Raw genomic sequence first — 70,670 nt, 5'->3', positions numbered from 1 at the left:
AGAGGGGATCAATGAATTTTAAAAATAATGCTAAAATGCACATCCTAGCCAAGTTTCATGCAACTAGTCTTTAAAATGACTGATATGTTGAGAATCAAAAATCCAAGGGGACCCAAAAGGGTCCCTTTTTTGACTATGACCATCTGAGGGTTTTAAATGTTCTTATATTGAATATGAATGTTAATATTATTTCATATGCTGTAAAACACAATTACAGTCTAAACAAATTATACTGTACACAATTACAGTGTTATACCATAAACCACATTTGCAGTACAGTGATACTATAAAACTTAATCACGGTAAGTCTTTCTAACTGTAAACCACATCTACAGTAAAGCTGTTATACTGTAATATATGTTTACAGTAAAGTGGTTGAACTGTAAAACATCACAACAGTAAAGATACTGTAGATCAGTAATTCCAGTAATTTACTGGCAATAGTGTCATTCACCAGGCCCCCCCGTGTGGTTCTGGGATCTTTGCTCACCGTTCTCATGATCATTTTGACCCCACGGTCAAAAGACCATCAGTGGTCTTGTATGTCTTCCATTTTCTGATGATTGCTCCCACAGTTGATTTTTTTCACACCAAGCTGCTTGCCTATTGTAGATTCACTCTTCCCAGTCTGGTGTAGGTCTACAATACTTTTCCTGGTGTCCTTCGAAAGCTCTTTGGTCTTGGTCATGGCGGAGTTTGGAGTCGTTCCCGACCTGCAGTTCCAACGTTCCCGACCTGCAGTTCCAACCTTCCCGACCTGCAGTTCCAACCTTCCCGACCTGCAGTTCCAACGTTCCCGACCTGCAGTATGTTAGTTTCTATGTGCAATATTAGTTCTTGTCAATCCTTGTCACTACTGTATGTGTTGACATTGTAATCACCATTTGTCAAATAAAACAAAAGAAATACACAAAGGGGTTACCGCGTATCAGCTTGACTGTGTCATCGGCTATGTGTGAGTACGTGTGCTGTGTAATACCAAAACGTTCACAGACTCGGTTTATAGTACGTACAAGACAAACTTTATTTGGTTTCATGTACAGTCTGGGGTAGTAACAACAGATGTGATCTTTCTGTGACCAACAGTGTACAATTATGTTCGGGAGATCACATTGACAAAATGGAGACATTCACTCAAACACAACCACCGTTCTGACTCCAGGGCTCTCCTGATCGGTGCTAGTACCAACGTGCACCCACACAGGTCCGTTAAGGTGAACCATGCCTGTTGCCGTTATGAAGACAGATGCATCTCCTCTGCATATCGTCAGCCCCCCACGGACCTGATCGGGGCTTCCCGCCCTGCGCGTCTTCACATTAGCTGGAGGTTGAAACCATTGTTCGCTCACAGGGTTAAGAGAAAACCAAAACTTGTCATATTGTAAATCCGGGGCGATGGGGCGTATGTAAAAGTCCACTATCATGGAGCTATCTACCTCATTGTTCACCCCAGTCTGTGGTTCGAGTTTCGTGTACCCAGGCCTTTCCATCACCTCTAGTTCTTCGGCCACCAATCTACCATTCGGTTCTATGAAGTTAGAGGCGATAATGCATACGCCGTGGTCGCGCCGATCGGGGTCCGCGCCGGCAGTGTAGACGACACAGGAGCGTTCGTCCTTGTTAAGGTGCACTCGCAGTTCATCACGTTTAGCTGGGCCTTTTGCAAGCGAGTCCAGGTTGTCGTTCACCACAACGTCGCCTTTTGCCGTAATGTGGTACGTGTCTCCCAAACGCACACTCCCACTGCATGTGGACACTACAATGTCGGTCGGCAATGAGGTGAGGTCACACCCGAGTGAACATGGGTAGGCTTCCGATTTACAGAGGTCGAGGTGGATTCCAAGCTCCACGCGTCCCTTGACGTTAATGTCATCTATAGGAGTATTGCAACCCGTACCTCTCGGGCATACTTTAACGAGGAACACATCACCATCGTATGTCTTGACAGGTACCGCGACCTTCGTGTCCATGGTTTCAGAACAATAGCAGCACTCACACAAGTCAGCAGCTGGCTTTATATTCTTCATTGGCAACACGGCTGTGGGTCGGCGAGAACCGTGTTGTGGGTCGGCGAGGACCGTGCTGTGGGTCGGCGAGGACCAGATTTGCTGTGTGTGTGTGTGTGTGTGTGTGTGTGTGTGTGTGTGTGTGTGTGTGTGTAACATTGGCATTTGTTTACTCAGATCCAAGGCAGGCCAAATGTCTGTGATACAACCTACACGCAAAGGACACACATTCACAATATACGGGTACACACGTCTGTTTTATTTCCAAGTGTTTCAGACTTTGCAGCGTTTGCAGACCCAGTATCCATCATCCCTGCATTTGGCACAGGTGAATTTCTGACATGTTCTCTTGCACCTGCATGACACAATGGAAGATCTGTGCTGAGAGTCGAGGAAGGTGTGAATGTGTGTCTTTTATATGTACAGGTCAGTCGATGTGTGGCATATAGATACGGCAGGCATTTCTGAAAGTTTTAACACAGAGGTTTGGCCTGCCTTGGATCTGAGCAACTCCGAGTGAGCAAATGTAAATGTGCCAGGCCTCAAGGATAATGGGTGGTTTGCACAACAAAAAACCGGAGGAGAAACAAGCTGACGACCTGTGAAAATCTCAGCATGGGTGATTAACACTTCGGGACTTGCACCAGAAAATAAAAAAGCCAGTAATTCTAGGGGGTGTTGGGTTTAGGGAAGTTACGCAAATTTGCGCAGGTTAGTAAACCTAGTGTTGAAGCAGACCGTGTAATTGATTGTGATTTTTTTTCTCGAATACACACACAGGAGACCGCTTCGTCCAGTTCACACCAGTTCACACCAGTTCAAGCCCAGGATTCCGTCGAGCTTCACTTCGTTCAACACACAGGTAAGAGTGTTACCTTTCCCACGTTGTCAATCCGTAATGCAGCCAACACGTCTCTCCAGTTGTAATAGAATGTAGGTTTGAAGCAGCACGCCGTGCCTTTAAAGCACACTGTGTAATTGTGATATTCTCCAATGTCGACTTGTGGTATTCCAAGGTCAGGTGACAACTTTATGTTGAAATAGTACACGGGTCCAGCTGGCGGTGGCTCTAGGTACAGTGATTCTGAGCTCAGCATGCGTGACACAGAGCTCGACTGGTTGAACAGCAAACACAATATGCAAGCCGTAGGGCTTGCTCCATATGTGTTCGCGGTGTCGTTGTCACACCTCGCGACGTCGGCGTACGCTTGAGGTGATATCAACGCTCTCAGCGGCCGGCGTTTGCCGTCGGCTGCGCTGACCAGCATGCCTTTGCAGTTATGTGCGTTTGAACAAAATGGCAAACGTTGATCGTTTAACATTTGCAGTAACAGGTCTCTATTGTACGTGTGTCGAACGAGGGCTCTACCCGGTATAGCTCTCTCTGCGAGAGACGCCATCAGGGGCTTGGGGTTCTTAGCCAGCAGTTCCATTATGGTCAGCACCGGAGTGCAGCTTGTGCACAGAGCCGATCCCTGAGTGGAATCACACGCACACGGCTCGGACGCGGCGTGCGTGTCATGAAACAATACTTTGATGTCAGATGGAGAAATGTGTCTGCTTTGCGACACTTTGCGCAGTACACGATGTCTGATCTCCTGTCTATAACGGTCCACTTTGCTCACGTCGCAAACGCGCCGTGTGTCATCATCCGCCGGGCAGTCCGCCGCAGATCTCGTCTTTGGCCACAACGTGCACATTTCACGACGCTTGCCGCGTGTAGTCTCTCGTGAACATTTGACACAAGGCTCGCCCGCGCTACGCCCGGCCGAGCATCCGGCACAGAGCCAAAGACAGCACACTTTTTCCACAGCATCCTGAAAGGTCGAGCATATCCCGCACACAAAGCGCGACATGACCTCACACGACGTGAAGTGCGGCTGACTTAAGTACCATGTAGGATTGCCTCTTAAACACATGCTGCAAACTCTCACGTTGCAGGGACACCGAAGCTTGACGCCTGCTCTGTGTCTGTCTTTGCTGCTTTTCACCAAGGTCACCCGACACACTAGGCACTTCGAGTCATTGCTGTTGTGTTTTTTGTGTCCGGGTTTACCCAGTCGGCCGCTCCGCGTGTCTTTGTAGCTCGTCGTAGATACGCGCCTGTACAGGTTCGTAGCTTTGCACACAGACCTGACCAGAGCGTCTTTGCGTTTCGTCTCGCAATCTCTCAGCAGCTCTTCTGGAACCCGAGTCGCGGATAACGAAGCGTTTTCGATGGCGAACCGAGGGCTTTGCTGTGCTCTATTCAAAGCACTGTCGCTGGAGCCCATGCCTGTGATAGATGACATGGTCTACGTCCCCGGGGCGGAAGGCTTCCGTCTGACTGAAATGATGTCGGTGGCCCCGTGTTCAGATCACAGGTTCAACTTTGCTCACAGCGTACACGTACTGCTGCAGCGGACCTCCGGTTCGGCAAAGGTACGCTGTCCTTGTGATCAGCGTACAGACGGCAAAGCCGGTGATATAGTGCGACGAGTCGATCACGTGAGACACGACCGGGTCTCCGCGAGAGCAGCAGCATATCGAGCGCGATCCGGAGGCAGGCCGCTATGGGCCTTCGAGATGAGCCAAGTCGTCACAGCGTACAGATGGATATTGAACCATCGCAGCACGGACTACACCAAGTGTTGCGACGCTGTGGTTGTGTATCAGATACAGAGATCCAAGTGGCTGCCTCCGGGGCTTTACGTGTACAGAAGAAGGCCTACGCACTTTGGCTGCACAGTGGACAGACCCGTAGCTGTGATTGAACAATTCAACCTTAACCGAACAGCCGTCGACCCCGAGCTGCCGAACGCCATAACGATTGACATATTCCCGGGCTGCGATAACTACAGCGCCATGTACATTGTGACGCGCAAACAGAGTAGGCTCACGCCCGAGTACGGCAATAGGATATTCGGAGAGGCCGCAGCGTTGGGTATCGTGGAGTCGGTGCATCCACCCGGATACATGTCAGCCTCCGAGCGTTACGAAGTGGCCATCAGGACAGAGAGGATGTATGTGTTAGACCTACGGTGGAAGGCGTTCGACACCAGAACGAGATGCGTCCACGCCATACCCAGGATCAAAGGCATGAAAGCCATCTTATGGTCTAACCACAACGGCGATGTACAGAACACAGAATGCAAAGTGTTGAGTTGGCTCTTTGGCCACTCCAACGAATTGCCCTCGGACGTGCAGATGGTAGACTACACTGCCGAAACTCTCGGAGTCCGGTATATACTAGTGGACATGGACACATTCACCGGCGTTTTACCGCAGCCTCCTCGCGCCGGCATGTCGTTTTTCACACACACACATTTCACCGGCGATTTAGCCACAGCTACGGCCGCAATCGGCCACGTTACGGGCCCTAGAAGCAGGATGGGCTCGCCTTGTCAAGGTAAACCGCTCGACGTCTGGTACACGTTACCCTCAATGGGTTCGTGCCATCCAACGCCTTACACTTGTGGCGATAGATACGCAGACGTGAACATAACAGATGAGATGAAGGCAGACTTGATCGAATGGACACTCAAAACAGACGCCGCTGACTGTCAAGGCCTTGCCGTTCAGCACACACTGTATTACCACTGGGAGACCGCTCAGTACAAGATGATGTTGTGTCACACTGTACCAGACGCAGACACTTCGCTTAACATGTTCAGACTTTGATCGTCGTATTGTGCGATACTCTAAGCTGTCTCCTTCGTTTGGAAATTTGTGTGTGTGTGTGTGTGTGTGTGTGTGAATAAATTGCCACTGCTGGGGCTACCATCAGACAAAGACTGAGGTAGTACACCATCAGGCAAAGACTGGGGTAGCACTATACACTATTTATAAAGCACACTATCATCTAGTCCATACTGTTTCATGCTTTGTATTTCAGGACAGTGTCATGGCTCAACAGGATTATGGTGTTACAGAGTGGAAGCGCATTGCCAAAGCGCTGCATTCTGGAGCCTTGCACAACAACGTGACTTTCGAAACGACCCAAGACGCTCTCAACCATCTGTACTATTACCAGGAGTCATACATCGCCGCGGTCAGCGGCCATGACCATGGACAGTATCGTGATTTCTGCTACATTCATAAAGACAAACCGTGTCGCACTCATCAATGTCAACTTAAATTGAGTGTGTTTTTTCCCGGGGTAGCCACTGACAATCGATGCGCATTGTGCAATGGCGTGACAATGGCCCCGACCGCCGACGGAACCATCGCCTACGGGATCGAGAACAGAAGACCGTGGTGTGAGATGTCGGATTTGGAACAGTTGTCTCTGAAACACTTGGAACACTTAGCTGTGTACCACACGCCATATTTTGTGATGTTGTTTCTGGGGTCAGTGAAGAACAAACGACACGTGTTACACAGCGATCAGGCGAGCAGGCAGGAACTGGTGCTTGTCATCTACAGCAAGTACGGGCACGGAGAGACGCCATTGACCTTTCACGATAGACAGAATAAGGATATCACTTTCCTAAAGCTGTGGTGGAGATACACGAACCGACAAAGCTCTAAGGTACTGAATCTCAAGATCCCTTATTATCTTGAAATGCCCAACACCACAACCCACGGCACGTGGAACCCTGTACACGACAAATTTGCAGATAGAACACCGGAGCCCCTCTACTCGTTTGTCAAGAGTGCGTGCATATGCCGCGACGTGTGGTGCGAGGACGACACGTACAACGCTCCGCTATGTTCGTCTCCGACATTACAAAGCGTCGCACGTGCAAACGACAACTCTGTCGTGTATTCGCTACAGACACCCGTGCCTAAGCTTCACATCAATACAGTCTTGGACGCCACTGTGACAACGTACAACACCAGAGATTGGGAGTCCTTAGGTATGTCGCTGCCGTGTTGCAAACCGCTCGCCCCCAGGCTGGACTCGCTGGTGTTGGAGGAGTCTGTGGACTGCACCGTGCTGTCGCTGCGTGCAATTGTATCACTACACGAGATCTGGATTCCTCTCGAGTCGTGGCTGTCGCCGGAACACTGTAACGACAATCCCATTCTACCCGTGACCAGGCACAGGGTTGCCGCGGGCGTGTTGGGCTGCTTCAGAGATATCTACGAGAAAAACACAGTGCCTCCCAGGCAACTGTATGCTACCCACCGAGACTTGATCAAGACGTTGCTAGTGAACACGCGCACGTGGGACGTCGTGTCTCTATTACCCTATGTCTGTATGAATAAGATGTACAGGGCAGTAAACAGTGCGGCGGACGAGACGAGCCTGAGGAAGGCCTGTTGTGGGATAATGGTGCAGATATTGCTACCCCTCACCGGTGATGTCGAGAGTGCAGTGGACAGTTGGTGGAGTAGTGACGCGTCGGACAGTGCCGATACTATCGAGTCGCAGTTCTTACTCTTGTGCAAAGAAGGCTTCCGTGATCTGAGCACTTGGGACGCGTTACAACCCGAATCGTTTGGCGTCCGATGCATGTCGATAGTGGACAGCGGCTATGTCTGGCTGGGCGACAGCGTGACGGATGACAGCGTTATGAGAGATCGGCTGTCGGAGATCGGCCTGACCGAACCTGTCCGCGTCACCGTCATCGAGATACCACCGAAGCGAACCGTGCCATCTGAAGGATCTCTCACCGCGCCGATCCACAGGCCTGGCACAAGAGTGCTAGAATGTTTCAGAGGACTGGCAAGTGCACTCACAGTGAATGCTATGTGTGTGTCTATGCCCAACGACATGATAATACGCCGACATGAATTCCGTCGTAGCCAAGCTAGTAATAATGCCTACCACGGACCCGGTAAGAGGCCCTTGGCTCCTGACAGCGGCAGCGATCCGCAGGACAACGGCAGCGCTCGACCTAAAATGTCTTATGTTGAAACGCACACCGATGAGCCCATCATCATAGAGCTAATGAACTTTCCCCATAACAACGACACCCACAACATCACATTTCCAAGTATAGGGGACAACGTTGTCCCGAGCGAGCCATGCCATTCCATCAGCTTTTCATTCGACAGCCGCTTGTTCGACACTGGGACCTCGCTGGCGGACGTCGATGATTTAAACGCTGGATATCCGCTGATGGCACACATCGAGGATCTCGATACTATAGACGCTTCCGCGCTGATGCTGCACAACGCCACAAATCATTCCTACGACATCGTTGCTCCAATGCTGAACATGGAGGTAGACGGCGAGGAGGTAGACGGCGAGGAGGTAGACAGCGAGGAGGTAGACGGCGAGGAGGTAGACCCCTACGATGTAACCTCTTTTGATGTCAACACCATGATCTCGAGCTTGTTTCCCAATGTAGCGGCCGACAAAATGCATGTTAGAAATGGCGAAGACTGTGACATATTGGCTTTGAGTAACACAGACAAACGCAAGAAGCAAACGGTGGCGCCACAGTGTGAGCAGATGGGTGGTTGCGATGACACGCCAGCGGGTCCGAGTCATGGAGACGACCAGCCAACCCAGGCCGTACATGACGTCCGACTCGAGAGCCCTGTGAGCGGTGACAGTGCACGGCGCACCCAAAGAAATCCACTGCCGACAGACGACGCATCGGCGATCGAACTACCTGACAGTGTCCTGTACCCAAGCGAATACACATCGGACGAGCCAGAAGTACTGCGTGCTACAACCGAAGCCGATGTGAGGTTCTTAGATAAAGTGCCAAAATGGAGGTCTAACGGAGTGCAGTACAGTCACCTGAACGATGCACGCTACGGGACGACGCACTCGCCCTACTTCACAATGGCTTTCACGACAGCCTTCGAGATCCAGAAACACAAAGGCTATGCCACTAAGCTAATGCTAAGGAAAACCCCCGACACGCCTCAAACCAACCCCACCGTGGGCTTAGAGAAAGTCGTTTGCACACACGGTTGCGATGCCAACGCTCAGCAGGCGTCCGATGTTTACAGAACAGCTGTCGAGGATATCAACTCGAACTACATTATGGGCATATACGTATGTTCTAGACTGACGAGAAAATTTACCCGTCCGAAGGAATTCACCTACACACGATCGGATATACCATCGGTGACAATAAACTGCAAGACGGGCGCTAGGGTAAACTACGCAGTAGATCTATCGAAGCCACCCGAGCGGGGGTTTCGCTACGTGTGTCTACACGTCAACGAATTCCCGATCGGCATGAGAATAGATTCCATTCTCGACATCAAGAGCACAGAAGCCTTGTACTTGGGCCACGTACTGACTACACAGAACGTGGCCGGGCTTTTGATCCACAGGATTTTCTCCGAAGACGCAGAGTTATTGGAGACTGTACTGGACATGCACACGCGGTTGCAGATACACCCGTTTGTGGCAAGGACATTCGCCTTGCACCTCATGAAGATGCCCTTCACGGACACAGGCGTCACCGGGGCCTTTGTCGGGGAGCATGTGGGCGAATGGAATTTAGGGAGTCCAGACGGATTGGCAAATATGACCGACAGCCAAAAGTGTACGCTGGCGTACCACGTCACCACTTGTCTTATCAAAGCACAAATCCTCACAATGAGTATACTCGGGTTTCCCCTGTTGAGACTACACCCTGGTAGGATATGGAGAGACGGCGCGCGCTTCAAAGTGGATTTGCTGGCATGTCTGCTTGATCACATCACGTCCAAACTGATTTCGCAGGTCTGCGTGCGCAAGAACGCGAAAGAGGACTTTGACAGTCCCATTGCGCCAGTGCCGGGTGGTGTGCGTGCCATCACCGACACGCTCAGAACGTTAGACCTCGACCGATTTGTACCTCAGTGGGAAAACCTGCCCGACGATTACGAAAACGACGTTCCCGATGGCGACATAGAGGTTTTCTATAGTATGTATGAGCAGTTAACACAGCAAGACGTGCGGGACGTGCACATATTGTCTCTCCTGGGTGAATGCGAAACATATCAGCCTTTCACTGTACCGACGGCAACCTGCCGGTCTGCACCGTTTGCGCCGTTTCATGTGCAAATACACAATCAGTACGTCAAGTGGAACAAGGTCATAATAGTCGAACCGGTACAGGCAGCGGACGCTCTGCCACTGCCTACGTTGATCCCACAACATTCATCGAAAAATAAACAACGTTCTTCTTTGACCACACGGCGTCGTTCTTCGACCACAACGAGGATTCCTGCACGTGAGCCCAACGAAACCGCTCCTGCTCAAAGACAGCTTCCTGCGCCAAGACCATCCAAAAGCAGAGCCCCCCGCAGGTCAATTTCTACACCGACCCCAGCCGTGTCACAAGCACGAGCATCCCGCCAGAGAGCAGATGCCGTGTCGCTACCACGAACACCACCTTCCCTCGAAACAGAGCAACCTCCCCAACCCGCATCGCCCGTCCCTGACACTGAGCGCAATCATAGCTACGTGCACGCATTGAACTGCGGTGTTGACTATATGAACACACGTCACAGTGTTTATTACGACTGATTTGTCTCCCTGTTCACTTTGACCAGTACATGTATATATGAATGCCAATTTATGCGCGTGCACGCCTGTGTGTTTGCTTTAATGCTTTAATGAGTGCCTCACAGTGTTTATTACGACTGATTTGTCTCCCTGTTCACTTTGACCAGTACATGTATATATGAATGCCAATTTATGCGCGTGCACGCCTGTGTGTTTGCTTTAATGCTTTAATGAGTGCCACAACTAGTCCCTGCTGCACTGGGTTTCATTTGCTATATATATATATATCCACAAGTGATTTTTATTCTTGTCAATGTGAAAATGAACATGTTCATCTCTGTACATAGGGCAAGGGTTCTTTATTATACACACACAGATTACATTTGCTGTATGTCTACGAGTGCTTGGTTTTTTTTTTTATTGTACATTCAAGGACCGCTCAGGGCATTGTTGCCCTAATAATAGGTTGGAAATGATTATTGTCAATGTGGAAATAAACATGTTCATCGCTGTACAGTGGGTATGAGTTCTTTGTTATGAACAGAGAGTTTTTCCCGTGGGCTAATAAGATGAAATGTACTTCTTCCACCGAAAGCCATCTCTCCGGTGTCATAAGCAGAGTGTACAAAGCGTTTTCACCGTCGACTTTATTGTCATTAAGGTACACTGTAAATTCTCGGTTCTGCGCTCTTTGCGCAAAGATATGAGCCGCCGTTTTTCGTACCAATATATCTCGTGCCTCGAATGAACATTCTAGCCCCAGGTCCAATAACACCGAAGCGGTGTGAAATCCACAGTACCCGTCGCTTTTCACCGGTTTCACTGCAATGTCATTCAAGCGAAGATATTCCTTCAAGGTGTCACCCACGGGTATCGATCCCCGTGGTGTAGGTTGATCGCTGATGACACACCAACCGCGCTGGGTCAAATGCAACGCACCGTGGGGCCGGTTTACATAGTACGGATTGAACACGTTGTATTCGCTTCCGTGCGCGATCACTTGGATGTTCAGCCCAAACATACCTCCGACTATAGCCGTTATAGGGACAAACTCACGCCCTCTGTCGCAGATTTCACGCAGTTGCACAATATCGTTGCACACCGAAAGCGTACTGTGTTGACTTGGGAGTCTTTTCACTATCAAATGTACCATAACTGCGAGCGTTTCTGGTGTCCTGGGCTCGCTAGTAGCATGGGACCGTTTAGTCGTGAGCACCCATAACGCTTGTATCAACCATGGATAAATGTTGTCGGCGTTCACGTCGTGGTGGTCCTTGGACCCCCGTACACTGTATGATGTCCGACCTATGTTTGTCATGCAGGGATTGTTTATCACGGGATCGTCATTTACTGTGTACTCCTCTTTGTTCGCAGGGGCCAGCTTCGCCAAGAACGCGTCCTCCTCGTCAAACCCCAGATTCTCGACGCTGTCGACCACAAGTCCCTTGCATACACAGTGTTGTCTTGGTACGACGCCCTGGGACACACTAAGGTTAGCTACACCCATTGTCAACATGTCCACCTCGACGTCAACATCGTGTTGATGTGTAGTCTCCTCACCGGTGGTTGTATTTGAATTTGTCGTCTCGTCGATCGGCTTGTCCGGTGTCGACACGAGACCCTCGTCGACTGATTCTGCAACATCCGTGAAAGTAGTGTCACCGTCCTCCAGTGTGCCACGGAGCGATTCTTCTGTGTCACCGTGGTCCGTACTACTACTGTACACGAATAGCGAATCGCACCACAAATCAAAGTCTCGGACGGTGCCGTCCACCAGCGACGTCGCCACGGGTCTAATTGTGTCTGCGCTCAGTTTGCCCTTAATGCTGCAGTGAAGACCGTACGCTATGTTACCCAGGTACTCGAACTTAGGCCCCATAGTAGCATCGGCCTCGCGTCGACTGGCTCGACCGTGATGTTCGGCGAACCAACGGTCTCTGCTTTCTATAGCCATCTTCACGGTTGCCGGTAGCAGGGCCGTGCGACGTACGTAAGGCAGCTGTGTCAGCATCTCGGGCACGTAAAGCTGCACCAGTCTGAGGCGGGTGTGTTCGGCGAGCATGTCCCGAAACACCAAGCGCGTGGCCTTTGACATTTCCCCGCTCCTGTACTCCACGACTGAGTCGGCCGCGTCGGAAATGTCAAACGTGCGACACAGGCACTTGTCGGCGTCGGACCCCGACTGTAACAACTTGCTCCGTAACGTCGGGTGAGCGTATATAGCCGATAGATACACCATGAGATACCAAGCCGCGAAATATAACAGTCCTCCCGAAGTAACGCAGACCAAGTCGCACGCAAGAGCCGAGGCGACGGCCTGGCTAGACCGAGACAGCGCCGTGACCCCGCACGCGGCAAAGCTCAGCGCTAAAGTCGAGCTCAAGAGGCGATCGCACGAGCTATCGCCTCGACCTGCAAAGCAGGGCACGAGTCCGCGGTGAAGCGCTTCGACGATCGCCCCTCTGTCGCTCTCCGTCATCACCCCCAACGACACGAGATTCCCCAGTGGACCTAAGAAGTAAACGTCGTAGTGTTTGCGATCCACGTGCCAACACGGGCCTGCTGTCATGGGCAGGAACCGTTGCAGCGTGCGTTCGGGTAGGCCTCTCCAGCCCCTGGCCAACAGTTCAAGTAAGTACGCCGGGCTCGGGGTGACCGGAATGGCCAGCGCTCTAAATAACTGGTAACAAGCCCTGGTGGAATTCACAAACACGGGCCACAACTCCGTCGTGTAGCATTTTCTCCCAGGCGGCTCGAACGTCAGTTGATCTATCGCGTTTTCCGCGACTCTGGGGAAACACAACAGAATGGCTAAAGTCACGTCCTCCGGGTCTTGCGCTCTGGCTTCCATGGCAATCGGAGCCACGTCCATCACATCCACTGCAGTGGATATGTCGGCGTATAACTCTTCCGTTACCTTATCTGTGCGACGCGACAGCTTCTCGCCAGTGGAGTATCTAGCGTTTGCGCGTATTTTACTCTCGAGCTCGTGGTCGGGTTCGTATGCTTGACTGGACGACGACGGCGGCGGCGGCAGCGGCGAGAGTTTTTCCCGTGGGCTAATAAGATGAAATGTACTTCTTCCACCGAAAGCCATCTCTCCGGTGTCATAAGCAGAGTGTACAAAGCGTTTTCACCGTCGACTTTATTGTCATTAAGGTACACTGTAAATTCTCGGTTCTGCGCTCTTTGCGCAAAGATATGAGCCGCCGTTTTTCGTACCAATATATCTCGTGCCTCGAATGAACATTCTAGCCCCAGGTCCAATAACACCGAAGCGGTGTGAAATCCACAGTACCCGTCGCTTTTCACCGGTTTCACTGCAATGTCATTCAAGCGAAGATATTCCTTCAAGGTGTCACCCACGGGTATCGATCCCCGTGGTGTAGGTTGATCGCTGATGACACACCAACCGCGCTGGGTCAAATGCAACGCACCGTGGGGCCGGTTTACATAGTACGGATTGAACACGTTGTATTCGCTTCCGTGCGCGATCACTTGGATGTTCAGCCCAAACATACCTCCGACTATAGCCGTTATAGGGACAAACTCACGCCCTCTGTCGCAGATTTCACGCAGTTGCACAATATCGTTGCACACCGAAAGCGTACTGTGTTGACTTGGGAGTCTTTTCACTATCAAATGTACCATAACTGCGAGCGTTTCTGGTGTCCTGGGCTCGCTAGTAGCATGGGACCGTTTAGTCGTGAGCACCCATAACGCTTGTATCAACCATGGATAAATGTTGTCGGCGTTCACGTCGTGGTGGTCCTTGGACCCCCGTACACTGTATGATGTCCGACCTATGTTTGTCATGCAGGGATTGTTTATCACGGGATCGTCATTTACTGTGTACTCCTCTTTGTTCGCAGGGGCCAGCTTCGCCAAGAACGCGTCCTCCTCGTCAAACCCCAGATTCTCGACGCTGTCGACCACAAGTCCCTTGCATACACAGTGTTGTCTTGGTACGACGCCCTGGGACACACTAAGGTTAGCTACACCCATTGTCAACATGTCCACCTCGACGTCAACATCGTGTTGATGTGTAGTCTCCTCACCGGTGGTTGTATTTGAATTTGTCGTCTCGTCGATCGGCTTGTCCGGTGTCGACACGAGACCCTCGTCGACTGATTCTGCAACATCCGTGAAAGTAGTGTCACCGTCCTCCAGTGTGCCACGGAGCGATTCTTCTGTGTCACCGTGGTCCGTACTACTACTGTACACGAATAGCGAATCGCACCACAAATCAAAGTCTCGGACGGTGCCGTCCACCAGCGACGTCGCCACGGGTCTAATTGTGTCTGCGCTCAGTTTGCCCTTAATGCTGCAGTGAAGACCGTACGCTATGTTACCCAGGTACTCGAACTTAGGCCCCATAGTAGCATCGGCCTCGCGTCGACTGGCTCGACCGTGATGTTCGGCGAACCAACGGTCTCTGCTTTCTATAGCCATCTTCACGGTTGCCGGTAGCAGGGCCGTGCGACGTACGTAAGGCAGCTGTGTCAGCATCTCGGGCACGTAAAGCTGCACCAGTCTGAGGCGGGTGTGTTCGGCGAGCATGTCCCGAAACACCAAGCGCGTGGCCTTTGACATTTCCCCGCTCCTGTACTCCACGACTGAGTCGGCCGCGTCGGAAATGTCAAACGTGCGACACAGGCACTTGTCGGCGTCGGACCCCGACTGTAACAACTTGCTCCGTAACGTCGGGTGAGCGTATATAGCCGATAGATACACCATGAGATACCAAGCCGCGAAATATAACAGTCCTCCCGAAGTAACGCAGACCAAGTCGCACGCAAGAGCCGAGGCGACGGCCTGGCTAGACCGAGACAGCGCCGTGACCCCGCACGCGGCAAAGCTCAGCGCTAAAGTCGAGCTCAAGAGGCGATCGCACGAGCTATCGCCTCGACCTGCAAAGCAGGGCACGAGTCCGCGGTGAAGCGCTTCGACGATCGCCCCTCTGTCGCTCTCCGTCATCACCCCCAACGACACGAGATTCCCCAGTGGACCTAAGAAGTAAACGTCGTAGTGTTTGCGATCCACGTGCCAACACGGGCCTGCTGTCATGGGCAGGAACCGTTGCAGCGTGCGTTCGGGTAGGCCTCTCCAGCCCCTGGCCAACAGTTCAAGTAAGTACGCCGGGCTCGGGGTGACCGGAATGGCCAGCGCTCTAAATAACTGGTAACAAGCCCTGGTGGAATTCACAAACACGGGCCACAACTCCGTCGTGTAGCATTTTCTCCCAGGCGGCTCGAACGTCAGTTGATCTATCGCGTTTTCCGCGACTCTGGGGAAACACAACAGAATGGCTAAAGTCACGTCCTCCGGGTCTTGCGCTCTGGCTTCCATGGCAATCGGAGCCACGTCCATCACATCCACTGCAGTGGATATGTCGGCGTATAACTCTTCCGTTACCTTATCTGTGCGACGCGACAGCTTCTCGCCAGTGGAGTATCTAGCGTTTGCGCGTATTTTACTCTCGAGCTCGTGGTCGGGTTCGTATGCTTGACTGGACGACGACGGCGGCGGCGGCAGCGGCGAGAGTTTTTCCCGTGGGCTAATAAGATGAAATGTACTTCTTCCACCGAAAGCCATCTCTCCGGTGTCATAAGCAGAGTGTACAAAGCGTTTTCACCGTCGACTTTATTGTCATTAAGGTACACTGTAAATTCTCGGTTCTGCGCTCTTTGCGCAAAGATATGAGCCGCCGTTTTTCGTACCAATATATCTCGTGCCTCGAATGAACATTCTAGCCCCAGGTCCAATAACACCGAAGCGGTGTGAAATCCACAGTACCCGTCGCTTTTCACCGGTTTCACTGCAATGTCATTCAAGCGAAGATATTCCTTCAAGGTGTCACCCACGGGTATCGATCCCCGTGGTGTAGGTTGATCGCTGATGACACACCAACCGCGCTGGGTCAAATGCAACGCACCGTGGGGCCGGTTTACATAGTACGGATTGAACACGTTGTATTCGCTTCCGTGCGCGATCACTTGGATGTTCAGCCCAAACATACCTCCGACTATAGCCGTTATAGGGACAAACTCACGCCCTCTGTCGCAGATTTCACGCAGTTGCACAATATCGTTGCACACCGAAAGCGTACTGTGTTGACTTGGGAGTCTTTTCACTATCAAATGTACCATAACTGCGAGCGTTTCTGGTGTCCTGGGCTCGCTAGTAGCATGGGACCGTTTAGTCGTGAGCACCCATAACGCTTGTATCAACCATGGATAAATGTTGTCGGCGTTCACGTCGTGGTGGTCCTTGGACCCCCGTACACTGTATGATGTCCGACCTATGTTTGTCATGCAGGGATTGTTTATCACGGGATCGTCATTTACTGTGTACTCCTCTTTGTTCGCAGGGGCCAGCTTCGCCAAGAACGCGTCCTCCTCGTCAAACCCCAGATTCTCGACGCTGTCGACCACAAGTCCCTTGCATACACAGTGTTGTCTTGGTACGACGCCCTGGGACACACTAAGGTTAGCTACACCCATTGTCAACATGTCCACCTCGACGTCAACATCGTGTTGATGTGTAGTCTCCTCACCGGTGGTTGTATTTGAATTTGTCGTCTCGTCGATCGGCTTGTCCGGTGTCGACACGAGACCCTCGTCGACTGATTCTGCAACATCCGTGAAAGTAGTGTCACCGTCCTCCAGTGTGCCACGGAGCGATTCTTCTGTGTCACCGTGGTCCGTACTACTACTGTACACGAATAGCGAATCGCACCACAAATCAAAGTCTCGGACGGTGCCGTCCACCAGCGACGTCGCCACGGGTCTAATTGTGTCTGCGCTCAGTTTGCCCTTAATGCTGCAGTGAAGACCGTACGCTATGTTACCCAGGTACTCGAACTTAGGCCCCATAGTAGCATCGGCCTCGCGTCGACTGGCTCGACCGTGATGTTCGGCGAACCAACGGTCTCTGCTTTCTATAGCCATCTTCACGGTTGCCGGTAGCAGGGCCGTGCGACGTACGTAAGGCAGCTGTGTCAGCATCTCGGGCACGTAAAGCTGCACCAGTCTGAGGCGGGTGTGTTCGGCGAGCATGTCCCGAAACACCAAGCGCGTGGCCTTTGACATTTCCCCGCTCCTGTACTCCACGACTGAGTCGGCCGCGTCGGAAATGTCAAACGTGCGACACAGGCACTTGTCGGCGTCGGACCCCGACTGTAACAACTTGCTCCGTAACGTCGGGTGAGCGTATATAGCCGATAGATACACCATGAGATACCAAGCCGCGAAATATAACAGTCCTCCCGAAGTAACGCAGACCAAGTCGCACGCAAGAGCCGAGGCGACGGCCTGGCTAGACCGAGACAGCGCCGTGACCCCGCACGCGGCAAAGCTCAGCGCTAAAGTCGAGCTCAAGAGGCGATCGCACGAGCTATCGCCTCGACCTGCAAAGCAGGGCACGAGTCCGCGGTGAAGCGCTTCGACGATCGCCCCTCTGTCGCTCTCCGTCATCACCCCCAACGACACGAGATTCCCCAGTGGACCTAAGAAGTAAACGTCGTAGTGTTTGCGATCCACGTGCCAACACGGGCCTGCTGTCATGGGCAGGAACCGTTGCAGCGTGCGTTCGGGTAGGCCTCTCCAGCCCCTGGCCAACAGTTCAAGTAAGTACGCCGGGCTCGGGGTGACCGGAATGGCCAGCGCTCTAAATAACTGGTAACAAGCCCTGGTGGAATTCACAAACACGGGCCACAACTCCGTCGTGTAGCATTTTCTCCCAGGCGGCTCGAACGTCAGTTGATCTATCGCGTTTTCCGCGACTCTGGGGAAACACAACAGAATGGCTAAAGTCACGTCCTCCGGGTCTTGCGCTCTGGCTTCCATGGCAATCGGAGCCACGTCCATCACATCCACTGCAGTGGATATGTCGGCGTATAACTCTTCCGTTACCTTATCTGTGCGACGCGACAGCTTCTCGCCAGTGGAGTATCTAGCGTTTGCGCGTATTTTACTCTCGAGCTCGTGGTCGGGTTCGTATGCTTGACTGGACGACGACGGCGGCGGCGGCAGCGGCGATTCGTCGGACATCTCGCGTGCTCTTGTAGATACGTGGTCATTTGCGAACATAACCACCAGGGCCTCTGCGTCCTGTTGCTCTCGAGGCTTGTACACATGGTATCCCACGGAATGCGCCACCGTAGCCAGGGCCCAGTTTTTTAAGTTTTCATCATCGGACCCGGGGCACTCTCCAAAGTTTATGCCGTACAGAATCCAACATAATTCTATCACGGCTTCGTTTCGCACAAGCCAATCGCCTTCCCCAGACGCTTCTACGGCGGCACCCTCTATTAGAAACGCACAGGAGGCCAGAAGACGAGCTCTGCACAGTCGACACTTTACCTTCGCTATAGCAACCTCTGCTACGCGGACAGCATGCACAGCGGACCAAGGCGTGTAACCCGACAGTCTCATTGAGCGGAGCACGAGGCGTGTGATCGCCGTGTGCTCGTTGCCGCACGCGTCTCCACAATCACGCAGATGCGTGAACATCGGGCATCCTCTGGCGTCTTTGGCAACGCATTTGTAGTTGTAGAATTCTTGCGCCCAACCTAACTTGAGATCGTTGTTAGTGTCCAGTGTGTCCTTGCGTTCCTTCACCCAGCTCGATCGCAAGATCACATGCAGCACGGGAGCCAGCATGGCATCGCATGCGAACGCACCGAACAAATCCACGGCCCAGGATAAATTGTCAGTGTCCGCCAAGTAGTCGCGAATCAAGCCTAGCAATCCGTCGTCGTTCTTCTGCTCTATCACCATTCTGTTAAGCTCGGGCAGAGCGATGCATGCCAAATACGCGCCCCGTAGCCGTAGAATCGAACGCAAGCATTCCTCGGGCGATGACAACCAGGTGCCGTTGGGTGGTATGTCTTGTAGATGTATGTCCCCTTTCAATTCAACCACAGTGCTGTCCGCCACGTACCACACGGCCGTGGTGGATGACTTCGCCACTGCCTCACCAGAAGCGTGCTCGCTGATCCCCGCATCTACGTAGGGTACCATGGCTCCGGCTGTGGCTTGGTCCAACGACACGCATATCGCCCCACCTTTCCATTCGTAAAACCCTTGTCGTATCGGTTCTTTGCATACTTCACAATCCACATCATCATCATCCTCCTTTGGCCCTTTAGGTATATCCAACACCAAGTAGTCACACTGACTGTCCATGATATCGTTGCCTTAAACAATCACATATACAACAGAGGGGTTATTAGTACATGTCGGTAACGTGATCTCCAGTACCGCTCGCACTTCCACTCACAGGGCACGTTTCCACTGCGGCATTTCGGTCAGTGGAATTGAACGCAACCCTGAGTTTTCACCAATTTGCGTATCTGACACACAAGCAAATGTCTCTCGTGTAACAGCGTCTTGGCAGAGAGCGATCCCACACCAACTAACGTGTCTAGTACCGCGAGGTCGCTCCGAACGTCCAAGTACAGGTCAGACATGTGAGAATCCGAGGCGCATTGTTTCGCATCCAGGTCCAGTCTCTGTCGCATGTCTTCCAGCAGTACTTCGAGATCCTCTTTGTGAACACCCTGGTCCCGGGGAACGCGTGTCAATTTGAGGTTCAGAGCGTTCAGTTTCTCAGCGCAGTAATCAGCCACAGAGCGCGGCGCCAGGCGCTTCGACCTGTCGATTATGCGGCGTATGTACGCTCTGGCTTCACACCAGGGTTCTCCGTGTTCAACACCGGGTCTTCCCTCGGTGTAATTCAACAGTTCCATCACCGTGATGTCTTTGGACACCTTCGCGCACATTTCGCGCCAAACTTGTATGTATCGCACATACAGATCAGCGTATCTGTCTAATATCAACCTGAGCGCATCTGCGTCGTTGTAGCAGATGTTCAGGGCATCGTGTACCGCGGCGATGTCAGCCGTCGTAAACTCGCCGTAGGACTTTGGCGAGCAGGCAGCTCTCGTCGCGGATAAGCGTACCATTTCTCGAACTAGGTTATTGCGACCTAAGGCCGCCTGCACCATGTAGTACAGACGCTCATCGCTACAGTCTACTTTGAGCTCGGGGTATCTCTCCAAGACTTTCTTGAAACCCGCCATGAGTTCTGAAACGGTTTTCGTGTAGTTGTCTAACGTCCTCCTGTACTTTTCAGCCGATGATTTGCAGTGAGCATCGTAGGCCTTACACCGGTGGCACGCTACTTCGTCGTTTGACTTGCGCTCTCTGTGGTAGCTAGAGGTGTTATGTAAATCGGCTGGTGGCCACTTAGCAGGCTGCCACGCGATCTCAACGTCCCGATCCACACTTTTGTCCGGCTGATGATGCAGTTCGGATGGCGAGATGGTCATGGTTACGTCGCTGTCGCTGTCATCAAAATTGAGAAACGGTCCGCTTGCGTTTGGCTGCCCGTGTGATTCAGCTGAACTCATATCATCATCGTCATCATAATCATAATCACAATCATCACCAACATCAACATCATGAGCAGACCCTTGGTTGCTAAATGTCATAGACTCTTCGCATTCCGGCGATTGTCCGTCTGTTATTGACACTGCAGTTTCCTCAACCGCCAATTTGTATTTATGAAACACAGCATCAATTGCACTAGACAGCAAGGGTCGCAGCGACCCGGAGTAGTCGAAATCAGCATGTCGCTTCCAAAGAGAAGCGGAGACGCCAGGTTCGGTCATGATGGTAGCGATAACCTGCCGGAGGACAGGAAACACAACTCTGTGATCATTCACAACGGCAGACCCCACAAACGGCCGCCTCGTATGCATGATAAATACATAACGTATGTGTACACGTGCCTGAAGCGAGGCAAGCTACAGCTTGTCGACAAAGAGTTGTCACATTTGTTTGGACCAAATAACACCGTGTACCCTAAGCTAGATCCCATCTGGATGGCGAGGTTTCTAACTAGATGCAAAATATTTTACGATGACTATGTCAGCAAACACATACGCTCGTCTAGCTCCGTGCTCTCTAGCGACGGATTGCTGCTGTACGAAGCGAGAACGGCCCGCAGCACCCACACCGTGGCGGATGACCGCGGGCGCATTGTGCGACTTCACAACTTTGCAGATCCTTACGAAACCAGAGAATTATCGTGTGAAGAATGCGCTCGTTTTGAGGAGAGCACAGTCCTGTTTGACAATGCGGCGTTTGTGAAGCGTGCCGATCGAGCGGTTTTGTCTCTGGTCCTATGTGACGGCTCGCATCGGTCCCTTCACGAGCCGTCTGTCGGTATCTCGTGGGATGCGTATTTCACAGTGAAGGAAAAAGACATACGTGGATTGGAAATGGATTCTGAGTTCGTGTACACCGCAGACGGCGTGTGTCTGTATATGATGGTGGCCTCGTGGAACACGTCGGTGTGTTTGGTGTTTGACAGCTCTTGTCGAACCGATACAATTCGGACACTGTGCGCTTTGGCCCTAGGCGATCCGGAGCTCGGGAGCGCTTTCACGCTGCGGTGCAACATACCAGAAGGAGTACGAGATTTGGACCTGAGAAGCATACAACCGTTGCGGGCTGCCGACAACACCCTAGTTAAGCCAAACATAGGGCACGTCGATCAATGTCGGCGTGGGGATGCGTCGAGTGTACAGAGAGGCCTTATGTGTTTAGAGGAAATGGTCAGGGTGCCGGCGGGATTCTCGATCGTAGCCGAAAACGAGCTAGTTGTAGTGTTGAGACACATACTACGAGACGCTGTCATCGTCGTGCCCAAGGACACTTGTTTGGAAACGAACCGGACCGCAGACTGCCCTGATTCTGTCGTACCCGAGGGTTGTGTAACGGAATGGTTTTCGTGTAATTACTCTTCGTTTGTGATACGCAGAGGAGTCACGGGCGTGCCTCCGCTTGCTATATCCACTGCGCAGATGAGCGGTGACGCTCCCACGTGTACCAACGGCACATCGGCTAAAGTGGCAACGCTACGCGTGTTCCCAGCTACACCTTCCAATCGTGTAGCACCAACAACACGCCGTGGGTTTCGCGGTTATGCGTTTGACCACGCGGTGTGCCTGTTGCCAGGCTCTATGTCAATTGTAACCCAGAAACGATTGGAGATTCCCAGTTGCATTGCTATCATGTATTCAATTCTTGCGTTCAGAGGCCTGACTCTGAACGACAACACAGAGTTGTCAAACACTCCGACTGGTCTTCTCTTTGCCTGGAATGTAGAGTTAGACGAAGCTAAAGTTATCACGGCGACTTATCTGTCGTTATCCGACTCGTTTGTCCTGCCTACCGACAGTACGTTTGAACTAAGGGTGGAATCGCACGGGAGCTTGATGAAACTACGCAAGATGCTATCCGCTAACCCCAGGCCTTTGGTTTCGACCGTGAGACTGCATGTGCCGGGTACCGAAAGACCAATGGCACCTGACATAGAGCAAGGTTTGCTCGACGCACAAGAAGCACTGTACTTTGAAGGCAAAGAAAACGGAGACGCTACTACTACTACTACTACTACTACTACTACTACTACTACTACTACTACTACTACTAATACTGCTGCTGCCACTGCTGCTGCTGCTATAACGGCCGAACACGCTCAGGGGGCAACGGATCGCGATGAGGACAGAGCGTCGGATCGCGTTCTGCCTTTGACAACAACAAAGCTGAGATTTGGATCGCACATGATTCCGACGGGACACTGTGTGTTATTTGGCCATGGTGTTGATGACAGCAAGTGCTTTGCACGTGTGACCGTTGGTGTACGCACATTGGGTCTTTTGAACGTAAAGATATTGAGAGCGTGTGGGGTGTTTCACAAGAAGCACGGGAGCGGGAGAGCTGTGCTCCACATACCTCGGACAAAGGGGGTCGTTCCAAGACCCAAATGGCTGGGTGAAGACACGGTGTTAAGCGACGACCTGTGTGTGATCGAACTCAACGGGAGTCGCGCCGACGGTCTACCGGCTCCGTTGATGGAGCAAACGGGTTTCTTCTTTCAACTAAATTATTCCCCGTCATCCCCGTACGAGCGGACGCAACAGACCGCATCGGAATGCCCGGAGGTGACGATGTCCAGGATCGAACAAGCTATATGCAGCGACACCGCCAGAGGCTACGAGGAACAAAGACTCGTACGCCTATTCAAGTCTGCGCACGCGAAATACGAACAATGTCTATTTGATGTAGAGACGGAAGAATGCGACGATCCGTCGGCGTGTCGACGAGAGACGATGTCATGGATCGTGGCGGCTAAGAGACGAAAACCTCCGGGGGTGCGCGAGGAGAAAGCCGTCATAGGAGACGGTGAGTTTTTCCCTTTGATCCACGTCGCCGTGGACTCGGACCGCGACAGGATCGAGGAAGAGGAGCTGCTATCGTCTCCTCTAGCCGAATACAAACTCCACCTGTCCCGTAAGTCCCAACCGGGACGGCACGCGATGGCCCGAGCCGACAGATCCGTGGGCGAGTGCGGTTGCGCGTACGAGGCCTGTTTGGACGAGGCCGTGTTACTCGGACACTGCGTCAGGGTGACCGAAACGGCGGGCGCTAAAAGGAACTTCGACGTCAGTGCGTGTTTGACGTGTTTCTACAGATCGGTGCATCCCTGCGTGCCCGACATGAAAGTAGGGGACATCGTGCTCGATTACGAATTCGTGGTGCACGGTAGAGGCCGGCTTCATCCAGTGTATGCGCTTCTTAGTCATTTGGCTCAGAGTTGCAGGGTCAACTGCCTTCCCTCGTATAGACTGATAATCCTGAGTAGGCACAGGGGGGCGTCGGTATGGACCAGGGGCACGGACGAGACAAACTCTCGCATGTTGCGAGCCAACACGGTGGGCGCTTTCCTATGCGCCCAAGATCACAGATTGGCCACGCTACTCGCGAGATGTTGCAACCCGACGCCTTTGCTCTGCTTGGAATTCTACAACGGCTGCGGCCTATTGCCTCGCGGGGACGAAGAAGAGCTGCTTCGGGCAGCGTATTCCAGAACCCTAGGACCGGTGTTTGAATTTGAACAGGTCGACGCTTTCCCGGGGAAAGTCACCACTAGCTTGGGCGCGTGGCGTTTTCTGCGACTGACGACGAAATCCTCAGATGTCAAGCGGTTCCCGGGTATAACTGTTGTGGACGGCCACACCGTGGCGTTCGCCTCGGAGTCGCCGTTGTACTACCTCAAAGGCGAGGGTCCTTTGGTGCAACACTTGGAATCGGTCGCGGTGATAGTGGACAGTAGCTCGCAGTACAGGACGGACGTACTGAGAAACGAGACACCCGACTGGCCAGATCCTACTGTCATACAAGACCCCATAAGACGTAGGCCTAAACACGCCGTCCTCGACGAGATGTTCATGCGGAACGGTTACAGGGACCCGTTGGAGGTATCTAGTGTGGAGCGAAGAGCGTGGTCTTCGCTCGTATGCGCGCAATGGACTTTTGTCAAGCGCCGCGACCGCGGCGGTGTGGAACGCGACTGGGAAAACGAGTATCCTGTATCTCAGAGCCTAGTCAGCGTAGGACCTAAGGACTCAGGTGTTGCTGCTATCAGATGGCTATGCGGAGCGCCACCTGAGCGTTTTTGCAACGGAGTGGCAGCGTTGCAATCCGAGGGCAGCGCGCTGGATCGCATCGAGTTACATTCCGAGATGGCTCGGCTCAAAGACCCGCTCGTGTGGCGAGGCTTCGACATCTTGTGTTCGCGCGTGATGGCCTGTCCTGCCGAAAAGCTGTGGTCCACGGGTCTCTGTACAGTATCGAACCACGCGCTGGATGCGTTCGACGAAAGATCCACGGTTCCCGCGGCGCACCTCGTAACGATAGTACACTCGAACGAATGGTACGCCCGTCCTTTGGGCACCGGCGACACGGCCGTCGAGTCTAGCCTTCTGTTTTCTGACGCGCAGGTTTGTTCAGCCGCGGAATTCGTTCACGCTTTGGCTCGTGTGATGCTTTCTGGGACCGTGCACGAAGAACTGGAGATTAGGTGCTTTCGCCAGGGAGTTTACGCGTACATTCAACGCTCTGTGGCTTGGTTCGCCGGAGCCGCGGGGCCGTTTAGGTCCCGTAACGTGACCGTGTTTACACCAGAAGCCGAGCGTGGCACCAAGCCGTGGACGCATACCCTCCCCGCGGGGGTGGATGTTTTGAAGTCCAGCAGAAGCAGTTACATCGTATCTTGTACGTCTCAGTGCGCCGAGAGATCGGACGTGAAAGCGATGCTCGCTAACGGTGTGGCAACCGAGAGGGTGAACAGCTTCGGTAACCTAGTGTTGCACGCGGATCGCAAAAGCGTACAGCTCTCACGGCAACAGAGAGAAGCCGGACTGCATGTAGCTGTCGAGGCTCTCTACTGTGACAACGCATCGCACGGCGCCGAAACCGGCGACGACTTGGACCGAGTGTACATTTACTGCGATCGTTCACTGAAGCGTTTTTGTGAATTCCACAATGTGCCTAAGGGGATACGGGGACCTGAACTGTGGGCCAGACCTATACCCTGGTCTAAGACCAACCCGTCGGCTTTTTGTTTCAAAGTATCTCAGTTGAAATACAGATGGGAGTCTGGGCTCGATGAGCCCACGCAGGTTCCCGTTCGCGACGCCGGCGCTGTCCATTCTCAGTACGAGACGCAAATACACAGGTGGCAACGGTGCGCCTCGGACGGCATGCTCGTCCCCAAAAAAGCTAGGTTTTGGTATTCGGTAGATCACAAAAGATCTTTCGCGAGAACGACTGAGCGCTCTTCGGTCAGCGAAGGCGAATCGTGTGAGGCCCGAGGACTCGGATTCGGTGACGTTGGGCTGCGAGTGGTACGACGAGGCTGCAGCTGGTGTGCTGGTACTCAATTCTCACATTGCCATCGAGTTTACATACGCTACCCCTGCCACCGAGGGACACGTGTTCTTCGACCCCGTCCACAACAAGGATTACGCGGGAGTAGTGCAGTTGCAGGAGGACGGGAAGTTGATCAAGTTCTACAAGCCGTACAACTACAGATCTCTCACCTGCGACTTGTACACCGTTCTGATGTACGGATGCGGGCTAACGCCGGTGTTTGCGAAGGAGAGTGGGATCGCGCACTCGGATGCCGCGGCTGACAATGTGCTGAATCTAGCCCTGTGCGCCGTGGCGGTATCCCATCACATAACACCAATGGCCCGCACCCCGTGCAGAACCGTCGCAGTTGTTACGCCGGGAGGTCGCGAGCAAGCCCTAGCAATCGCCAGAGACATTAACCGTGTCGTCGTGGTGACAACGCCTCGTATTAAGCGAAGGGGAATAATTGCGGCGTACTCCTTCAAGCGGCTACCCGAAACGCTAGAGACTGAATTCAGAAACGTGGCTCTCCCTAGGGCTATAACGGCAAGGTTCAGCAACTGTCCGTGCCCCACGGATTTCCTATGCCGTGTCGGCGTGTCTCTGTACAGCAAACTGATGCAACATTGGCCGCATCTCGCCAAACGAGGTGACGTGAAACACCCTACGAGTTCGCGAGACCCGAGATGGATGGGCCTGAGTTTGTGTCTCGCCGAGTGGGAGAGGAAACTGTCGATAGCGGACAAGTTGGCTCCGGGGGCGATAGAGTGTGCGCTTCGAACGCTCCGTCGACCACGCTAGAGCTTTACGACATGGCCTGTCGAGGCAGAATAACGGGAACGATCGACCCCAGGCTGATAGATTTCACCTCGTCCTACAGCGAACCCAAGTCCTCCGCGCGTACTCCGGAGAAACCGACGGATAAACAAGTCGGCGAGTACACGCTGTGGCTTACGATCCAAGCGCTAGAGAGATCTCACTTCATGCTGTCGAATCAAGCTCAACCGATCACGTTGTCGGCGGCCGTGGACGTCTACAGAGCTTTACTGCGGGACTTTGTGACTTGCTCTATAGAGGAGACCGTGGCAACGCTGGACCTGTTACAGGGCTTTTTCATAATAATGCTACGGTATCCGTTCATGCCAGAACTGTCGGTGGACACCAAAGAGTGCCCCGAGTGCTATTTTGAAACCGAGATCACGATGGACTCGTGGGAGCAAGTCAGGAGGCAGATTTCCTGTTGTCACTTCACGCTCAGACACGAACACATACCTTACGCGCGGGACGAGGCGCGACAAGCGAACGTGAATTTTCACATCGACGGAAACGGCGAAATGTGCCGCCTGGGACCTCGTAGAACCATGTTCATAAATCAGGGAGCCGACGAGACGAATGAGGGCGAGCGCGTCGCGAACCCGGGCAAGTTCGTCGAGCAGATAGCGATGCTTAAGAGACGAGACGAAACGATTAAACAGAAGACGATGGGCAAAGAAATATTCCATCAGCTTTGCTTGCACACTCGAACTCTCCGGGAACTCGAGACGCCTCGGTATCTGAGCGCCTATCCCATCGCGTCGCTGTACAGGTTTTACGGCTCGCTGAACAGAAGCAGACAGAGAGCGCAGCTGCTCTCGGACCACTACGCACTGACACCCGTGGACAGGACCGCGGTGTCCGTGAAAACGGAGGACCTACGCATGAATCTAAAGTCCATCTCGACGACCGGCAACAACGACAAGCTACTGTCGTACGTGTGCATGGCGATGATAGGACCCCTGCGTAGATACAACCCCAGGTACGGATGCGTGGCCGACAGAGTCGTGCTATTCAAACACCTGACGGCGTCCGGCTTTCCCGTGGAAAGCGCCTCGATGCTGGTGAAGAACGTGCTATCGGTGAAGCGCTCGCTCATGGTCGAGTCGACCCTGGACGCGGCCCTGGAGTTGCAATTGCGGAAAACGCTAAATCCTACAAACTATAACAGAAAGGTGTCGGCTCTGATCTGGTTATTCTCGCACATCGCGGCGTATTGCACGCTTCGTCAGCTGGACCATGGACACGTGCGCATGGGGGACTCGCCCGACGAGATGGACGCCGACGGAATCTACGTGTTCGACCAAGACCACGTCGGGATTAGAGTGTCCGGCGGAACGCCGGCCGCAGCAGCAGGCGATCGACGCTCAGTGCCCTGGGCCTCGGCCTACATGCCCTTCTCACGCATTCTGGAACTGCTTGCGTTGCGGGATTGCGCTAAAGAAAGACTTTGTTGACAAGATATCGATGTCAGAACCCGAACATTGTTACGATACACTCGTTCAATGCGGCTACATGCCTCTGACCGTTTTGGTGAACATGAGATGGAAACGAGACGTGTTGGAGAAACACAACGCGGCGCTGGCGGAAGACCACGCCGTTCACATCGAAGACCTTAGGCGCGAGTACGAAGAATCGAGACAGTCGAGACGGAGGCGCAAACCTTCGACCGAGCGAATGAAAAACACCGTGAAGTGGAAAAGGCCGGTGTCGGCTGCCAAAACGCCTAGAAGACGGCCAAAGAAGAGGACGGGCCGATGCGGCCCGTGAGCCCCACGGATTTTGCCGTTGTGCATACCACCCCAATATGTACATACTGTGTGCATGTCTAAGGGTGGAATTGTTGTTTGTTGTACTGTATAACATGTATATGAACATGTATATGAATCTAATGGTGATGACAATAAAGACAACAAAGAAAGTAAAAGACACCAGTCTGTGTTCATGACACGATGCTTTATTTTTTTTTGTTTTTTTTTTTTTTTGCTCACTCGCTCACACATCAGGTAAACATCATAACGTAACATGACATTACATAACATACGGCGTGAACTCTAACACGGCGTGTGTAGGTCGAGCATCCGACGCGTAACTGTCACTTTCTGTCCAACTCGCTCGCCCTCGTCCTCGTAGTATCCTCCGTAACACGGGCCTTTTCGTTTTCTCGACGAGAGCCTTTTGGTTTGCCGCTCGGTAGCACGGTCGGAGACGGATCCTTTCTCCGCGGTCTCCTCCGTGTGCTGTGAGCGTGGGTCGTTGCATTGTCTGCCATCTGCGAGGTCTCTGTCGTCCATCTCTTGCTGTAATACTGCGTTTGCAATGTACGTATCCAAGATCGCGCTGACCGCGGTAGGTAGCCTCTTTCGCTTGTCCGGGTTCGTCAGATGCACTCTCTTGGCGAACGCCGCGTCGTTGGCGTGACGATGCACGTGCGTGGATAAAGTGGACCACTGATTGTGCTTAGTTGTAGTTTTGTCAAAGAACATGATCACCAGATTTCTGTTGTCGAACATAGTACCCAATACACGATGCTTTAAATACGGGAAAAGGCAGAGGGAGACCATGGCCACCATCGTGTAGAACCCGGTGCGACTTGCGTGCTTGTCATTGTATTTGCCGGCCAGTTTTCTCATGAACCGGTTGATTTTACCTTCTTTGCAATCGAAGAGAGTCGACACGGCCACGGCGTTGCCGAACGCCGCGTCGCGAATTACGCTCAGATGTTCCCTCGAGCACCTCAGCGGAAAGGCAGACCTAAATGCTACCTCTTTGGCAAGGGACAGGGTAATGGCCATCCAGGGCGAGCACAACACTCCGATAGAGGTGCTGGTTGACCCTCTATCGTAATGTACATGGCGGTACTTGTCGGAAAACTCCCGGGTCAATAGCGTGGCGAAAAGCGCCACCGTCACCGGCAACGAAGCCGTCAAAATCATCTGGTTCAGGTCCGTGTTACGAGGCGGCGCTGTGTTCTGTCCGGACGTGTACTCCAGGCCTCCGTATCCCAATTCCAGGCTGAGGTCCCTGGACGGCATGTGGTACGAGGCTCTGAATTCCACTTGCGGTTTGCGGAACACCAGCAGTTGTTCGACGGGGCACTCTGGCGGAGGCAACCTCTTACGTTTCGTCCAGTCCACCATGTCGCGCACCAAGGTACACCCCGGGCCGGAGCACACGTGTCTACTACAGTGATCGTGACACACGTGTCCTAGGGCCTCGCTGCTGCTGAACGTGCATGCGTTTTCGACGCAATAGCTCACCCACTGGGGATCGTCTATTAACCCCATAGGTAGGAGATTCGCACCCGGATCCCTCGATCCCATCGCCGTCTTCTGTGTGTCTGCCCTTCTTTTCCTGTCCTTTTTTCCTCCTGTCTTGTGTCACGATTCCTCTGTGACCGTTGCATGCACGTTCGCCGCGATTGCGATGACGCGCAGTTGGTTCTGATCGCACTTTGTCCGTGTGTTTTTGTGCTTTCGTTACAGGCGAGTAGGGGCCAGAGCGCCGATCTGATCTTGGTAGACGAGGTGGGATTCGTCAGCTCCAAAGTGCTACTAGCCGTTCTCCCCAATATAGCGTTCAGGGGACGTAAACAAGTGCACATCACCAGTCACGTCAACAACACCCCTTGGTTGAATAAAGTAGCAGACATCCGAGGGGACGACGGGGAACCCGCCTATCACGTTGTATCGCAGAGCTTCAAATGTAAACACCACGCCAGGGACCCGGACTCCACCTGCGTTTGCATGGGAATCTACTGTCCACAGCACATTTCCGTAGACAGCCATCTGAAGAAACTGATGAACATAATTGTGCCTAGGGGCTTCGAGAGCGAGGTGACGGGTAGCAGCAGCACGTCCTCTTCGGACACCAAGAGCGACACGACTACTCCGTTTGAGGCTTGTATCATAAACAAGTTCCTATCCAGCAACTGCGTGGAGTTGGAACGCATGGTCCAGAGTAGCGTGGCCAGGGCCTACATATGCATGGACCCCACGTTCGGCGGAGGCTCCAAGTCCTGCGCCGGAGTGTGCTGCGCCGTGGAGCTAAGCGGCGGACAATTGGCGGTGAGTGCGGTCGTCTGCTGACAAGCCCGACACGAGCAGTTCGTCGAACACGTAGTCGTAATCCACCTTAGCCCGTTGTTGTTGTCGTCGCGAGTCTCCCTGTGTGTCGCCCTGAGGCAAGTCGTCCGCGTGGAGGTCTAGCAGTGTACAAATGTAAGCGGTCACCCTGGCCTCCGATTGTAACGTCAGCGAGGTTTCGGTATCCGCAGTAGAGCACGACACCATGTCCATCACCTGAGCCCACGTTCCGCACGTACACTCTAAACCTGCCAATCTCATCATCCACCCCGTGATGGCGGTGGAAATGATTACGTGCAGATTGCGTCGCCCCCGCTCTCCCTGACTTTGTAACACAGCCATGTATCTCAGAGCACCGCCGCGGATGCCTTCTACGGACGCGAAAGACGCCAATGTCATATTGTCGTAACTGAGAAAATTACATTGGGCTATGCAAACGTGCACGAACCGCTTAGGCACTCTGTTGCCCAACGCCAGGGTTATAACGTCCGACAGCGTACAAGGCACGGTGGGCCTGACGAGCTCCGCGGCGTGACGGTGCTGCGCCTTGTACGTAGACGCCAATTTGTCGATCACTAGGATCCTGGCAGGGGAGTACGAGACCAGTTGAGCATACATGGTCTTAAGTTGTCCCAAGTCCATGTTAGAGTAGAACGTCATGTTGCGGCGGTAGGCGGTGAACACGATCATGAATTCGTAGTGCGATATCACATAGTCCCACGGAGCAGCGAGCAACTGGCGGATGTCTCTTCTGCACATCTCACACGTATCGCAAAACATTGTGTCCGCAATCTACTCAGACCGACAATGATGTGTGTGTCGATGTCCTTTTCTTTTTTTTTTCTTTGCCCTTACAGGTGGTGGGCTTAGAGGAGTTGGAAATAGCGGACCTGGATCAAGTGACTCGCGTGTACTCGGCTCTGCTGTGCGCTCACGTCAGGCTATTGAAGGTGCTCATGCCCAGAGTCATGTGGAAGGAAGTTCCTGTGGTTATAGTATTCGAACAAAACACGCACGTCAACGCACTCGTGGACGTGAAGAACCTGATGGAACAATCGCTGTTGGGTTCGGGGTCTTTGATCAAATTCTACAGCAAATGGTCTCACGTCAACAACAAATACATGCTCGGGAAACACGTCAGCGCCAAGACCAAACTTGACATGGTGCTCAGCGCGGTCTCCAGCATATGCAAGGGTGCGCTTTGTTACTGCGACACCGTGATGTCTCTAGGCTGGGCCGTGCTTTCCGAGGCCACGAAGAAGACCAACGCTGTAGAAATGACTATGGGCTACACCAAGGGTGCCGGTTCCAGCAACCGAATGGGTTCGACTATGAACGTGGGCATGTACAAGCGATCTCGCAGGGGTGGCAATCTCCCCACAGCTATCACCTCGAGCGTGCTGGAGTCGCACGATGTGATATCGTTACCGGATCACAGGTTGACGGACAAAATGCACGCGGAGCAGGGCAAGTTGCTACTGGGTAAACTGAGAGAGGAAATGTCCATGGTCACCATAACAAAATCACAGAAGGGCTTGGATGTCGTGAGCACGGGCGGCAAAAGGTCCGTGGACGGTCAGTACACCAGAGACGACATGATTTCAGCTTTCCTTTTGTTGTGTCACACCAGAGAAGAGTTACAACAAGGGGGCGAAATGGTCCGTGTGCAGGGCGAAGTGTATTACAGGTGAACGATAGACTGTGTGAACCTTTTGTTGTTGTAGAGTATAGGAACCACACTGCCTAATTCATATGTCACATCGAAATAAAACGCTCGTTGAGCACATCGGTCGGTCTTGTTGTGTGGTTTGTTTGTTTTTTGTTTGTTTTTTTTTTTTGCTTGTGTGTCTGACTGTAGGTCGGGGATCCGAACTACCCCAACCCCGAACTACCTAGGTCGGGGTTGGGGAGGGGAGGGGGAGTATTTTATTAAGACTCATATATTCCGAACGACAAAGACAGTAATAGGAGCCACAAGTATCACACGTTAACAATAACCTCGGTGAATCGACAGCGAACGATATGACAACGTTACGCCTTTCGTGTTTTTGCCGTGTTGCGATGTTACTGTGCGCCTTGTCCCTAGCTACGGCTCTCATTACAACAGGTATGTAGTCACTTGCAATGTTTAAGTGCAATGGCCTGTATTGCACACTCTTGCCTTTGCTTTGCTTGAACGCTGTCCATTGCACGCCAAAAGTAAGGTTGTCACCTTTCGATCGTACCCCGCTGTGTGACTACTCAAATGTTTTTTCTTGCCATCAGATCCCAAACACGTAAGCGCGACGAGCGGACAAGATGTCGCTCTTCACTGTGAGGGTCTGAGGCGTACCAACGGCAACCTGATCGCATTGTGGACAAAGGAAGGACACGCCGATGACAGTTACGTGTTTCACGTTTGGAATAAGCGTTTAAGGGAGACCAATCAACACGCAGACTTCCACGGCAGAGTGCGGCTGATCGACCCATCCATGAACAACGGAAACGTTTCTGTGATTGTAAGGAACGTCAGTGTGGCTGACACAGGGTTGTACTCGTGTATGGTTCTGACAGGTGAATCCAGAGACCCCACAGAGCTTGAATGCCTTATCGTCCTCACAGTCACAGAACACGGCGAGTCCACAATGGACGAAGAGCTCACGATCTCAACAGAGATCCCGCTCCATTTCGACCCCACGACCGAAGGACACGGCGAGTCCACAATGCACGGAGAACGCACAGAGATCCCGCGTCATGTCATGCCCACAACAGCAGCACACGGCGTGTCCGCAATGCACGGAGAGCTCACGGTCTCAACAGAGATCCCGCGCCATTTCGACCCCACGACCGAAGGACACGGCGAGTCCACAATGCACGGAGAGCTCACGGTCTCAACAGAGATCCCGCGTCATGTCATGCCCACAACAGCAGCACACGGCGAGTCCGCAATGCACGGAGAACGCACAGAGATCCTGTGTCATGTCATCCCCACAACCGCAGCACACGGCGAGACCACAATGCACGGAGAGCTCACGGTCTCAACAGAGATCCCGCGTCATGTCATGCCCACAACAGCAGCACACGGCGAGTCCGCAATGCACGGAGAACGCACAGAGATCCTGTGTCATGTCATCCCCACAACCGCAGCACACGGCGAGACCACAATGCACGGAGAGCTCACGGTCTCAACAGAGATCCCGCGTCATGTCATGCCCACAACAGCAGCACACGGCGTGTCCGCAATGCACGGAGAGCTCACGGTCTCAACAGAGATCCCGCGCCATTTCGACCCCACGACCGAAGGACACGGCGAGTCCACAATGCACGGAGAACGCACAGAGATCCCGCGTCATGTCATCCCCACAACCGCAGGACACAGCGAGTCCGCAATGCACGGAGATGGTGCATATTCGCGTTCTACGCTATCCACACGAGGCTCCGTTGTGATAGCCTCCCTGAGCATGTTGGCGTTCATCCTGGCGGTCTAATGTTTTTGCAAATGTAACATAATATAGGCTTGCTACAGGAGCAGCTTGCTTGAAAGTATGGCAATTGTGTTATCACCAACCGCAGGACACAGCGAGTCCGCAATGCTTTCCTTTTGTTGTGTCACACCAGAGAAGAGTTACAACAAGGGGGCGAAATGGTCCGTGTGCAGGGCGAAGTGTATTACAGGTGAACGATACACTGTGTGAACCTTTTGTTGTTGTAGAGTATAGGAACCACACTGCCTAATTCATATGTCACATCGAAATAAAACGCTCGTTGAGCACATCGGTCGGTCTTGTTGTGTGGTTTTTTTTTTGTTTTGTTTTTTTGCTTGTGTGTCTGACTGTAGGTCGGGGATCCGACTCACCTAGGTCGGGGATCCGAACTACCTAGGTCGGGGTTGGGGAGGGGAGGGGGGAGTATTTTATTAATACTCATATAGTCCGAACGGCACAGACAGTAATAGGAGCCACAAGTATCACACGTTAACAATAACCTCGGTGAATCGACAGCGAACGATATGGCAACGTTACGCCTTTCGTGCTTTTGGATGTTGCTGTGCGCCTTGTCCCTAGCTACGGCTCTCAACACAACAGGTATGTAGTCACTTGCAACGTTTAATGGCCTGCATTGCACACTCTTGCCTTTGCTTTACGTGAACACTGTCCATTGCACGCCCAAAGTAACACCTTTCGATCGTACCCCGCTGTGTGACTACTCGAATGTTTTTTTTTTCTTGCCATCAGATCCCAAACACGTAAGCGCGACGAGCGGACAAGATGTCGCTCTTCACTGTGAGGGTCTGAGGCGTACCAACGACAACCTGATCGCATTGTGGACGAAGGAAGGATACACCGATGACAGATACGTGTTTCACGTTTGGAATAAGCGTTTAAATGAGACCAAGCAACACGCAAAGGAGACCAAGCAACACGCAGACTTCCACGGCAGAGTGCGGCTGATCGACCCATCCATGAACAACGGAAACGTTTCTGTGATTGTAAGGAACGTCAGTGTGGCTGACACAGGGTTGTACTCGTGTACGGTTCGGACAGGTGAATCCAGAGACCCCACAGAGCTTGAATGCCTTATCGTCCTCACAGTCACAGAACACGGCGAGTCCACAATGGACGAAGAGCTCACGATCTCAACAGAGACCCCGCGGTATTTCGACACCACGACCGCAGCACACGGCGAGACCACAATGCACGGAGATGGTGCATATTCGTGTTCTACACTATCCACACGAGGCTCCGTTGTGATAGCCTCCCTGAGCATGTTGGCGTTCATCCTGGCGGTCTAATGTTTTTGCAAATGTAACATAATATAGGCTTGCTACAGGAGCAGCTTGCTTGAAAGTATGACAATTGTGTTATCACCATTCATTCTGTATCATGTGTTTAACGCATACTATTTGGAAATAAACAGTATTATGTGTTTTTTGTGCTCCCACGATCACTGTGTTCTGTGTCAGTCGGTCGACGTACCCCCTTATTCTCACAAACACACTGGGGGGAGGGGGGGGGGTCCATAGCTACATTACCCGGCCGACCTGGCTACATTACTCGGCCGACCTGGCTACATTACCCGGCCGACCCGGAGTATAAGACAATCCACCCAAGAAACAAAGTCTCATCCAACACAGCTTCTCGAGTTACACCTCGTACACAAGCTATGGCTGTGCACCATTACCTGACCATCTGGAACCTTGGACATTTGTGCGATCGGTTTAAAAACACGTCTTTCGCGACCTTCTTGGGCATGACGCGTCACCACGCTCTGCATCAATACGGTGAAGAATTTGCCGATCGCCATCAAAGATTGTGTAACCAACTTAGAAGCGTGTTGTATTCAAAACGACTTATGGATACAACGCACGAGAACTCTTTGCAAGCGTGGAACAAAGTCCAGGGCCAGACGACTGAGGCTACCTGTATTGAGACTACGTCTGCACTGGCTCAAGGGACAGGGGGCTATCCCACAGAAGGGGTCGTTTCACCCATGGCGCAGCTTGCCGTGTCGCCAGTGCCACCCAGAGCTCCGGTTAAAAGTCGTCTCGGGCTGAGACGTCGAGACCGGTCCGATTTGAAGCGTGCGGGCGGCAAGGACCGTATTCGCAGAAACCTGTCGTACGAGTTTGAAGCTGTGAATATGTACTATACGCCACGCAGGAATAAGCAGTACACCTCGAAGGGGACTCGGGTTCCTGTCAAAGCCAGACTGGGAGCCCCAGTGAAACTTCGTGAACCAAGTATGTCTCACCGATGTGTGAGACGAAGACTTGAGTTGAGAAGAAGACTGGACTTTACTTGTACAATGCAAGACAACTAATGTATGAAGATATTGTAACAAGTGCATATGACAGTTATTTGACTGACAACAAATGTACGACGATATTGTACCAACTGCGGCACGTAATAAAATTTTTTTATTGTCAACATTTAAACAGCAGTGCGATTCTGTTTGTTAGTGTTCGAGTAAACATTGGGTCAAATGATTCACACATACACAAAGAAAAGATTTTATACATTTTATTCAGCAATACCATCAAAAATAGTGACTGTTAAACAGAGACGCGTAGATACATGCAGCAGGTACAAATGGGAGGCATCGAGATACCAAACGCAGCCTCAACGCACGACCCAGAGACAAGCACAGTAGTATTATGAATCACAGCATCTCCAAATAGGACGCTTGCAGTCCCTTGCAGGCCGTGTAACACTGTCTACAGTCACTTCTCTGCGCTGGCTGTGTCGATCCGCTAGTAAAACAGTGGTCTGTTGTTGGGCGATCCTGCACTGTGCTTGTAGAAACAGTCCGGCCCAAACACACAGTTGCCTTTGAGAAAATATTTGCATGTTATTTTGGACAGAATACTCGTCTTGTAGAGGCTGATGATCTCGTTCTTTTCGTCCTGATCTGTCACCCAGCATTTAGACGGTATGAAGTAAAAGGACACAGTCCGACATTCAGGGCATCCCTTCGCCGCGTTGTATGACACAACATCTGTCTTTCTTCTTCAGGTTCGTATACAGTGCAGGCAGAAGCAATGTTGGCAGTTTGGTAAGATGGCAAAGACGCGCTCCGAGGGATTCTGTTTGGTAAGTATGACGTCCATGCACACACCACATGTGGCCAGGCTTTCGTGTACGTGGTGCTCAGACTTGACATACATTCCTTCACTGAAACGACCAACCTCGACCTTATTTCCTTGCAAAGCCATAGTTGTTTGACATTAGAGCTGCTTCTGTATATGTGTGTGTGTGTGTGTGTTTGTATTTATACTGTTCTCTCTGTGTGTGTGTGTGCGTGTGTGTGCGTGAGGTAGAGAGAGCTCTAATCGTCATCGCTCTCCGCGGCGGACCGATAAGCTCCTCCGGAGCGACGCTGCACGTGGGGTCGTTTCCCAACAATAGCACAGGGCTTCTTTGGTGGGATCTCAGGGTTGACCTTGTGCGTCGAGGTGAGTTGTCTGTTACGTTCGGCTGCTGTTTGTTCGTGTGCTAGAGTATGCCGAAGTGGGACGTCGCCGGGGTTATAGAGTTGCTGGTGTCGATGATGTTGTTGCGGTGTAATATCACGGAGCGTCAAGTGTTCCTGAGCATGTGTAGCGGTATACCTCTGTTCGTGTTGATGGGTACTATTCACCTGTGTCATTCCACTAGGTTGAGGCTGTTGCTGCTGGCGCACGCCGGGAACACTCTGGTGTGCGATCATCATCGGAGGAGCGGAGGGGAAATTCGTGGATGTCACAGATTGCATCCAAGACGTTGGGATGTCCGTAAGATGCAGCGTGTGCTCTTTGTGAACTCTGCCAGCCGAACCGTGCTCCGCTGCGCTGACACAGTAACGGAAAAGGAGATATATGTAATATCTAGCCAGTTTCCTCGCGTCTACTGCAATACACTGAGGGATATCCGGAGGGTGGGATCCAGCGCTCTTATATTCCATCGCATGCAGGGATTCTAAGTCGGATTTCGGGACGTACAACCCATCTACCTTTGTCCACATGTCCCTTAGAAGCTGTAGGCCCATCTGAAGTGTCCTCACATCCCTGAATGAGGCGGCGTGCAGGTAGCCCGTGGCAGGCGAGCCGCTCATCACCAAACACTCAAACAGGTTGGCTGTCGCTGTACCCGAAAACGTGATCTCTCTGCGAGAGTTCATATTTATTTACCTGTCGAGAGAGAGAAAGGACGGAAGATTAATCTGAATTCGCTGTATTTCAACGTCCGACCCGCAGCTCTGCCAATGGCCGCCCCTGCGCGCTCCGGCAGGGGCAAACGATACTGCGACTTGCTTTTGGATCTGGTCGAAAAATACAGTCCGTTTCACGTGAGGACGTTTCGTTATAATGATCTACAAGGGATACTGTCTGTCGTCTCGGAGACCGGCCGAAGCGGATTCGTGCCAGGTCCCAGTTGCGACACGGTGGCCGAACTGGAAAGATATATACAAGAGGAAGATCGGAGCGATGTGCAGCTGTTAGCCATACAGGAGATAGCCGTACAGGAAGAGGTTAAAATCAGCAAGCAAACAAAATACCTCCTGGTGTACATAATAAATGCGATATCCAGTAAGTACAACTCTGTGGTGGTGTTTCTCATGACTAACCCTAAGATTACGGCCCCGTACTCTAAGAATGTCAGCGACCTACTGGACAATACAAACCGGCTGATCAAAACAAACACCAGACGCACTTCGTTCCTACCCACGTTCACCACGCAACCATACCAACAGATACATCCGAGGATCCAGGGCGATCACCCGATACTCCATGTGCATCGACCACAAAGCTACAGTTCACCCGCGAAAGAAAGAAAGCGCTCCAGCTCGCTAGACAGTTTCCATAGAGAGTACGTCGACGTTGCTGACTGTGAAGCTACTACGGTAAACCCTTGGTCCGTGTACAGCGGACTACCCAGTAACCTGCAGTGTTCCATTGACATTCAGCAGTCAATGCAAGATCCCAGTATGCTGTTGGGCCGAGGCGGGTTCGGCATCATCGTGGAAACCTCCAACGTGCAAGTTGCAAAAGTTAACATGTTCCCAGAAATGGCAGACTGGAGCCTGCCGTTTATAGAGGATCAGTTTTACCGATACGCGCACATCGCCACTCAAGTGGAAGAAATCGCCATAGGCGTTTCGATGAAGCACCCAAACATACTACGTACCTTTGGAGGATATTGGTGCGACATACCGCAGTATCCGTTAGGCGGCAGGGCCGTGATCGTGATGGAGAGAGCCCTATTCTCCTTACAGGAATTCATGGCCAGGATGAACAACCTGCAGAGGCCCGAATCGAGCACCTCCACCGACAGCGCCGTGCACCTGGCGCTGATACCCATTGTGGAATTGGATACATTGAGAGGACTGGAGTACCTACACGCGAGACATGTTCAACACCGAGACCTGACGTACAGAAATATCCTCGTGTGCCATCAACCCAATAGAAAACCGGTGGAGCTGTCGTTTAAGATCAGCGACTTCGGCACAGCCTGCAACTACTCGACTCCAGACCAGCAACGGGGCAATCGAGTGCACACGGCCCCCGAAGTGCTTTGGTGCCTAAATTCCACCACGGCCAGCGATGTGTTCAGCTGGTATTGTGTCATGTGGGAACTGTACACGGGATCCCCGTTGATAGAATACAGGCGTGCTCAGACGCCGTCCGAATTCTGTAAGAAGACCTACGGGGATAGCCTCTCTAAACTCGTCGGCGTGTACACGCCTTCAGACCCCACGACTGCATTTCAAAGCAACTACATGAAAGCGTACGACGGCGCGACGCTGTACGGCAAGTACGGACACTCTAGGCCCACCACCGCAACCATTGGGCGTACGCTGGGTGAAATGGGCCGCAATATTCGAGACAAAGCTTTCGTTAACATGGGCGTGCTTTGCATCACCTTGTTTCCCCAAGAACGTAGCACGCCCGGCGAGTTGTTGAAATTGAACCGTTACACGTATTTGAACGATGACGTATCACACGCCACCTCGCCGGTTCACGTAATCCCCAGTAATATGCAGGTCGGCCAGTACAGAGCGACGGATGCCATCGTAGCAAACGACTGTGTCCCCGACCAGTTCCGCATACTAGTGCAAGAAAAGAAGCTTGGGGTGTATACACACACGAGCAAAAGGTACTACGGCATAGACTTGATACGCTTATCGCCGGATTTACAACCCAGTCCGTGGTATAGAGAAAAAGAAACAGCGCTGTCCGATTGCGTCAGAAAGGCATGCTCCGAAAAGCGTAGAGCTGGCGAATCGCTGGAAAGTACTCTGGAGACGCTCTGTGCTGCAGATGCCGACCGCGTAGGGGCGTTTCGTCCGTGTGCAAAACGAACACAGGCCGCCGCGCAGCCGGGTGCGGTGCCCGGCTTTCACAATGTCATGGCGGACGCTGCCCTTAGCGGCCAACAGCCGAGCGATAAAACGGGGGGGCGAGCGCCTACGGGTGTCGTTGCCGCGGAGGACGCGCTTACCCGGGCACCCTCGGTCCCACAGGTGCCAGCTGCGTACAATGTAGCCGCTGCGGGAAACCGTCAGTCGACTAGGCCGTCTCTCAGTCAACCCAGTCGCGTCAAATGCCTTGTTCGTACTAAGCAGACCAAAGGCGAGTCCGACGTCACCATGGTCATTGTCACGAACCCCACGGAGGACGACGTTGCGTGTTTCCAACGCGACGTCGTGGAAAGAGCATGTCGGCTGACAAAAGAACATCCCTCATTGTTTGCCGGACCTAGGGAATCTGTGTACAAGCAAGCTAAGGCTCATGGGCTATACGTGTTTCAATACGGTCAGTTCTTTAGATCCACCAAGATGATCAACTGGGTGTTGCAACAGGGAGAATCCTTTTATCCGTGCTTGATGCAAGTTCTCTTGACATTGAAAGCTGCCGCCGAGAACAACGTGCTACCTACGAACATGGCAACCGAGCACCTACTACTCGGCCGAGGGGCTGTGATGATCGACATAGTGGGTTATCTGAGCGCTCACTTTCCCCAGCCGGACCATCAACAGTTGCTAGGTGCCCACAGCCCGAGAATTACATCTGTGTGTTTGGAACTACTTAGTAAGCACGAGCCGGGATCTCCCGCTGTGCCATTTCTAGAGAAATGTCAGTCTTCTTTTTCAAATAGCCAAGACATAGAGCGTTTGGTCACAGAGTTGAGCCAGCAGAATGTTGCCAGCGCTATCACAAGAGTTCAGCCCGTTGTGTCATCGCTAGCGCACACGCACTTTACGTTCAGAGAATATTTGTCCGACGTACCAAATTGGGTAGGCTCGAGGGTCGGCGAGGCCAACTTGAATAAATGTACAGCTAAGGTTCTGGTGTGCGGAAACCCGACCCGTCTTCCGTTCACGAGGTTTTCTAAGACCGCGTGCCGCCCGGACTCGGCCCCCGGCGCGGCTGATGCGACACTTCACCACAGCGGACTCGTCAAAGACCTTGTGCGAAACATTGTCTTGAGAGTAAAGGCTAAGGCGCTATGGGATAACGCGCTCGCAGTTACCACTCTGGACTGCACTCAGGGTCTTACTAAGATCACACTAAGACCTAGTGCACTTTCAGGAGTGCCAAGCTTGGACGAGCTGAGGCGAGATATGTTTGAGTCCCTCGATCTACTATGCCTGTACACTCACGACAGGGCAGCGCTATTGGATTGGGCTCCCGTTATGAAAATCACAAAACATGTCACGTTGACTCCCCTGTCAAACTTCAGCTCGTATCACTTCAAGATAATTATACTACTAGTGCATATTGATGCAAAGGAGACTACCAAAGGAGCAATCAAGACACTGGACGAACTGTTTAGGGGTGTGCCACTTTACTGCACGACGGACTATTGAGCATTGTCTGCCGCGCGCAGCACGCAGGATAACATGAGAGGGCTGATCAACGTTGGGTCTCACTGCGCCGTAAACAGTGTATTGCAGTGTCTGTATGTCACAGATGACTTTAGGATCACGCTGACCAGATCTGATGACGACGATGATGATGTTGTTGTTGTTGATGATGTCGACGACGCCGACTGCGATAGAGCCAGCTACAGCACCGTGACGAGCGAACTGACGAGTGTCTTACGGGACATGGACCGTAACACTCCGGGAATGCCGCCGTGCGATCCGAATTCACTTGTGGACGCGCTAATTCGATACAGTGGCATGACATACGAGGTTCAACAAGATGCCGATTCGGTGTTTAAGTGCGTGCTAAACGCACTGGCGGACGACGGCAACCCTCGATGCAAACAAGCATCTGACCTGTGGACTATACGGAAACGACAATCGGCAAAGTGTTCAACGTGTAACGCGGAATGCGTCTCGCGCCATGCGGCGAACAACGTGATTGTATATATTGGGGAAAACGAGCCAAATAAGCTACAGGACTACATGGACGACTACTCTGAGTCCTTTAGAGTGTCCGACTACCACTGTGGCACCTGTCAAGAGGAGACGGAACTGAACGTCAATACGGATATCACAGAGCTACCCGCGGTCCTGTGTTTCACCCTTGCCAGAGGGCAGCGGTGTGTGCAACGCGGAGAGCTTATGGTCAACGCCAGTGCGATTGACGTACCAGAAGAACTAGACTGTAGCAGGATGTCTGCAACTTCACAGCCTACAAAGTACGAACTGTACGGTATGATAACTCACACAGGCCCCTATGAGTTCGGTCATTACGCAGCCTTTGTGAAAAAGATGTCCAAGTGGTATTTTGTTGACGGCGATGTTGTGAAACAGTGCCCTGTATTACCCTTATCGTACTACAACCTGCCTGCTCATTTGTATATGTTAATGTACAGAAGAATCTAAGTGCACCCCAGCGGGTTGTTGGTTTGTGATTGTACAGTCTGTATGTGTTCACTTTGACGAGATGTATGTCTGTCATGTATATTGAATGTGTTATACGGATGCAAAATAAACATGCGATAAAACAAGACAGCGTGTGTAATGTTTATTTGCAACTACAGTCAACAGGCGAAATCCAAACGTATTTATTTTGTATCCACCACAGTTAGGTCAGTCACATGAAAACTCTTACTGTCGGCCCAGTGTTACACGTTGGACAAACCCTGGTAGAACAACCGCAGGTTGCATGGCCACATATCATTATGTACACCCTAGGCTTATTGCACTCTACGCAGACAATGTCCGGCTGGACACTGCTCGTGTCCACCGCACGACAAAAAGTCCATTCCGCTTTGCACAGAAAACACGAGCGCTTCTTCGTCACCCTGACGCCCTGGTCGATGCATGCCGAGCAGCACATGTGTCCGCAGCTCAACATGCACATTGGCTTCCTTTCGTAACAGCAACAACACGCCGGCAGATCAGCCCCGCGAGATCCTGCAGCCGCATCCGAGTCCGAGTCCGAGCGTTCTCCAGCGTCTGCGCCAATTACACCCGGCGGACCACCAGGCCCGTTCGCTTGCAAGCGACCTGGATCCTGGGTAACAAATGTCAACCGGCGTTCATGTTCAAGGTCCGGCGAGGCGAAGCCCTCCCATGGTGATCGATGATGCGGCTCCCGGACTACAGGTTGCATTCAGCCCACACCCACGCTGGGAGCTCCCCTGCATCGAGCCATCTCTTCTGCGGTCAAGGCGTCAGTGTACTTAGGTTGTGTTTTCATAGAGTCCCACAACCACGGTACATGCGCCTCCTCGTACCTTACAATACGTGCACCGAATGTAATCGCGGAGTCACTTAAGAGTTCTCCACGGCTGACAAAATAGGGCCAGTTATTGTCAGATACGTCCTGGGCGAAGGCGCTTGCAAGTGATGTCGTTGCGATCGGCTCGTTCGGGGCGTGAGATGTTATCCAGCCTTCAAAACGTGCCTTTAGTCGCAACGAGTATTGCTCGAATTTATCTGCAGGGATCACCGCATGTATCAGAGTTAAAGTCGTTTCAATGATCCTACGATCCAGGGTACGCAGACGCCATTTGCTCACGCGATAACGTCGCACGTATGAACTAACAGGAGGCGCTTGTCTCACATCAGGCCTCCCTCTGCGGACAACGCCGGCGATTATGTGGATCTCTACAGAAGACATGGCTGTATCTGGGATGCCAGCTTCAGCGATACCTTTACCGTCAAACACCCCAAAGCAAGCGTTTGTGTGGCCTCTCAGGTTGTGTCGTATAAACCACGGGACAGTTGTATTGTAGGTTTGCGGCCCGTGCCGTAGGTCGGCCGGTGCCGTAGCCAGGTCGGCGAGCTTGACACCCCGAGGCACAGTTTAAGTGGACTTCACGCATGAGCACAAATACAGCTACACCGTAGGCTTGAGTTTGACAAGATGGAGCCGATTGCTAACATTTCACACCGTACCATCGTGCGGTACAATGAGACAATCAGGCCTCTGCTCAGCCGTACACATAGCTGTGACCGAAACGCAGCATACAACAGCAGTGCCGTGTACGTGCCTGTTATCCATGGGGTGGTGATGTTACTGGGCTTGTTTGCGAACTCGTACATGTTGCTGATACTTCATTCGAGAAATGGAAGGAGGAAGAGGCCTGCTAACATCGATGTGTATTTTACCCAATTGGGGATCTGTGACATATGCACTCTGCTCACTCTGCCTGTGTGGCTTACCCAAAGTGTGTTACACGGCCGCTGGATATTCGGATACGCAATGTGTAAAGTCTTTAAAGGCCTGACCACGGTATGTGCTAACATCGTAGCTACTACAGTACGTTTGACGTGACACCGTGACTTGGACATGTGTAACACTCACTGTGTTTTCATTTTTTTTGCCCACAGCTCTTTTTCCAGTACGGGGTGTGCCTGTTGGTCTTCGTGAACGTCAACAGATATATGAAGATTGTACACAATAGAGGAATGAGCGCGTCCCGCAGAAGCAGAAGCCTAGTGAGTGCTATATGCGGATGCATACCCGCTGTATCTGCTACGGTGGACATGTTTTACTGGCAGACTATTCGGTTATCCCCAACGTCTCCCATAATGTTTTGTTACAACGCCATGCCACCTATGATGAAGGACCTCAGTTTTTGGCTTAGGATGACCGTGTCTTTTCTTTTGCCTACAGTTGCTATCATATACTGTAACAGCATGATTGTACACACTGTAAAGAATCACATACAAAATACCGTGCTGGGCAAGCGCGTAACACGCACATACAGAAGGGCGAAGATATTGCCGATGGTCACTGTTGCATCGTTCGTGTGCTGTTGGACACCGTGGCTCGTCAGTGTGCTGTACTTTCGTTCACATAGACATTGCAACGTAGCTACAGTGTTGAACATTTGCACGGGTGTCGGTCATTTATATTGCCTGTCAAACCCTGTGTTGTATATATTCGTCAAGCGAAGGTCCAACGGTACTCTGCGTGCTATGAGCAAAAGTACCAGTTTCTAGCTACCAGGGAAGCGGTGTAAATGTGTATATATTTGTGTAAATAAATTCACCGAAAGCTTTATTCTGACTTTTGTCTTGAATCTAATTGCTTTTGAGGTATGTTGGTCTTCTACACATTCCTGTCCTTCTTCTTTGTCCTGCACCGCACACTAGCTAAAAAGAAACAAACTAGATGTGTATAGTAAGGAAGCAGCGACACTTTATTTCATGGAAAGTATATACAACGACAACAACAAGACACTTTATTTCATGGAAAGTATATACAACAACAACAACAACAACATGTACGTGCACAGACACATTCTAATCACAAGATCTGTGTTTCTTGGACGATCCCCGTTTCGATCCGTGAGATCTCTCCCGTTGCGAAGAGTGGTGCGATGGCGTCTGTTTTCTTTTTTGTGAACGTTTACCCTGTGGTGCAGCATGCGAACATTGCGTTGGGTCACTACAATCCTCTCTCTGTCCACCGTGTGTAAGAGGTGTGTGTCTCCGCAACGCAAGCGCCGTTCTACCGTCGTCTGGGTCCCCACGACAAGGCCCCGAGCGTCGATAATCGCTGACCATTGTGATCATGGTCGCAGCGTAATCTCGTTTCAACATGTCGACCGTAAAAATGTCATCTTTGAAAACGTGATTGAACACATCACACGCATCCTTCCACTCCCAATCTTCTTCCAATTCGAAGAGGTAGTCCCTGTCCACTGTATCGTTCGTCAGAAGCACTTGATCCTGATGATACGTAGTCCTAGTTTTGCAAAACGAACTCATGTTCTTAACCGGTACACCCGCGTAGTCTCCGGAATACACCGTCAACCTCGGTCCGTGGAACGTGTGCCGCGGGCCCACGTTGGCTTCTTTGAGGTGGCTTTCGTTGTAAGCCAGATGGGGAGCCTCCTCGCCCAGCGTTTCGAGTAAAACAGCTCCGTAATACAAAGGCGCCGAGCACTGAAACGTCTCGCCGCCCAGCACACATCTGTGGAAGGTTAGCTCGTCCAATGCCTTCACACCGGCTGTAGCTTCCAACACCAGCGAGCGAAGCGGGTCCTCTGTGAAGTCTAGCGTGAATGACAACCTAGGACACTGCGGAGGTCGCTCGTTCGCGTTCTCGTAACACTGACCCATAGCATTCTCCCATTCCTCCTCGTCGGCGGTCTGCTCGTAAGACTCCACCATACCCGAGGTGACTTGAGACCAGAATCCAGCATGAGAATCGGGGGCGTAGGTCGCTAACATGTCATACAGCATTTCAAGGGACAACGTGACAGTGCTCACTTTTTTATTCACCTTCGCCCGACCTCTCTTCACGTGCGAGGGAAGCTGGCTATGGGACAATCTGTACGTGCACAATTTACGCGTCTTCACCTCGCTGTCGACAGCAGACCTAGCCGGCACTTTACACGTCGAACACAACATGAGCATCTCGTGCGCAGTGCCATTGTCGTCCTTGTTGTGCTCCGCCGAGAAAAACATGTCCCCTATCCCCGAAACAGACAGGCTGCCGTTTTTGATAGTCGTCTTGAGTTTCTGTTCGTACACCTGTGTTAAAACGTATCCCAACACCTTACACGCAAACCTTCCCTGCGAGTCGAGGGCGCGAGGACATATATCCGGCAGACAGGCCGCCGTGCACAGTTTGTACACGGCGTTGGTCTCTAAGCATATTTGTCCGAAGGACAGCTTGTTCAGCGCTCGCAGTCTGTTTTCGTTCAGCGTCCTTGTGAACGATTCGCAATCTGGGTAGTCGGCCTTATCGGGAATACGAGTCCAGGGAGGGATCCAAATGTCAAACACAAAATGACAGGCCAGCTTCATCGCCTCCGCGAACACCAGCTGGTTTATGCAGAAAGCAACCCTCCGGCCCACCATCCCCGCGCACTCGATGTGCGTCTCGTAAAACGCGGCGACGCACGCGTCTCTAGCGCTGTCAAACCGGACTCCGAATTGCACGACCTCGGAGTCCGCGATCATCGTAGCAGACTGTATTAGATTCTGTCTGTATAGGCAAAGCGCTGCGATGCGATCCATCTTCCGCTTCTCCACCACATCCCTAATTTGTACAGTGCTTCGAGTGCGACTGACCTCTTTAGGATGTTCAGATTCCATTATCAGACACCTGTCCGCCCAGGCGTCGCTCATGAACCCCATGGTGTTTGTGTTCCACACAAACCCGCAGTTGTGAACAGCTTGGAACTTCACCGTGGCAATTTTGCCTGTCATGGGGTCTTTGGTCACGACGTCGCTTTCTAGGGTGCTGGTGTCCAACAGATTTTTGAACGTGTTGGGGATGACGTTTGATTCTCTGTCGATCGATTTGGTGTTTTTCTCGTGTGTTATGTGAGCGTCGTCTATCATCACCACACAAGCGTTCCTCTTCTGCTTGTACTTGAAGGCCTGCATCGTGAACGAAGTTAGCCTCTCGATGCAATTCCTCACCGCGCGAAATTGATGCTCCAGCACGTTGTTAGCGTAACTTTTACCTTCCCCGGGACCGGTGATGTTCAACAGCATGATACGTTCGATGGTGTATCTGGGTGCGGTGTTTGTTATGATGTAATTAAAGGTGGTCGACGCTTGAAACAGTCTAGTTATTGCCAAGGTGTCACAGAACAGGTGTTTAACCACTGCCGCGTCGTACACCTTTACGCTGGCGTACTCCCGTTGGCCGTCGTCGCAGACTGTCCTGCATAGCTGTGAATGTATGTCCGGCAGGTGGTGTCCGAGAGACAAAGATGCGTTGCCTCGACTCCCATCTACAACTTCATGTAAACCCATGTATATTGCATCTCGTTCGCCAAAGTGCCGTCTTGTCAAGATTGTAAAGACCATATCCGCTATGAGCTCAAACTGATCCCTGCCACCGTACTCCTGTTTCATTTCTTTGCTCATACGCTCGACTTTACCCAACTGTGGGAACAAGTGTGCAAAACAGTAGCTGTGATCGTTTTTGCTTGTGACAAATGGGTGCGTTTCTGCGTGATTGTAGTAGCAGGCATACGCCGCGTAACATTGTCCTCGGCACGGCATGTTGTCGCCACTCCCGCGGCTACAGTCGCAGCGTCCGCTGTCTAACATGCGCGCGAGATGTAGAGTTCTGCGCTGGGTGCGTATTTTGCGCAACCCGACATCCACGACACTCCTGTTCACCGGTACGTGTTTGTGAAGCATGCTTCGAGTGAACAAGTCTGGGGTGTCAGAATCTATGAGGCTGTCCAGGGTGTATCTAAACACAATCAGTCCTCGCGAGTCGACTCGCGATTGCGATCCCCGCGCCAGATCGCGGGTGAAGGCCTTGAGTTTCTCCACGTGTGTCACATCGCCAGGCACATCTGGATTATATGTTGACATGACGCTTTGTTCGAGCCACCGCGTTGGTCCTAAACTAGCCATCAGTGCTCTGAACAACGTCTGGCCTTCGCCTCGCAGGCAAATGTCCGTCATCGTAGATATCGATGTCTCGAGGGTCTTAAGCTTCAAACGAGTTATGCTCTGCGGCAACACCACTGCAGTTTTCCCAGACTGACACACCGGTGTGTACAAAGATCCCTGTAATTCTTTAACTGTTTTCTTGTCCAACTGTTTAGAGTTCAACGCGCCCGAGACAATGTCCACCCAATGGAATATGGCTGACAATTCAGCTTTCTCATCCTTCATCGCTACCATTGCATTGTTTAGCGAGGAGAGTTTCTTCCTGACCAGCTGCAGTCTCATGAAGGCGCTGAAGGCTTGTTTGTGCAGCTCCTCGTCGTCGTCCTCGTCGTCCTCGTCGTCCGATTGCACATCGGCCACGTCGTCCTGGTCAAACACGTCTATACCAGCGTCCATGTCAAGATCCAGTAGATAATTACTAGGTGTGTATCCCACCTGCGAGGAGTCGGGTTGCACTTGCGTACTGCCGTCTCCACTTGATACTTCGTTGTCATTGTCTATATTTAGAATAAAACAAAACAATCTTCCGTGAGCGTTATCCTCTCGGATAGGAGGCGACATGGACACGAAGTCCGGGTCCTCTAGTGTGACTTGAAGCACTGTACCTTTGCAACAATACGTGAGATATAGAAGCAGTTGGAACGTAGCTCTATCGGCGGTGGACAACGCAGAGAAGGACAGTTCGTCCGACGGACTGTCGTGTACGACATCATTGGAAACCGATAGAAATAAAGCTTTCCTTTTCCGGGGCACAGTGACATTGTCAATCACAGCAGTGTCCCTGTCAATATCAGGCAGGTAACATTGTCCAGTACTAAGCACGACCTTGGGCCGGTCGACCATGATATCGGAATGTACCGATAAAACTAACTAACTAGCTGCTGCTACTACTACTACTACTACTACTACTACTACTACTACTACTACTACTACACAGTATGGACCATTGCCATCTTGTAAATATTACTCGTAGTCCTGGCTGCGTGCAGTAGCTAGGAACTTCACCAGTAAGATGCGTGAGTGACTAGATTTTGTGGCTTCACAGCTATGATTCGATCAGTCATGTTCTTGGTTGTCTACGAGGTTTATTGGTCTAACAGGGTATTGGTTAACAGAATTATACAACAACACAATGGGTTGGGAAGGTTGTGCTACAGGTCGGGGGCTTTGGTGCTACAGGTCGGGAAGGTTGGAACTGTAGGTCGGGAAGGTTGGAACTGTAGGTCGGGAAGGTTGGAACTGTAGGTCGGGAACGATGGAACTGTAGGTCGGGAAGGTTGGAACTGTAGGTCGGGAAGGTTGGAACTGTAGGTCGGGAACGATGGAACTGTAGGTCGGGAAGGTTGGAACTGTAGGTCGGGAAGGTTGGAACTGTAGGTCGGGAACGATGGAACTGTAGGTCGGGAGCTTTGGAACTACAGGTCGGGAGCTTTGGAACTACAGGTCGGGAGCTTTGGAACTGCAGGTCGGGAGCTTTGGAACTACAGGTCGGGAGCTTTGGAACTGCAGGTCGGGAACGATGGAACTACAGGTCGGGAGCTTTGGAACTACAGGTCGGGAGCTTTGGAACTACAGGTCGGGAGCTTTGGAACTGCAGGTCGGGAACGATGGAACTACAGGTCGGGAGCTTTGGAACTGCAGGTCGGGAACGATGGAACTACAGGTCGGGAGCTTTGGAACTACAGGTCGGGAGCTTTGGAACTACAGGTCGGGAGCTTTGGAACTGCAGGTCGGGAACGATGGAACTACAGGTCGGGAGCTTTGGAACTGCAGGTCGGGAACGATGGAACTACAGGTCGGGAGCTTTGGAACTACAGGTCGGGAGCTTTGGAACTACAGGTCGGGAGCTTTGGAACTACAGGTCGGGAGCTTTGGAACTACAGGTCGGGAGCTTTGGAACTGCAGGTCGGACACTTTGCAATTGGTGTACTGTGAACATAATACAACTTTCACAAGTAGTCGTCTCTTGTGTGTTTTACATAGTGTTATGGAATATAGTTCTCAGGGTAGGGTGTAACACTCGTGCATTTTGACCACCAGATTACTCTAAGCTATGTGTTGATGTTCCAGGAACAACATAATTTGGACCTGTGTATTCTCTGGAAGGCGTTGTGCATCCAAAGAGAAATACAGATCCTTAGTTTATGTGTGCACACCGTGCTTAAGAGGATCTCAGCTCGTTTTCACTAGGGAACATGGCAGAGTACTATGCACCATACCAATGGCGTCAAGAAAACGACAGCGAACGGTGTGGACCCGTACGACCACCAGGAATATCCTCTGTTTTTCGGAACGTGCAGCGGCGACGAGAATACGAGAATAATAAGACACATCGCATATACAACAATGAAAGCCGACCATGCGGTCCCACGAGCTCAGGTTTGAGAGAATCGACAACTGTGAATCGCACCCATTCACGGCAGGAATACTACACCCCAGCTAAACAGAGACGATACAACGTGGAAAGCAACCAAACCGTTTCGTCTAGATACCAAGGGCAACAACCACAAGAAAAGCACCGTCAGCGCCTTACGTCCCGGGATACCAATACCACACCTATGTCAAATTCTAGGACTGGGTATAAACAGAAGCGTCTGGATGTCACACCAAGTCGCTTAAACAATAAGCTCGCGGGACAAGACAGGAATCGGAGCAATAGGCAGAAGGACACCTCATACCTACCCGCTAAGGCTGCTCAACCACATCACGACAAACCAAAGCCTCTCCGGGTTAAAGGAAAGCCCATCACCTTACAACGTGCGCCTCTCAGTTCTACTGGGCGCGATGCACAAGACATCAGACGCCGCGCTATCGGCCAAGAGCAGCCTTGCAGTTCACACACTGTGCCCACCCAACCGTCTCAATCGACGAGACAACCGAGTCCGAAGCAAACGCCACCGCGAGTGAAAAGGAACAACAGTGTGAAAAGACCGTGGAGGAATGCTAAACTCACTCGCACCCCCGACTCAGAAGACTGCGACTCTGACGAAGACAACAATGCCGGGTTGACACGCAGCACGGAGTATAATTATGGAGCTGCGCCTCAGGAGGAAGAGAACACAGAGATCCAAAGACACTCTTTGACGAACGGCCGAGCACTCCAGGAGGGCAATGCCGATGATGCCTCATCATCCGATTCCAGTGCGAGTGATGCAGAATCGCATCACTCCGGGTCGTCCGGCTCGAGTTCATCTGGATCGAGCGCGACGCCATCTGCTTCGTCGTCATCGGACTCATCGGACTCGGAAGACGAGGTGGCATTACCCGAAGAACATAAATCAAACAGTCAGTGCGCAGCCTCCACGAAAAAGGCCAGTCTTACTACCGCCGCTGTTGCAGCCACCAAAGGGTCTTCTCCAACCGTGGCAACGACATCAAGACAGGTTCATGGTATTGGAAAAGGATCATCTGGGACACGTACGCGGGAGCATGTCGGCGTCTTGCCGCGCAAACAAATGTCTAATCAACGCAACACCCACCGCAAGCCTCAAAGCGGCAGCAACAGCGCACTCGCTTCAGAGCAGAGCACACGGCCAACCATCACGACCCAAACTAAGGTCACATCTCCAGCAAAACCAGGTGAAACGCACAGCCGTTCCACTCCTCCTGGCCCTCGAACGGCGATGCAAACGCCGCACCACAAGCATAGGGCTCGCGGGCAGGCAGCGAGAACGACTCCTCAATGGAAACGCAAGCCTGGTGTCGTGAACGGTCAGGAAGTACCCAATGGTGAAAAACCCAAGCTTGATACACAACAAACAACGCCAGACCTTCGTGTTTTATCCAACAACCAGGCGCAAGATATTAAATGTCGGTGGGTCGCCTCAGTACAAGTAGAAGAATCCAGCCAAAAGGCCGCTGAGGCAGCCCTAAAGGAAATCAGTTCGAATCTGCGCTCCCCCGCCAAGCCTATGGAAGCGGAGCCCCTAGAAACAATCGAAACAATCGAAACAACTGACGCGTGCCGGCATCTGACATCCATTACCGAGCCTAGAGAAGAGGAAACAATCGAAACAATCGAAACAACCGACGCGTGCCGGCATCTGGCATCCATTACCGAGCCTAGAGAAGAGGAAACAATCGAAACAATCGAAACAAGCGACGTGTGCCGGCATCTGGCATCCATTACCGAGCCTAGAGAAGAGGAGCCCCTATGCTGCCCGACCGAAGCAAGCTCACAGTTGTTGCCCTTTGATGACTCCGATTCTACTGTGGCCGTGGTGAGCCTACAGTGTATGAGAGACATGTGTAACACTACTATAAAGAAGAACACAAGCGACGAGCCCGCAGAACAGCTGCCGCAAGACGAGGTGCCAAAATACCAAAACCACAGCGAGTTGCCTCACGAGTCGCCTGACGAAACCGTCGACGATATCCTTCGGTACATAGATGTTGTACCGGCCCCAGCGACAGCAGACAATGTTGTTTTATATCAGGGTGCAATGCAACAACAACACAGCACCAGCCCAAGATTAACTGGCAGCAAGAGAAGCAGGGAGACAACCGAGGTTCCTGCGGCAAGGTAAGTGTACTATATCATCTACATGGCGAGGGTCCCACAATCTGTGTGTACATCGCCAATCGTCTTTCTAAAGCACTCACATCTAATTTGTACACTGTGTTTGTGTACAAAATAGGTTCGCGGACATGGAAACAGCCCAAGAGTCTGCAGATTACGTGAATGCATTCAATGGTGACGACGACCTTGGGTTTGCCCCGGCGAGAGCGTGGACGGACAATGGCAACAGAAGCAACAATGAGCAAAACGTACCAAATCCCAACTATGTGTTGTCATCGACATCATCACATAACGGAGAAGCCGTCACAGGCCATGGGTACTATAGCAACTCTAGTGTTTCAGATCGCAAAGACGATCTGAGCTATACCAAAGAACACGCGATGCTAGCACACGCAGCAGATACATTATCCTGCGAACGCGTGTCGCCTGTTAGTACGCCAGCTGTAGCTCCGCCGCAGCCGCCGACACTGCACGTAAACCCAGAAGACGGAGAATACCGCGAAGCACTCAAGTCTATACTAGAAGACGGAGAATACCGCGAAGCACTCAAGTCTATACTTGAGATAGTTTCCAACGCTGTGAAATGTACAGTGTGTCAATGTGCATTTAACGCCACTGTGCTCTGTGTCGACTACACGATTAAGCTAAACAGACCCCTGCAGTGTGCCTGCGGGTGTGTCATATGCTCTGTGTGCTACACGAAACACAAAGGGTGTGCCATACACAAAGTGCAGTCGAGGCGCGCTATTGTCAATGTCACTGTCAACCAGCTAGCTAGCGTGGCACACGTGCAGTGGAATCTAGAGCTAGACCAAACGGCTGCTTTCAGGACCGAAGGGGACGAAGGTGTGCGTACGATCATGCATCTGCATTGCAGTGCTCCGACTGTGGACGAACTGAGAAATGGTTGGTTCTGCACACACACACACACACACACACACACACACACACACACACACACACACACACACACACACTGCATGGTTTCACAAGAGCACACTACGCTCACTTGAACATTTTTTTTTGTCTTCCAGCTTTCGAGAGATTAATCAACAACCGAGACGAGATGGCTTTCAAGTACTGGCTGAACTCGCCCATGCCGGAGGCGATGGCCTACAGATTTGTGTGCATGCCGCACATTCCGGGCTTTTGGGATCACATCGCCATGGGTTGCCACACGCCTAACACGCAACTCATGTTGTCGCCCGATGTGTACACGCCACAACTGTTCGATGTGAACATGGGCGGTCTGCATTTCCACTGGTGCTGTTTTGTGTTTGTTGACCAGACTATACTGGCCGTGTGGTGCTCAGGGCAAACCAACACTGGTTTGGCAGAAGTTCTGCCTATCACAGACAGAAGGGACCAGAGAGTACGCCAGTTGACGTCGTCTAATGCGTTCAACTCTATGCTATATTATCTACACAGATGGATCCGCGTACACTACGGTAAAGGTGATGCGGATGTCGTTGAGGTTGTGTTTGACTGTATGCCTTCCGAGAGCTCAACCTTTGCGCATTTCATCTCTATGCTGGCAGCTAAAAGTTTAGCCTTGTCCGTGTTCTCGCCTGCGATTACACAACGCAGGGCGCAGACAGATTTGCATTACACCATCGACCACAGATACCCAGAGCAACTATTCAGTCAACCTCCAAATGATTTTGACGGGGGTGTCAAAATTGACATCAGACAAGAGTTTGGATGTCACCACGACGTGGAAATACAATCGAAGCTTTACTTTACTTCTAACGACCACAGGGTATACACTTGACACTTTCGTGTAACATAAGTGTTGTAAAACCATGAAGCTAAGTCTTTCTCACTGTACTTTTATATTTATATTTATATTTATATTTATTTATATATATATATATATATATATATATATATATATATATATATATATATATATATATATTCGTGTTTTTATATGGTTTTTGATATACATGCACAACATGTGTTGTAAACCATAAAGTCTTTCTTACCAATGTGTATCTGGTATAATTGATGAAGACAAATGCTACACTGAAGGGAATGTTTCTCGCCATAAAGTCTTTCTTACCAATGTGTATCTGGTATAATATATGAAGACAAATGCTACACTGAAGGGAATGTGTCTCGCCATAAAGTCTTTCTTACCAATGTGTATCTGGTATAATTGATGAAGACAAATGCTACACTGAAGGGAATGTGTCTCGCTTGGTGCCTAAAGCGTTATGTGCAAAAACGCGCATGCTACTGGTATTGTGTCTCTTATTGTAATCGCTGTTGTTTATATACACATGTATATAGTACATTCTGGTTTGCTGTGTAATCAAAGCGTAATCTACAAACGGGTGAGTTTGCCCATGGCAAGACAAATAAAATGACGATAATATCAATAAACAGTTACTCTGAACTTCAACAAAACATCACGTCTCCTGTCGTCTGTACAACAAGCAACTGCTGTAGCCCCGACAGCTCCGTGCTGCAGGTCGTCGGCGGGCTCTGTGCTACAGGTCGGCGGGCTCCGTGCTGCAGGTCGGCGGGCTCCGTGCTGTAGCCCGGACAGCTCAAAGCAGGCTTTATGTTGCATCTGAATTCAGTGTAGCTTCACAGCAGTCAGAACTCCTTCTCGTGTTCTGACATGGAACTATCATGGCATTTCCGCATATCTTATTACCTGAACAAAGAACCGTCCGCTTTTCGGTGGTTGGTGAAAACGCTCAGCGAAGACACTGAGTTCGTGTACGAAACCCGACAACATCAAGAGATCAAACGCGTCTTGGAGAAATACAACAAGACCGACGGGCACCCGGAGTGTCTGATCGTACTCCTTTGTCGGCATTTATGCTGCGATGTGACGAGAGAAACAATCGAAGCTTCGTTCCGAGCTATGAATCCCGACGCGCTGACAAACGACAAGCATTACAATGCGACATGTCCAACCCAACTGGTTCTGGAGGACGTCGACCACGTTCACGCCCAGCGCATGCTTTGCCAGTTGATGTGTGAACTCAGCGGCAGTGAAATCCGTAGGGTTAAAATGCTTCTTGCTTGGAACATTTTGGATAGTCGCGATTGTCTGCGCATTCCATATGGTTGGATGGAAGAAAAGAGCATCTACGAACTGGCCCCCAAGATTTTAAACTACTGTAAAAAATATTACAAGTGTGTCATGTTTGCAATCCTGAACCTTTTGGACCGTAGGGATCTGCTGGTCTACCTGGGGATCTCTTCTGAAACGGTGTTGGCCTTGTGAAAAGGCACCACTGATTGTATGTTGTACCGCTCCTATGTATCTGTGCATACATCTCATTACTAATGATGCTTTTTAATAAAAACAAGCTCTTATACACATTGACGCTCCTTGTGCAAGACTGTGATTTTTGTCTAATACCACCACACATTACACGACCAACCATGAGCGGTCACAACGATTATAGCCCATATTGGTGGTGGACGGAGAACGAGGACTGGCTTAAGGTCACAGTTATAGCGGCTCCGGTCTTCATTGTCTTGGGGTTGGCACTGATCAGCTACAAACTGTACGAAAGACGAACCCCTTCGTACATTTACAAACCGGGGGATGGCACCGCAGTATACAACGCCGTGTACAAACCCACCACCTGTGCAATGGACGACGAGTGCTGTGATGGTGGGCACTCGGTCGTCGTTGGGCCACAGAGTCCATCGGTTATGACCGTGGTAACCGAGCAAGAGGAATCACTGCTGAAACATCATCATCATCGCAAGACGGTCCAAGGCTGACACTGCTGGACCGTGTGTCTGTCGCCACACTTTTTGGTTAGAAGCAGCATTTGTGACACAGGAGGTCCGAGGAGCCCCGGGTCGCGGAACAAGCCTTCTTTGTACTTTTGTGCGGTTTTTTTTATTATGAGTATGTGCAAAAGAAGAAGACAACAATGTAATGTGAAAATGTTTTTGTCTTTATTTCATGTCTAACACAAAAATTATATACGAGTGCTATGAAACCTGACGATTCGCCTGTGTCTATTTCTTTCGACGCAAAGCGTACACATGCAGTACGCACCATACACAAGAAGTAGGACGGACACCATCATTACAAGTATCATAGACCATGTACACCACATATCCCGGCGATGAGTACACGTCGTACTGTTGTTCAGCATGGTGTATGCGGCTGGATTGCTAGATGAGCTTGTGTCTGTAAAGCCAAAGGAGAGTGTTCCCAGCCGACGCTTGTTTAGCCGCTCCTTTAGAGTCTCCCGTGCCTGTGGTGAGGAAACACAAAAGTTTCACAGAGAATTACTACACTTGTTACCGCCATTTATGTTATGGATATGACATGCAATCCCACGCCTGCCCACCGTGTTGCCCACCGTGTAGTCGTGTACGAACGCGATCAGACGTGGCATCTACTGCACAGTCGGCATCACTTGCGTGGACGTCCAAGGGTATAGTAAGTTGACATTGACATGCGTAGCGACGAGGACCCTCAGTGAAGACAAAGTTATATTTGGGCAATGGCCAATTGGTCTGCTGGCAGATTTCCTGTTGAAAGAGGCAATACGATGTGTTATATGTACAGCATATTTGCAATTGTAACGTTATGTGTGTAAATACACACAAGCAGCCTGACACACCTGCAGTTGTCCAATGTGATTATCAGACTGTTGAGGGTAGTGTTCCTTTGACCGAGGTGTCTCTGTGCAGTCGTCGGGGTCGGGTTGACTTTCTTCACACTCGGATGCTTCTAGGTCAGTCCGTTTTCGTTTATTATCGAGTACCGTGTACTCATGGAAGGGGTTGCTACACTTGCGTGCGTTGTCGTCGATTTGCTCTTGAAAAGGTTCGGTAGCCTTGGACGCCGTTTGCCGGTCGATCCTGTCCTGTAGTAACGCATAGAGCGCTTTAGCTGCTGTGCGTTTGGCCTCTTTCTTTCTCGAACCATGGCCCGTGGCCTTGAGATCTGCAGCGTTCTCCACGTGTACGTTGACAACGTGGACCAGTCTGTGTTTCACACCGGTCACGCTTTCCCTATACACAAGTTTAAGACGCATGCGAGCTGCGCGCATTTGTAATGTGGAAATCCAGTCGACGTCCATGATTCACAAAGGCCGTAGTTAATTAAATGTGTAGCACTGAGAAATTGCAAACGCTACAAGGAGCACGAGGCCTAGTTGAGCGGGTTGCGGTCTGGGAGTGACACACTAACTTGGTGACTTTTACTCTGCGCCCAGCAACAAAGCTGCTGTGAGCAAAACAAGAAGTGCTGTAGGTCGGGAACGTTGGAACTACAGGTCGGGGACGTTGGAACTGCAGGTCGGGGACGTTGGAACTGCAGGTCGGGGACGTTGGAACTACAGGTCGGGAACGTTGGAACTGCAGGTCGGGGACGTTGGAGCTGCAGGTCGGGGACGTTGGAACTACAGGTCGGGAACGTTGGAACTGCAGGTCGGGAACGTTGGAGCTGCAGGTCGGGGACGTTGGAGCTGCAGGTCGGGAACGTTGGTGCTGTGGGTCGGACAGGCATTTCACGTCACCGTGTGGAGTGTTTTGTCGTGACTCAGAGACATTTCACAAGAGTTGAAGATAAGGAGAGAGCTTATCCCACACAGCAATTGGAAACATCTCGGTTGGAGCGAGAACATAAAGCAGGGGCATTGCTTTCCCTTGTACATCAGAGCACTCACACACGGGACGAATATGCAGTTCGTGGTGACCGACAAGCCTGCCTGGTACTCAGATGAACAAAAGGACAGTCGGGCGTTCACATGCACCGACACCGTTGGTTTATTCGACCAGGTAGCCGAAGCCATGACAGTGAAAGAGTCTATGTTATCCGAGAAAAGCAAAGCGTTTCAACACAAGACGACACGGAAAATCGTCAGAGACATGGTGATCGAAGACATCGGCCGTTTCAAACAAAACCCTTCCAAGTCGCTTTTGACTGCTTTGATGGATATTATGGACTTGCGAGCCGATGGCTTAGAATGTATGTCAACCGAAGACAGGGCCGGTATGAAACAGCTAATGTTGGCTTTGAAAAACTACACCCTCTTTTACATACCCTCTACAGCGTTGAAGTCTGTCGCAGAGGACCGCGTTGTCATACCGGTCGTGACAATGTGGTCCCAAACGGACAAGGAGTTAGAGCTACGGTTCTGTGACAAGCCCAGATCGATGTTGGGCACGTACACGGTGAATTTGATGAGCGGGAGCGCTGCTTATTTCATGCAGCAGGTCCTAATCGTGCCGGGTGTCCAAAGCTTAAACCTGTTAAAGGACATAACGGGCGATAGATATGAGTTCTGGGACATGTCTCTAGAAGTCCCCACTCATCCGGATGCTCTCACTCCATCGTTCAAGCACATACAACCGATGCAGTTGTTACGCAGCGGAGAGGACAATGACAGAACGTCTGCTACGCAGACGTGTGGGGAAACCGGAGACACCATTGCTGATGTGGAACCCATGTGTTGTGTACTGGACACTGAGTCAGCTGACCTGCAAGTCAGTAAACGACCGGGAAGCGTGGACTGTTTCTCGGACGTGGACGTGATATGCGATCTGTCGAGATTCACGTGTCACGCCGGCGTGGCCAAAACTGTGTACTTCAGACGCACGGCACGCGTGGTGGGCCGTAAGCGAGGTAACATGACACCGGTGGTTTCGTTGCGCGACCAGCAGAAGGACAAGCGAACGTTATACATATCTACCACCGCACGCTTTTGCAGGGCCTTGAAACACTCCTGCGTAAAAGGTAGCGGAGAGCTGCTGCAGTGTTGCTACACACTGCTAAACGAGCTCAGCGGCAGAGAGACTTTCCTGGCCGGACCCGAGTTGCATCAGGACATAACCAATCCTGCGCTTACCGCGTTCCTAAAACGGGTGAGCCCTCCCGCCAGCAACTGGTGTAACTACACCCCAAAACACGTGGCCTGCGCGATCGAAGAGCCGATAATGTGCGAGATAGTGGATCTGGGCATCAAGCTAATGGACGACAGGGTGCCCAATGCGTTTGCTGTTTGCAACGAAGACGGCGCGTATCGCGCGCAGATTCATAGGAACAACATTGCTTTACTGCAGCAACAGTTCAAGGAAGACTGGCGCGCCCTGGCCAGCATCGACAGGCGGATTAGAGCGTCGAACAGCGGTGTCATCAACAAAGCGCAAAGGCATGCAACGAGAGACCTGTTCAGGAACTTGGGCACCCACAACATAAACGACACCTTTAAGAAGTGGCAACAGCTGATAAAAGACACACCGGCTCCGAAAGACACTGCTAGAGGCAGAGATTATAGCAACATGAAAGTGCTCTTCCACAACCTGAGGGTGTACCACAACAAAATTAACAAGCTGAAGAAGAACACCAAGACCGCCGACGATATCGACGACGACGACAACGACGACAACAGCAACACGCCGCCGGACGACGGTAACTCCAACCGCAAAGCGTCGAACGTCTCAGTCGGATCTGCCTCGCCTAGGTCAGAAAAAGCGTCGAGACGCGACGTCGACGTCGCAACCGGACCGGTATCACCGTCCCAAAAACCCTGGTGCTTTTCTATGATCGTGCCTGACAACCCCCCTTTGGGCACGTGGGTCAGAAACATAGGGACTCTATTACAAAGCGCAGCTTGGTTGTACGCAGATAACACAAGACGAGAAGCTGTGTGCAGCGTTCTCGGCTTGGAGAAAACGCTGCTGCACGAGAAATACAGTTCGGTGTTGGAACAATGGGTGTCTAGCAATCCCATCGTGGTAGAACAGCTGAACGCCCACGGTTTACAAGATAAACTGAGTTTGGCTCTGATCGACCGCTTGGGCGCCATATCGACCAAAAACTGGATAAGCAAAATCAAACGAGCTTTCACGCGTGCACCCGCAACAAAGGCCACAATTTCATCCGAGGCAAGAAAAGGCAAACGAGCTTTTGCGCGTACGCTCGCAACAAAGACCACGCTGGTGGACCGTGATCAGTGCAACAAGAAAAGCAGAGCCAACAAAACGTCCCGCTCCAACGCTGACAGAGAAGAATTGCTTTGCCAGGAAGCAATGAGCTGCGAGGATGACGCCGATGAGGAATCTGGCCAGGACGAAGAAGAAGGGGAGTACGATTACACAGCGGCCCAAGGCGAAGAGTTGCTGGCCACGGAGGAGTATGACAAGGATGAATTGTCGGGCAGATACGATGATGACAAGCGTCTAGATCAATACGACTTGGAGGACGACTTCATTGACGACAGGAGCGAGGACGATTACAGCATCGTAGAGAGTGACTCTGACGCTTGCGGCCCTGTGAAACAGATAGCCTTCGGTCGAATTGACCGCCGCCGTCGCGCTGACGACTCTGACGCTGAGTCGGACCACGACATCCCCGAACACTCTGGTGTGCATAAAGGCGCGTTATTTTCCTCTGACTCCGAGGAGGAGGAGGAACCCGCCCCGGCGAGAATAGAAAAACGACGACGCAAACACCACGGCGATGAAGATGACACTGATGGTGACGATCGACCGACGACAAGTGCAAAGTTCACTAGCAAGTCGCCCGCAAAGTCTCCTACAAAGTCACCACCTAGAAAGGTAAAGGAAACGCCGATTGATCGCTTAAGCCGTAAGACAACAACCAGCAGGAAGAAGCAGCACAAGGGCGATCGAGTGAAAGGTCCAGGCAAGTGTCGGAGAAAGTCACCTTCTTTTCATTCGGATTCGGACGCCAGTAATCCCGAGAGCAAGTGCAAGTCTCCAAAGATTAAACGCCCAAGACTGAGCTCAAGCACGGACGACGGGTCCAGTGCGTGTAAGTCTCCAGAGATTAAACGCCGAAGAACGAGCGCCCCTACAGAATACGAGTACATCGAAGACGAGTACATCGACCACGCTGCTGTGGATTCACATCGCCCTGCGGAAGACCCAGTGGCACCCGTAGAGTCCGACGGTGATCTAGAGGACAGCGTGGACTTTTGTGGACACATCGTTGCTATGTGAGCCGGGTCGAGGGTGTAACTACAAACGCCGATTGCCCCTGTGACACCGTGGCCACTATGTCAGCCGTGCGCAGAAAAGAAAAACCGTGCCCTGGTCCTCAAAGTAGCGTCATGATCAAATATTTAGAGTCGCTGGCAAAAGCAATCGATGTCAGCCAAACACTGCAACCTTGCTCTGACCGACCACCCCTCGCAACACATTCTGATCATGGCGAGCCCGCCGCGAAACGTACCCGTGTGAGCAATAGCAAAGGTACACTGTTGAAATATTTTGACAAGAAATGACATTCGTTTGTAGGCCATGTTATGTATTCAACACACGTGGATCATTGTACCGCTGTGAAACTGTGTATGTTTGTTGCCATGTCACAATGCTCTTTGCTCTTTGTGTGTATTTGAAACAATGAAAAAATAATAAACGAACACGATCACTTTGCTCAGTGTGATATGTTATTTATTATACATATAACCACTATATGTTACACCTAAAGCACTATATGTTACACCTAAAGCCCCCACTCCTACTCCAAAATAACAAGGTGGCCGACCTACGGCACCGGCCGACTTAGTCAGCCGACCTGGATACATTATGCAGCCTACCCAGCCACATTATTCAGCCACATTATTCAGCCTACCCGGCTACATTATCCGGCCGACCAGGCTACATTACCCGGCCGACCAGGCTACATTACCCAGCTGACCTGGCTACATTACCCAGCCGACCTGGCTACATTACCCAGCCGACCTGGCTACAGCGACCGACTGGGATTTACACAGAAGTTGCTCCATAATCCAGATATACCAGCGGCTAGTAGACGGCATCAGCCTTATACAGCCGTCGCACGAGTAGCCGATTGAGATAAGTAGCCAGCTGAGACACAGTAGCCGACCGGGAACGAGTAGTCATCACAAGCTTTCTAAGGCTAAGCTTGGATCGCGAACATGAGCCTAGAGAAACTCGAAGCGTACAGGCACGACATAGCCGAGTGCTACGAATCGTTATCCGACATAGTTGAGGACGCCTCGGAAGCGTTCCAAGGCTACCGCTTGGAGTGCAAGTTACTCTCCACCCCGAACCTAGTGAGGAAAACCCGTACGATCATCGATCACTGTTTGGAGAACGAAGAGCGGGCCGCTAAGTTTCTTCGTATAGTGCAGACTAACAACAAGGAGTTGTACGAGAGCATGGAAAAGCACGGGACAAAAGGTCCCCCAGGTACTATAACTCGCAAGATGACACGTTACACGCTGACTTTTAAACGTTAAATGCTAAGTCGCCCTGTCTGTTGCTTTCCACTAGAGCGAACCAAAGCCACTCACACCTTAACGGAGGACGCGCAGTCAGCGCTTGGAAGCGGACTCGACCGAGTATCGAAAGCCCTCGCCGACTACAGCTTCTTACCCAAAGTCACCGAGATCCTGGCAGCCGTGGACCACATGTTCGCAGAACGCGTGATACTGACAGAAGAATACGAAGACTTTCACGTCGTGTTCCGCAGGGGCAATTCACGGCTGCTGGATATTCAGTTTACGTGCTACAAGTGGCAGACAGTTTATCAACATGATAGAGAATACATAATTGATGCGTGTGAAAATGCAATGCTGGACATGATTCGCATGCTGCTCCATAATCCGGATATACCAGCGGTTACTAAACACAGCATTAGCCTTATACTGCTCTCACACAACATGCACATATATGGCCTGGATGACTGGGAGGCGAGCACGGTTTGCATGCGGATCGACTGACTGCTGAATAAGAGTACGGAAAACGTGACCCTGAAAGTGTGTGTGATGTTTGCTGTTATTAGCTGCCTTTGTAAAGCATTTCGAGTGTTGTACGTTGGAATTGATGATTGTGAAATAAACAGAAATTACACACACACAAGTCATAGGCTCGGTTTATTCCCAATTTTATTAGCACACAGATACATACCACCCCCCCCATGTACATAAACACACAACTTTCATACGTAGCACAACGCAGCCACCCCAAAACTTACGCCGTTTCGGCAAAAGTCATAACACTGTTCTCGTCTACACGGAAACCATAAGCTTCGCTTCCTTTTGGATGCGTCAAGCTCCACAGGTCGTACACATATTTCATGGTTCTGAACGTCAGCGACGATCGCATCGGAGTCCAACTGGCTTGCGTTTTGTCAGGGATCTTAGCCATGAAAGCCAATGTCTTATAAAGAACGTGGTACTGTTCCAAAGATGCGGCGCGATCTTCGTTATCCCACGCAGCCTTTAGATCGTCACACCAGCTCGCGAACCGATCGTTCGCACCAACCTTTAGAAGCCCCTTGGGTCCGAGTCCTCGGAACGTGCGGGTGTAATCCGTACCGAACAGGATAAGAAGGACGAGGAGTTTATGTTTTAGCCGCCGGTACTTCGCGACGTCTTGCTTGACGCGAACGTACAGATGAGAGCCCATTTTGGTCAGTCGCAGGTACCTGCCGTGACTGAAGCGAGGCACCTTGCCTTCCATGTACAGCTTGCTAAGTTTGTTCATGCGTTCGAGTAGTCGCTTTGAGCTCGCGACACACGCGTCGTCCTCCGCAGTGAGCTCTCCCCCACATCGTTTGTTATTCACAGCAGAGCCCTCAGAGGCCACGGCGTCGTGACATGCGGGTAACAACTCAAAAGTGTCAACGAATGCCGATTTCGATTTCAACCCCCGCGGACCCACCACGGCAAGGCGTGCTAGTATCTTGCGCGCAACTTCGGCTTTATCCGTTGCATTTAACTTGAACACTCTGGTGAGAAATTCGCCGTACACGGAGCCTCGTATTCCACTCAGATAGAAATACCTAGCTAATCGTTGCGGCAACGTGGAGTCTTGGTCTTTGTCCGCCACGAGACTTTCCCACTCTCCGTGCAGGAGCTCGAGCTCTTCTTCCCCGAGGTGATCGTCGTCTTCCGCAATGTCGTACAGCGTACGGAATCTGGGCCTGCGGGCTTCGAAGTCCGCGTCAGTTGTCCGTAAACCGCCAGGCGCCTCCGCGAGCAGGTCGCCAAACGCGGAGCTGTGCATCGGTCGATTGCTGTCGTAGCTCGTGTTGGCCAACCGCAGTGTGAGCCCTTCGCGCCCGCAAGCCGTGAGCACGGCTATCACGTCTGAGTCTGCCGTGCATACCAGAACAGTGCCCGGAAGAGCGTTGGCCAGTTCTACCATCAGAGTATCGGCCTCTGTGCTCGAGCTCTTCCGGCACGCGCCGTCCAGAAACACGAGGTGTCCCTCCAGAGGTCGATTCGCAAACGACGCCACGTACGCCCCGTGGACTCCGGGCGGTCTGGCTACGGTTCCGATGCCGTCGACTTCATTTTTCAGATGCAACACCACGTCTTCGTTGTTAGATTCACACAAGATGTCACGGGAACCCCAGTCCCGTCCGGTGACCAGAAACACTGCCTTTTTTGCCACGTTGGTGTCGCGTAGCAGTTTCAAGGTGAGATAGTCTATAGCGTCCGCGTTTCGTCTACAGAAATCCAGGTGGGGCGCAAGCGGGTAGCGGTCTCTGGTTTCTCTAACCGCCGGCTTTTGCGCTCCCCGTCCGTCCTTTACCAGAATCAGACACTCTGACGTCCATCTGTCTCGATTGTAATGTTCCGCCAGTGTTCTTGCCATGTTTTCGATGGACGCTAGCCGATCTCCTTCCACGTAGTCGCTAGCCTTGACCTTAAATCTCATTATCAAATGGTCGATTAACATCCAGTCGTATCGTTCCGTGGGTCGCTCTATCACATCGAACGGCGATAGATGGGGATTCGCGAGCATAACGTGCAGCGCCTGGTTCTTCAGTCCCATTGTCAGACGTCGTCCTATCAACTCGTCGCGGCCTGACTGGCGTTATTATAGCAGCCGCACTCACGGGCACACACACGGGCACACACACACACACACACACACTTCAGTGATCAGGCACGCGTTGTGTCGGCTGCTGCGGAGGCTGTTGGTCGGAGTGCACTTTGTCGCGTTTAAGTTTCTTCTTTTCTTCGTTGAAACATATGTTCCTGTGGCTTAGATCTCCCGGGTTGACTTGTGAGCAAAGGTCCTCCGTGTACATAGTATCGCTTCTGTTATATGACCTCATGTGCACACAAGTAGGAGCTAGACAGTTGAGAACCTGTGTGCAGAAACATGTCAGCCAAGGGAAATTACGCCTCATGCTTTTCGATACGGTGGGCTTGGTACAGCTCCGTATTCTAACCAAATTCGTCCCGGGTCTCACTATGACCAAGTGGGCGGCGGAGCGCTGAGCCGCGCTGGGGTAGGTGACGGAAAACATCACCCATGTCAGCCACAGCTGGGTGTTATAACGCCATAGCGTCGCTTTATCTAGAACGTCGCTATGCCTGGTCTTGAGCTCTAGCAACGCCACTGTGTTTGTGACCGTGTCGTACGCAACCATGTCGATTTCGGTGTAGAACCCCCAGTCTGGCTGTATGCCCTTACACCCGGCTACACAGCGGTTATGGTACGTGTACCGCTTTTTTGCACCCGAGCAGCGGTCGGGGGACGGTATGCCGGCCACTCGTAAGCCTCCGCAAATCGGACGCAGGTGCAAGGCCTCTAGTTGCGTGAGGATAAGTTGGGAAACTGGACCGACCTGGGGTTTGGTTTTTTTCCCGTTGAATACATCTTTGCAATCTGCGTCCACCGCCACTCCGATGTGCGTTGACATACGTGTTTTATCCCACACCCGTCTACACGCCGCTACGCTAGGGACTTTGCTATACGTAAATATCCGCAGCACACCAGCCTGAAACTCTGAAGCCTTGCTCTCGGAGACGTTCAGTTGTTTGATGTAGTCGACGACCCAGTCCAACTTACTTTCGGGGTTGCTGTGTCGGTCTTGCAGCGCTCGTGTGAACACGTCCATGTTTATCAGGTTATGGTTTCCTCGCCTTCTCTGCTGAGCCATAGAGTCCAGCGTTCTCGTTATGCCTTGCACTTTGTACCACCGATGGTCATTCGTCGACTTCGCGTGCAGGCAGCCTGACACGGTCTTGAATTCGATCGTCGCGTTTCCTAACATCGTCGCGCAGAGCAAAACTAACAGCGGCCAGTTCGGCAAAGCGTTGCGTATCGGCCGACATGGTGTACTAATAGTCAGTAGATACTAAAAAAAAAAAACCCCGCACGTTCGCCAGACACGTTACACGCAACGACGATGAACCGCAAGAGAATGCCCGCGTTAAAGTCGCTCGTGTCGAACGGCAAAGACATGTTTGCGGCAAAATTTGCGCCCGTGTCGGGCGCCGCAGCCTCGTCCATGGCGCGATTCACAGGCCGCCTCGGAAGCTCGATTGCTGTCATAACATCTCTCATCGTGGGTTTCCTGACGCTACCAAATAACATCATGTATTTCCTCGACCATAAGCATTCGTCCAAGCTGACGTACGACAACGACGACGACAGTAACCAAGAGCACAGATACGCTTACATTCACGCTGGGATTGCTCTGGTCGTCCTAGGGTGCCTTGCCATGGTGGTGAGCATAGTGCTAAGTTACTTCGCCGCAATCAGCAAACGGAAGGTCGACGCTTCGGCCGCCACTTCTACCAACCCTGTCACACGGAGCACCATGACTGTGTACGCGTGCTTGGCGATGATGAACGTGGAACTGTTTATGGCCGTGATCGCCGGGTGCATGGAGTTGCTATATCGTCCCCTCACCAGTAACGAGCATAGGTCGCATAACGTCGAATGTGCTATTGCGGTGTTCAACATCATCATATACGCGATGTACGTGGTCACCATGATACTTACGGCATCCGTACTGCGAGGGAAACACGAAAAAGAACACAGTGACTCTGACCCCTCGGATATGACGGACGTTGTGACCAACATGGCAGTGCCGCGGGAATATGTCACCAGAAATTCAAACCTGTACAATTCACCAACTGGTTATATGATGTAGTGCTATTCTGTTGTTGTTGTTGTTGTAGTGTGCAAAAAAAAACAGCAATAAAGATTCACGCCTGTGTAGGATACCAAAGTCTCTTTTTATTGTTGTTGGTTTAATATCAATCACAGTGTTGTAGATCAAGTTCAAATTGTAAAATGTCCAAAGACACGCCAAAGACAAAGATCACATCTGTTGTTACTACCGCAGACTGTACATAAAACCAAATAAAGTTTTGTCTTGTACGTACTATAAACTGAGTCTGTGAACGTTTTGGTATTACACAGCACACGTACTCATACATAGCCGATGACACCTTTGTGGGTTTTTTGGGGTTTTTTTTGTTTTATTTGACAAATGGTGATTACAATGTCAGATTACAATGTCAACACATACATGTACAAACATCACAATGCAAGCAAACACACGCCCATTCTCTTGCTAAAACGTTGTAGAGTACAGGTGCGCAAGACTATGTCTAAGCGTGACACATGTTACACTTAAAGATACAACCTGACCGTTTCTCCGCGTACACATTCTGAACAAACAGGATTAGGACATTCGCAGCTAGCGTGACCGCAAGGCTTGATGTACATCTTAGCCTTAGCACAATCCGAACAGATTACATCCTGTGACACGCTACTCATACGGACGAACCGGTACCACGTCCACCGGCTTTTACAGTAGAAACACCTTCGCAACCCTGACACTGTCACGCTTTTCAGGATGCAATTCTCACATGCAACGTGTCCACAGTTAAACACACACATGTGTGTCCGTTCGTAACAACAGGGACACGTGTATAGGTCCGTAGGTCTTCCGATTGACACAGAAGGCGTAGAGGACGTTGACCGTTGGGGTTCGTTGAAAGATGCGTCGATTGTCGCCTGCAACGCGGACGGTCCGTCCACGTCGATTGCCTCCTGCACGGATGGTCTGTCCACGTCGATTATTACCTCCTGCGACACGGACGGCCCATCCGCCCTGTAGCTCCCAGGCCCAGGTCTTTGTGCCGCGGCGGGCACTGTAGCAGAAGACACAAGGCGGGGAGGTAGCCCCATTTCACGTCGGGTGTGATCGTCCATGACAGGTGCACGCGTGGTCTCCCACGAGTTAGGACGTCCAGTGGGCACGGTTCCATTGTAGCTTTGGATCTGTAAGCCGAATGTAGGCTCGGTGCAAGACCTTTCGGCGTAATCCCTATCACTCGGATCGGGGCCGGTGAAGTCTACGGTGTTGATAAAGTAAACGGCCCCGCAATCGAGTTCGCAGTCCAGAATGTCTTGAAGCGATAACTTTGAACACAAATTCTTGTTGTACGGTGGTAACCAGGAGAGGAAGGTTCTTTGTACCCTTTGGCAGTAAGCAAATAGCTTCCTTTCGGGCACCAATGCGTGCACCACCGCCAGCGTCTTGGTTTGCTGATCCTGTACGCATTTCCATTTGCTTACATGGAAACGCTTCATGTACACGGCCCACGGTAGTGCCCGCTTGGCGTCCGGGGTTGTGGGGCGTACAATGCCGGCTATGATGTGCTTATTTGCCAAGGACATGACTGTAGACACAGCACAAGTCTGCTACCCTGTGCTGTTCTGTTAAATAAGCTCTTGTTCTGGGTAGGCCAGCCCAGAGTTACAGGTTGCCTGGAACCCTGGGTCGGCTGAAAATGTAGCCAGGTCGGCTGGAAAGTGTAGCCAGGTCGGCTGGATACTGTAGCCAGGTCGGCTGGATACTGTAGCCAGGTCGGCTGGAAAGTGTAGCCAGGTCGGCTGGAAAGTGTAGCCAGGTCGGCTGGATAGTGTAGCCAGGTCGGCTGGAAAGTGTAGCCAGGTCGGCTGGAAAATGTAACCAGGTCGGCTGGATAGTGTAGCCAGGTCGGCTGGAAAATGTAGCCAGGTCGGCTGGATAGTGTAGCCAGGTCGGCTGGAAAGTGTAGCCAG

General features: G+C 51.7%; 6 protein-coding genes across 6 annotated transcripts; 5 read left to right on the top strand and 1 right to left on the bottom strand.

Moving 5' to 3' along the window:
* The first annotated feature begins 23,023 nt into the window (after window positions 1–23,023).
* On the top strand, window positions 23,024–26,957 carry LOC147336632 (uncharacterized). Its single transcript, XM_086286216.1, has 2 exons — window positions 23,024–26,041; window positions 26,097–26,957. The coding sequence occupies exons 1-2, from the start codon at window positions 23,024–23,026 to the stop codon at window positions 26,955–26,957; spliced, it is 3,879 nt and encodes a 1,292-aa protein (XP_086142342.1).
* A 3,743-nt stretch (window positions 26,958–30,700) lies between these two features.
* LOC147336631 (uncharacterized) lies at window positions 30,701–33,130 on the top strand. Its single transcript, XM_086285518.1, has 2 exons — window positions 30,701–31,036; window positions 31,912–33,130. The coding sequence occupies exons 1-2, from the start codon at window positions 30,716–30,718 to the stop codon at window positions 32,743–32,745; spliced, it is 1,155 nt and encodes a 384-aa protein (XP_086141644.1). The 5' UTR covers window positions 30,701–30,715; the 3' UTR covers window positions 32,746–33,130.
* A 5,643-nt stretch (window positions 33,131–38,773) lies between these two features.
* Window positions 38,774–42,379, top strand: LOC147336630 (uncharacterized). The gene has a single exon (XM_086285508.1). It carries the CDS (start codon window positions 38,774–38,776, stop codon window positions 42,377–42,379), a length of 3,606 nt encoding a protein of 1,201 aa, XP_086141634.1.
* Window positions 42,380–42,412: 33 nt separating this feature from the next.
* On the top strand, window positions 42,413–44,045 carry LOC147336629 (ubl carboxyl-terminal hydrolase 18-like). Its single transcript, XM_086286215.1, has 2 exons — window positions 42,413–43,172; window positions 43,846–44,045. Exons 1-2 carry the CDS (start codon window positions 42,413–42,415, stop codon window positions 44,043–44,045), a joined length of 960 nt encoding a protein of 319 aa, XP_086142341.1.
* A 9,947-nt stretch (window positions 44,046–53,992) lies between these two features.
* On the top strand, window positions 53,993–55,635 carry LOC147336628 (uncharacterized). Its single transcript, XM_086285516.1, has 2 exons — window positions 53,993–54,770; window positions 54,899–55,635. Exons 1-2 carry the CDS (start codon window positions 53,993–53,995, stop codon window positions 55,633–55,635), a joined length of 1,515 nt encoding a protein of 504 aa, XP_086141642.1.
* An 11,097-nt stretch (window positions 55,636–66,732) lies between these two features.
* Window positions 66,733–67,860, bottom strand: LOC147336627 (uncharacterized). Its single transcript, XM_086286214.1, has one exon. The coding sequence runs from the start codon at window positions 67,858–67,860 to the stop codon at window positions 66,733–66,735; it is 1,128 nt and encodes a 375-aa protein (XP_086142340.1).
* Between the last annotated feature and the right edge of the window lie 2,810 nt (window positions 67,861–70,670).

This window comes from Aulonocara sp. 'chitande type north' Nkhata Bay, linkage group LG3, assembly GCF_057382095.1.
Source record: "Aulonocara sp. 'chitande type north' Nkhata Bay isolate Kocher_YH1m ecotype deep benthic linkage group LG3, A_spYH_male_GT1.1, whole genome shotgun sequence".
Taxonomy (NCBI): domain Eukaryota; kingdom Metazoa; phylum Chordata; class Actinopteri; order Cichliformes; family Cichlidae; genus Aulonocara; species Aulonocara sp. 'chitande type north' Nkhata Bay.
Note: the sequence above shows the minus strand (reverse complement) of the source record. Positions and strands in the feature narration are given on the sequence as shown.

Coding starts and splice junctions, on each gene's coding strand:
- LOC147336632 (XM_086286216.1), top strand. CDS start 23,024: ATGATTCCGACGGGACACTGTGTGTTATTTGGCCATGGTGTTGATGAC. Junction 26,042..26,096: donor AAGCTAGGTTTTGGTATTCG/GTAGATCACAAA, acceptor CGGTCAGCGAAG/GCGAATCGTGTGAGGCCCGA.
- LOC147336630 (XM_086285508.1), top strand. CDS start 38,774: ATGGCCGCCCCTGCGCGCTCCGGCAGGGGCAAACGATACTGCGACTTG.
- LOC147336631 (XM_086285518.1), top strand. CDS start 30,716: ATGGGAATCTACTGTCCACAGCACATTTCCGTAGACAGCCATCTGAAG. Junction 31,037..31,911: donor TAAGCGGCGGACAATTGGCG/GTGAGTGCGGTC, acceptor TTGCCCTTACAG/GTGGTGGGCTTAGAGGAGTT.
- LOC147336627 (XM_086286214.1), bottom strand. CDS start 67,860: ATGTTAGGAAACGCGACGATCGAATTCAAGACCGTGTCAGGCTGCCTG.
- LOC147336628 (XM_086285516.1), top strand. CDS start 53,993: ATGGAAACAGCCCAAGAGTCTGCAGATTACGTGAATGCATTCAATGGT. Junction 54,771..54,898: donor TGTGGACGAACTGAGAAATG/GTTGGTTCTGCA, acceptor TTTGTCTTCCAG/CTTTCGAGAGATTAATCAAC.
- LOC147336629 (XM_086286215.1), top strand. CDS start 42,413: ATGAGAGGGCTGATCAACGTTGGGTCTCACTGCGCCGTAAACAGTGTA. Junction 43,173..43,845: donor TACAAAGTACGAACTGTACG/GTATGATAACTC, acceptor CTTTCGTAACAG/CAACAACACGCCGGCAGATC.